This window comes from Bombus flavifrons, chromosome 15 (genome assembly GCF_040668555.2).
Source record: "Bombus flavifrons isolate JBK064 chromosome 15, iyBomFlav1_principal, whole genome shotgun sequence".
NCBI classification, from domain to species: domain Eukaryota; kingdom Metazoa; phylum Arthropoda; class Insecta; order Hymenoptera; family Apidae; genus Bombus; species Bombus flavifrons.
Window position 1 is genome coordinate 1,279,194 of NC_138456.1, and position 66,681 is coordinate 1,345,874.

The following is a 66,681-nucleotide window of genomic DNA, read 5'->3' on the forward strand; positions in this document are numbered from 1 at the left end:
AAACAGCTTCAGCGCACTGCCAGAAGAGAAACAAACAGACCCAGCCGAAAAAAACCAATAAACCACATCGCCAAACCACCACCAATTTTCATAGAAGCCCAAATAATAGACCTCCTCACTGAACTACTGAACAACACGGCAGGAAGGGAAAATTACAGTATAAAACAATTAGAACTAGACCAAGTAAAAGTGCAAACTAACACCCCAGAAACTTTCAGAAAAGTGACAAAAGCACCAAAAGAAAAAAACGCCGGGTATCACACTTACCGGCTCAAAACTGATAAAAGTTACAAAGCAGTAATCAGAGGATTACACCCAAAAACAAATACAAACAACATATGCGAGAAACTAGCTAAAATCGGACACCCTGTAAGAGCAATAAACAACATAACCAGATGTGATACTAAACAACCATTACCGCTATTTCTAATAGAACTCGAACCTAAAAATAATAACAAAGAAATTTTTGAAATTAAAAAGGTTCTAAACACAATAGTAACTGTGGAGCCACTTGGACATAAAAAAGACATACCGCAATGCGTACGGTGTCAGCAATATGGACACACAAAAAATTATTGCAACAGAAACCCGGCGTGTGTCCAATGGACAGGAAAGCACCTAACAATAAACTGTCCATACATAGGAAAAATAAATGAAGTAAAATGCTACAACTGCAATGGAAACCACCCAGCTAACTACAAAGGCTGTGTAGTCAGAAAACAACTGCAACGTAAACTGTTTTCGCCGCTTCGAAACAGGACACACAACAACTTTCACGCGCAACAGGAGCGGCCGCCGACGCGTGGGACACCGTCCGGTATCCCCTGATGATTCTAATGGCTGTTACCCTGTGCAACCTCCTCAGGAGCAGGATGCTGCGACGACTCGCCATCAGATCGTCCGCCCATACCGGAATCCCGTACATCACGCGGGACCGAACGACGCCCTCGTATAGTCGGCGCACCGCAACTCCCGCCCCACCGATGTTCGGAGGCAGGCCGCACAAGTCATTGGCAACCGTCAACACCTTCGGAATCAGGGAGTCGAAGTGCGGCTCGAATGTCGACTGGCTGTCGATGACGAGACCCAGGTATTTCATCTGCGATCCCACCCCGACGGTTTCGCCTGCCATGTTTATGCTTAGGCCGGGCGGTGGAGTCCCTCGCCTTTTCTTGTCGTAAAACCAGATCGCCTCCGACTTCGCAGGGGAGACCCTCACGCCCAGTCCGCGTACAGCACGGGTCGCGCAGGCCGTTGTGATTTCGCCGATGCGCAGCGTCTCGTGCCAACCACGACCCCCAAGCAGGACCAGAGTGTCGTCCTCCTTGCCTTGGGGCAGCGGGCATTGCAATACCTCGTCGTACGCGACGTTGTACAGGATCGGTCCGAACACCGAGCCCTGCGGAACGCCGCGCTCTACGGGCAGCCTTTCCTGCCCTTCCTTCCTGGCGTAGCGTACCCACTTGTCGTCGAGGTAGGCTCAGCCGGACGAGGTATTCTCATCTTTGGTTTCGGGTACTTTCCTTAGCGATAATTTGCTCTTATACAGTACCCGGGCACGCCATAGGGCCATAAGGGTCGGGGTTACGCACAACCAGCACACAAGGCACCCAGTGCCTTGCTACCTGGATTAGCTAAGCCTGGCAGGACCTGTCGCTCGTCTCTGGTCGAAAGGGGCGCTTTCTAAGCCCTTCCGTCTCTCCAGGACGGTTCCGGAGCAGGTGGAACGCTGCTCACCCGCCGAAGGCCATTCGGGGGAGCCAATACCCCTTAAATCGGCCCTCTTGCCAGCATCTTGGCCATCAACCACTGTCACCACAAGTCCAAACCCATAATTGGTCGAACAGAGGGGTCGCTACTCCCTCCGGGCATACACTCGACCCCCGTGGTACCATCCTAAGTCATTGGTGGGACTATTGTGTGGATGTACGGCAACGTCACTGCCCGCCGGCGACCTGTTAACCGTGCTCGGCAGTTCCAGATGGGACTCACGTAAGCGGGGGCCTCAAGGTACAAAGTACCTGGAAACTTATCCCGACGGTCCCATCCTTGGCATCCGGATCGTGGGTGCGCTACTACCCAAGGCCACGTAGAGAGAGTGTAATCGTACTTAAACGCCTTACACTCCCGGCGACCTTCCCTGCGGTGTACATAGAGAACTCACGTAAGCGCGACGATTGTCCCGACGGTCCTCCCTGGCTGCGGGAACGTGGGTTTGCCAGCCCCCATAGACTTACATAAGCGTGTCGTCCTCCCTGCAGACAGCCGGGCGAGGTATATGGGAACCTTAAAGTGCTCCAAGGCCGCCACTATCCTGTCCCACGGCATGGAGCTGAACGCGCTGGCGATGTCCAGAGAGACCGCCAGCGCCTCGCCGTTCCGGGAAACCATGTCCTTCTTAAGTGCCCGCACGCGTCTGACCGCGTCAATCATCGAGCCTCCCTTCCTTGAGCAGTACTAGCTTTGGTGCTAACCCGGTACCCGCCCTGACATGCGTCGCTCCAGGCTGGCGGCGACCTCGCCCAGCAGGTATATCGGCCGATACGCCAACGGCGAAGTCGTCGGTCGCCCCTCTTTACGGAGCAAGACCAGCTTCGCCGTCCGCCATGCCCGGGGGTAAGCTCCCTCTCTCGGGCATCTTGTGTAGAGGCGCCGAAGTCTGGGTGCCATGACCCCATCACTTCCCCCAAGATCCGGCCCGAGATACCGTCCGGGCCCGGCCCAACGTCGCGGGAGGCCATTCTTCTGGTCGCCCCCCACATCTCCTCCTTCGTGACTTCCCAATCATCTCTCCATTCTATCGGCCGTGTCGTTTCACGCGACTGTTCTTGCGGGGGGAAAAGTGCCCCGATGATCTGCAGCAGCAGCGCAGGTTCCATCTCCATCGTTGCCAGGGGCCCTTCGCGCGAAGTTTTCGCGTCACCGTCCTGTATGGCCTTCCCCATGGGTCAGACTCGACTGCTTCAACTAGTTCGGGCCTGACACGGTCCTTCGCGTTCTTGATCTCCTTTTGTAGCGAGCGCCGTAGCACGCGGTACGCCCGGTAGCGCAAGGAGACTTCTTCCTCGTCGCGTCGTCGCCAGCGACGGGCTCGTAGGTACCGTCTTCGGGCCCGGACGCATCTCGCCCTCAGTTCCGCGATGTCGTGGTTCCACCAATAGACTGCTCTGCTTCGCACCGTGCCCGGCGTGACTCGTGGTATGGATGCGTCGCAAATTGCTGTCATGGCTCGGCGAAGGTTAGCTACCTGTTCCACGCCTGTTTCGGTCGTCGTCGTCGTCGAGGCCTCCCAGCTCCAAGTTGTCGCTATAGCGGCTGCCCGGAGTAGATCTTCGTTCCTCTCCTTTACCTCCCATCTTGGCGGTGGGCGCGCGCGTCCTCTTCTCCGCTAACAGACTCCGTTAGCAAACGCCCCCGGCGTTGATGTCCAGGTGACAGCAACCCTTCGTACGTATCTCCGGCCCATTCCGGAGCATTCAGAACTCTGTATGGTTCGACCACCATCGCTAGGGCGACCGTGCTCTCCCGGATGGTTTGGTAGAGCAGGTCTTGCGCTCGTCTTGAACTTCCCAAGTTATTCTGGAGGATGCGCATTTTTTCAATCACCTAGTGTCATCGCTTGCATGGCTTCATCCGTGCCAGCTTCCTCGTTCACAGGCTTAAGGTCGCCTTGCGACGGCGAGCCTTTTTTGTTGCCACTTGTGACTGTGGATCCGCCGGTGGTTCCCCTTGTTCCTTTCTTCGAGAGGGGGGGCGCAAGCGTCTTAGGATCAATACAATACACACTATACACGGCCAACATACCAACAACTACCAATAGCAAAATACTGACATTCGCGGACGACACAGCTGTAATAGTCAGGTACCCTAACCCAGAATCATCAGTCAAATTACTACAAGAACATGTCACAAAAATAGAAAAGTGGCTGCAAGATAAACAAATAAAAGCAAACCCCGATAAATTCAACCATATTACATTCACACTGCGAAAACAGACACCACCACACATCCTACTGAACGGCACGCACATACCGCAAACAAGGCAAGTCAAATGGCTAGAGCTCCATCTAGATACACGATTCACATGGAAACAGCATATTAAATCAATAATATATAAAATACAGACAGCAAGGAGACAAATGCATTGGCTAACAAGTTGAAAATCCAAATTAAGCATAGAAAATAAATTAAAAATATACATAACGACCATAAAACCAATCTGGACGTACGGAATACCACTATGGGGGACAGCAGCAATGAGCCATACAAACAAAATAGAGACTCTACAAGCTAAAATTCTTAGAACAATAGTAAACGCCCCATGGTACGTTAGAAACGAGGACATACGGAAGGACCTGGGAATACCAATGGTCAAAGAAGAAATTAGCAGATACGCAGAAAAATTACAAAGAAAGAATAGGAACACATCCAAACCGGCTAGCTGCGGAAACGATCAACACCTCAAACATAGAAAGAAGACTGAAAAGGAAACACCCAGCAGACCTCACAAAGGACACAACCTAACAAACACGAAGATGGTATCCCGCTGGCGGTAGCCACCCACATGATAATCAAACAGTTAAAAAATTCTACCAAATGTTCAAATTGGACAAATTGTGAATGAAAAGAATTAAATAAAAAAAAAGTATTAATAAACGAACTCTTTGTTATTAAAACGTAAAATATTCGCCGAACATAAAGACGCTATGTAACTCGCTAATGAGTTCGAAACCTCACGGGAGAATGACTTTCCGTCACGATGATGCTGCAGAGGAAAACTATGATGGGGTGTGTCTAAGGACACGAGATCATCGGATTCGTGGAGGAAAGCCTTCGTTCGGAAAGTGAGGGAACTGGACGTTCCTGTTAATTGGTTAATTTCTATGTTGGTGGTTGAATAAGGATACTAACCTTGAGAGAGGGTTGCTAGTGGGAAGCGTCGTCCGTGAGAAAAATAGATTTCCCCTATCTTCCCGTAGTTGGGACAAAGACTGTTTGTCTGTTTGAAGGACTTTAGGTAACTAGATCTTAATGTTTATAACGGCCCTCAGGCTAGCTGAACATGTACTGTGGAGATGCATCGACATCTGGTAATCATCTTGCCCGAAGAATAGGGTCTGTGTGTGACGAACCACGAGACAGAAACCGTTGGAATGTTTACTGTCGAGTGTCGCTACAACTATTTCTTTTTAAGGAGAGCTATACAATTACTCTATACCTCTATTAGGTAAAAACGTTCATCCCGTGACCGCGGCTACGTTGGCGATTGACTGTCGCCTCGAGCCCAAGCTCACTATCACAGATCCCGGACAATTACAATCGGATTGAATAACTGCAATTGTTTAATTACAGCTATAGTAGACTCTAGGTTACAATTTTGCGGGATTATCCAAGATTTCAAGGCTTCGGTGTTCTTTCATCTCCGACATATATATATATATATATATATATATATATATATATATATATATATATATATATATATATATATATATATAGAGAGAGAGAGAGAGAGAGAGAGAGAGAGAGAGAGAAATAATAATAATAAATAGTAATACATATAAATAATAATAATAATAAAAATAATAATAAAAAAAAAATAAAAACTATGTAAATACCATACAGCGTTAAAAGAACACGTTAAAAAATTTTTCAAATAAATTCATTCTTTTTAATTTCGGGTAACTAGTCATTCTTAGTTACTGAGGATTCCATTAATAACTTTAGAAATAGTAATTTAGCAACTTTATGACTTAATCCGATTTGACAGATACGAGGAGCGGATTAGCACAGAATGTCATTTTCTAGATCAAATTTCCGTCAGTCATTTACTTCTTTCTTTTATTTTCAACTATTTGCATTCGTCGGCATCAGTTTCAATGGGCGTTCTATTAAACCAGCGCAAGAATTAGAAATGCTCTAGATTTTATCGGTCGCGAATCTTTTTTTCCATTACAGTGTAGACAATGTTAAAAGATCTCTCGCAATTCAAATATTATGCCTTATTTATATAATATATTTGAAAAATGATTATTTGAATATCATGTTATCTTATTTAGCTATACATCATTTTGAACTAGTTGTGAATATGAAATTTGTATTTGAATAAATTTTGATTTAAGTAATTTATTAAATATTTTCTAATGCTTTTACAAATTACATTACAGTGGCTCACGAACACAAACAAATTTACCATAATATGGATATTTTTCAAGAACAATTTTGAGTATATTATTTTGAGAATTTGATATTGTAAAAATTCAAGTAGAAATTAGTACATCTAAATAAAATAACAGATAATCTCACTACAACCTCCTTATGTCAGATTACTTTTTATATTATTTGAATGATTTAATTAATTTAAGTATGAAATCATTCCAAAATGATTCATTTGAATTTTACGCAAAATGAAGTTACAGTAAAATAATAGCAAAATAATTAATTATTTTACATTGTTACTTTTTATTTCATTCCAAATAAAATGTGCCTAAACCTGATTATAAATTTACATTACAGTTCTAATGCATTCGAATCTATAAACTATTATCTGACTTATATTAGAATATATGTATAATTTATAGAATATATAAATCGTGAGAGCTACAGACATCTATAGAAATAGGGCAGTTAAAATTTCATTTTTTGCTAAACCATCCACTTTGATCACTTTATTCACAAACTCTAAATTCATTAAACGATTCATTCCCAACCTAAAATCTCAATCGACCCGTAAATCCATTATTTGCCCCTTGTTACACGTTCCTTGTCCAAACTTGACTCACTCAACCTTTTTAGTTAACGGAACAAGATGGAACAAGAAAAGCAGCATTCGAAAAACAAACAACGAAGAAACACGGAGCGGGAGCTAAATAACAGCGGCGAAAACTTGGTCGAAGGTGGAAAAATTCGTGGCACGTCGGGAGCTGAGGATTCGATAAATTCATGGGCTTTCGAGGAGGGTAAATGACGAGGCGTGCCAACAGCGCGATGCTGGAATCGTTTGGAGCCGCGTGCGTGCTCGACCCAACGATAAATTAATTCTTGCCAGTGAACGACGCGATGCCTTTTGAACACACGCCAGTGGCTTGGATCGATTCGAACCACCCCTTTAAGGAAACGCTTTGAACTCACCTTCTCGGTAGGGTACTAGACCATGGAGTGGACAGGTGTCAGATATACATACAGTGGAGGACAAAATAATAAGAGGCTTTACATACGATGAGCCATTCAGAAGAGACATTGATCAACTCCAAAATTGGAAAATAAAGAAAGGTGATTATATTATAAACATTATTCTTTAAACTTATCTTGGACTTTATATATTTATATCATCTCCTTACAATGAATTTATGGAAGTAAGTCATTTGTTTTTTACGGATCGAACATCAATCGTGTGAATATCTTAACATCAACCGGTTGGACAATAAGATTGAGAAGTTGACTTGAAGTGGAGTTGACCAGTTGGTCTTCTGAGAAACTTAAATGTAAAGACGAACACAATACATTTACACGATGTAGAAGTATCGCGTTAACTAAGATTATTAAACCAATTAAAATAAATCGTGTCAGACTTTGTTGTTTTTGGAAAGTGTTTGCCAGTGTTTTTAATGAAGTTAATGTTTACTTTTATTGAGACAGAAACATGATTACATGTGATAGATCATAATTGTGGAACCTGTTATAAATATGTTATGCGTGTTATATGAGACAGATTGTTTCATTAGTACTGTGATAAGATTCGATTATCGTGATTATATCGGTAATATTTGAAACAAATAAGAAAATGTATATGAAAGATACAAGATAATATACATATATATTAATAGTATAAATGTATATTTCACAGAGGTCACAAAAGTACTTAAATAATCAATTATCCACTATACATGATTATCTTTAACGCTTGTTATATGTTTATGATGATTACTCGCGTTTCATAATAATTTTTCATTAAATAAATATTTGCACAAAATTCATATAATGTTACATAATATGATCACAACAGCCATACACCTCCATTTCCTCTCCATTTTTACTTTTCATTCATTTTCATTCATTTTATGAACATTTCATAAAAATTTCATTCTTTTTTCCTTCATATTCAAGTACTCTTTAATTCTTTCTTTTCTGTGGGAACGTTTGCTTCGTTGCAATTCGACGTAAAACGGACGTGATCTGTGGAATTCATAAAACGCGTAAAACAATTGAACGAAAAAATGTCGAATCGTTTGATGGAAGTTCTTGAAAGCGATTTTCAGTATCCATATCATAATGTATGAATACACCGAACCACGAGATCTGATGAAAATTTATGAAATGTCGTTTCGGAACGACTGCCAGGCGGAAATTGATAAATCCTTGCTGGTAATTGCTATACTTAATCGTTGCGTGTTTACCCCATCAAAGATCGATACCGAATAGTTTAATCGACGATAAATTTGTTCTAAGTAGATGTAATTTAATTTGCTTTATATAATTAGAAAAGTTGAAGCAAGTAAAGTGTTGTGGTTTTACCAAACACGAAAAAAGTGGAAAAATTACCTCCTTTGTAGAATTAATATGAGAATTCATTAATAAAATAAATTTTAAATACTTATTGTTTTACTTTATTAAATGATTTTCTTTCATTTCGTAAATTTTGATTTTCTTTAATAACGATCATTGTGTATTAGAATTAACGAGATAAATAAATATTATAACATTATTTTCTAATATTTGAAATATTTATCTCCTCTTTCTGAGATTATTAGAAATATAATTTTAATTTTCATTACTTCTCTCAAGGCTATGAATTTATAAGAAATTTATAGATTCCTATAAATTCATGTATGGAAAAATATATAATCGTCAACTTATGAATCAATGTGTGTATGTGTGTGCGCGCGCACGCGCATATCGTATAAATACTTGTCATTCGATGTTTGTTGTAAGATTTTAATAGGAAATATATTAGAATAATTTAAAAAAATTATCTAATCTAGGACGACACATAGCAAAAAGTTTAAAACACACATATTGCTTATTTTCATCCATGGTTCGCACACGAAATTTCAAACTTAATCGATAAAAATCAATTAATATTTGACAAAGAAAATATATATGATATATATTATTTAAACAGCTACTTCTTATCAAAAATTTACAGGATGTCATTTTTCGATAAAAAATTTAAACAAAATTTTTTCCTACGATCAACATTTTTCAAGATATTTAAAAGATATCCTTCAATTTTTAACTTCGAAAGTCGTTTTTATTTCTTTAATATCGATGCTTGTAAATAAAGAAAAGAGAGTACCATTTTATTATTCATTGAACTCTGTGAGTAACGACTAACGGAACATTTCTCTTTGAATTAGCTCTCAAACAAATTTTGCTAAAATCGGTACGTGTGGGCTGACTATATTCTCTCGCTAGAACTGAAAGAGTTATGTGATATACTAAGACATTTAATTTTTAGTAACTTACACAATTGATGAAAAATGTAAAGTATGAAATTTTATTATATTGGGTCGCTATTATATTGGTAGGTGGCTTAGGAGGACAAGTCTGAATATATCAGAATGACTGAGAACAAATGGTATGTGTACATATTCTGAAAGGTGATATTTTAGGCATCGTTAGAAAAAAGTTTGATAAGGATACATTAACTTTTGTTAGTTTTATACGTTCTTAAATATGGAAGAAAACAAATTGCACTATAGGCATTTGATGCCGGAAAGGCAAAAATGCCACAAAAGTAGCCACTTCAAAAGCCGGTATTCATCAGAAAGTTATGCTCTGTGTCTGATGGGACCGGAAAGAAATCCTGCATTATGAGCTTCTACAAAATAACCAGAAGATAAATTTGGGAAAGTATTGCTCGCAATTAGACGAATTGAAGACAGCAATTGAACAAAAATGTTCAGAACTGGCGGATCGAAAAGGTGTCGTGATTCATCAGGACAATGCGTGGCCTCGTGTGTCTTTGACTACTCGACAAAAGCTGTTGGAGCTTGGTTGGGATGTGCTACCACACCCACCATATGCACCAGACATTGTACCCTCAGATTTTCACTTATTTAGGTCATTACAAAATTCCCTTAATAGCAAAAACTTTAATTCTTTGAACGACGTAAAAAAATCACAGTGAAAAGTTTTTTTTCGAAAAAGCTGAGAGGTTCTGGAAAGAAGGACTCATCAAGTTACGTGAAAGATAGAGAAAGGTTGTACGACAAAATAGTACCTATATAATTCAATAAATAAGTATCGGAATTTAAATGTGCTGCGATTGAATTTTCTTTAAAAATCGGAACGAACTTTCCGAGCGAGCCAATAGAAGAGCTCGTTCTCAGAAATTAATGGATTGCATGTTCCTTTGTTTTCTATCACGAAACAGGAGGGATTGTATAATAAGTGAAGCAGGAAAATGAAGCGGAAGATTTCAAAAGAGAACATTATTGACAGTCACTGCTCACAGAGTTTAATAACTAATAAAATGATATTTTCTTCCTTTTCTTTTAACATTATAATGCTAACACATGATTGGCTATAATGTTCAATGCAAAAGAGTTTATTCGCCTGAAAATAATGGATCACCGATTCTGTTACCTTCGACTCTTTCGAAATTATTGACTTACAAATTATAAACGATCGAGAATAAAACTTAACAACTTCCAGTTCTCAAAGCACTATCAAATTGTATATTTTGATAAGAAAAGAACATTTTAAACAATCTTCATTATTTTATATTATTTATGAATTCTATTTAGAGTTTAAAAAGGCTAAACGATATACATATTAATGGACTGTTAATGTAATTGCATAGGGTTGTGATTTTTGGAATACAAGAGGTTATATAGGATGTCAGATTCATTTTATAAAACATTGTTAGGATATTCTGTGAGTAAAGACAAAAATAAAATGTTATAAACTTACACAGACTTTATGGGAAAGTTATAATAAAAATACGCAATACTATCGGGCTTACTTTTTGTCCAATAAAACATAGAGGTGTTGAAATATTTTTCCATATGTAAATTTCTGGTGGCGTAATATCTGGTGATCTTAGATACCAAAAAATCAAACCACCTCGACCTTTATCGTTGAGATTTATTCCGTTATAACTCAAAACCAATCTGTTAAAACAAATTTGTTGTCATTTTGTATTTTTATTATAACTTTTTAATAAACCTCTTATGAGTCTATTTTAACATGACATTTTCTTCTTATTTTTATTTATAGAATATATTGACGTCATTTTGCAGGAAAAGAACACCTTGCAACGACTTAGGAAACGAGCATAACGTTATTCGTAAAAGATAGGAAATGTTCACGCGCTTGTGGATTTATGTTATCGTCAAGATATGCAAATTTGTGTAACTTAAAAATTCGCAATGCGTTAAATATGTAAACTATACGCGTATCAAATATATAATAGCCATAAAAATAGGTGAAATATTTTTTTCACAACATATTTCGGCTTATCTAAGTATTTATTTATATTCTTGCATATCTCTGCATAATTTTACGTAATTAAGCATATTTTAACGTACTACACATGGTTTACTATATAGAATAAATTTTACAAAGAACTTATAAAAACCACTATCTTTTAACCATCTTACACAATAGGTGTTAAATCAAATCACATAAACTATGGTTTATCTTGATACGTACTGTGATTAATTTATACATAGTTTCCTGTGCAGCTAATCTTAAGATTGCGATATTTTTAAAACGATTATAGGTAGAAAAAAATATTGAAGAAAAATTCAATGCTTCGAAATCAGCGTATCATAATAATAATTATACATATATATATGAATATATGAGTAATATGTGATATATGAATGAAAGATCATTGAACCATATCATTCAACAAATATCTTCATCTTCTATAAGTAATGAGGTACGTATGCCAAAAATTACTAGCTTAAAATTTATTTAAAAAATTTATTAATAAAAATTATTTTATTGTAATTGATATAATAAAAATTGAAAAATTTATCACGACTTGTAATTTATGAAATTATTCTAGCACACTATGTTAGCAAATGTAAAGATGACAACAAATGGTTCAATTATCCTTCATTCCACATTAGGCACGTTATTATCTCCTTTAGATTGTTGTATGGAAGATTTACTTTTATTTGTCACTACACCGAAATAATTCAGTAAATTTCAAATTGTAATAACTTTTAAACTAACAATTTTAAGATACCTTATGTGTAGGTACCCTAATACCTGTTTTGCAGAGGAAATAAAAATGCATCAATCCAGTGTATGTAAGAATATAATATCTATTGTATGTAGGAGGTCATGTTGCTTTGTTTAAATATTACGATGGACAAAAATACAAAAAATGTTTCAACAAAAATGTTTTATCATCAATCTTGTTATGCACTGGAATTTACTAGTATGAATTATTTGTAACTTATGGCTTTTTAAATTTCATTAGTAACGGTATTAGCTTAATTTTGCAAAAGGGTACTGTACGCTTTCCCATATTAATATTCGAACATGCACACTACGTCTGTATTTGTTGCTTTGTAGAATTGCACAATTAAATGTTATTGTTAAAAAAACATTATTTACGTATTTAAGCTACGATAAATGAGTCATGTCCTCGTAGAGTAGCAATACGATATTTAACTTATCCTCTCTTATACAAAGCAATAAATACAAAGATAATGCTATATCTGAATATTAACGTGAGTAAATGTACATACGTGAACCATTTAGTTTCATCCTATAATATTCCATGTCTCCATCTATTCGTGGGTACAATAGAGGGATAAAATAGAAAAATATACACATCGGGCAGATCAAACTGTCATATTTCTCTAGAATTAACGAGGTTCGTGAATAATTAGAGTCTACGAAAGAACAAAGAACCGTTTGGTAAGAAGCAAACGTTCTAGTATACATATACGTGCCTTCATGCAAGTTTGCCGCCGCTTTCACGGGAAGTTCAACATTCTTAATTACACGGGCTGTAGAACTTTAAAGACGCCATCGGAGGTAAGCCTATCCTCCATAGTTCGCCGAGAATCCTAATTCTCAGGTAGACACAATGATCGCGTTCGCGGCATTAATTTTATAGGGGAACTTTCGTAATTTGGCGCAACAACGTCGGTGAGAATGCGATAGTATCGTCATGCTACCACCATCCTCGAAACTTAATATTACACTCCGTATAAGTAATACCAAAATTTGTTATTAAGCGGGATCCTCAGCTTTCGTTTCACTTGGATTACGTACTATCGATTTATCGTATTTGAATTAGATTATTTTACAAGGTGAAACTTTCATCTTGAAATGGTATTTAATCTTCCGTAGACCGATTCACGATCCAAAGTCTAAACGAAATCTTACATTTAATTTTCTTTGAAAAATATTTTTACTTCTTTAAATAAAATTTCAACAAAAAGGGAAAGGATTAATAACAGCAGTATGTAGTCAACATTAGCTATATGTCACATATTAATGTATTTAGAATATTGAATTGTTGATTATACATTAGGTTTAGTAGCTTGTATTTCGAACTGAAGTAAAGTTTAGCCTGATTAAATTATTAAATTTGTCGTATTGTTACTTGCAACGTAAGTCATGCGACGAACAATCGCACACGAAAGGTTTTCTTAAATTTTTATAAAAATGCTGAATATCCGAAAAGACAGGCAGACATTATATCTTATATATAAACGTAAAGAACTGAGCCTAGAAAAATTCACAAACCGTCAGCGAAGATGAATGGATTACAGTTGAGGAAAAAAAGTGGGTCACACATGTAAGTAGTAAACAGAAGGAAAACAAAAGAAAAGTAGAGTATTCACGACACGTAAAGAAATGCTGACTTTGCGTCTGCCGATTACTTCTGCTTGGCTGAACACGGCCCGGAGCGTGGACACCGGTTAAAGAGCGATATAACCGATACATTTTTCAAGGGGATGTGCTGTTTCCCGTTACGGGGCTGGAAAATGTTTCAGATGTAACTCTTTAACACGATGGCAGTCATGTGAATTTTTTAGACTTGCTTCCTCGCTTGTTTTTACATCATATACTGCAATGTTACTATTGGATTGGCAACTAGGTGATTGTAGATTTTGTCATTAGGTGGTATTGACAAAGTCCGCAATCACTTAGTTACCAATCTAATACAATGTAAAAGTTCATCCACTTCGAATTTTCACGTTACTTTCAAATATAAAAAATTTTAAGAGTGAAACATGCAACTTTTTAAAATAACTTAGTGTAAATAATAAACTGAATAATTAAGAGTTATTTATTTATAATATAATTTCATTATAATTTAAATTTTAAACGATAATTCTAGATTAAAATAATACCATTTGTGTAAACACATCAAGGAATTAAAAGTTATCATTTAGTATTATTCTAAAATAATAACTTAAGCGACTTAAAAACATTTATTCATGATACGATTCCAGTGTAATTTGAATACTTATGAAATAATTATGAAATAATTAACTAATGAGGTAATCATTATAGTTCTATTTACACAAACCTGTCCTCAACTAAGAGAATATTGTCCAATAGAATTCCTCGTATTTATCATTTTTTTCTTTTTATATTTGCGTGTAAAATTTATTTCTTTGGTTTGCAATGATTATATCAATTACTAACAATATCAGGTTTGCCTTAATTTTAAATCGTGTATTAAATTCATATTCGTGAACCAGGTCTATGCGAATTTTTAAAGTGTTGAAGATTCAAAGAAATTACTATAATGATGCATATTCGAATAATTCTATAAATGTGAAATGCATGCTAAAATGTAAGGAAAATATCTTCTTTCTGCCACGTTTCCTGTATTTTTGAACAGTAAAATTAATTACAGAACGAATATAAATGCTTGTGCGGTAATGCGAAATTGAAATAAATTAGGAGCGTTAATGAGATTAATGATAATGTAGAAACAAAGCAAATTGAAAGAAAAGAATTAATTAAAGCTCGACCATAAATAAAATTCGAAGTGAAAGTCATAGAAGATTTGAATGTATTTATAAAAAGTAACAGCAGGTAATTAATTTAAGAAATTGCATCTTGTTTCTTTTCTGAATATTTTCTATATTTTTAAATAGCAACTTCAGTACTTTTCAATAATATACTGTCCTGATATTTATTCTCTTTCTTTGTCGAAATTGAAATATAGAATTTACTCTGATTAATTTTCTATTGTTGCAATGATGAAAAAGGTTGGTAATAATATATTTTGTTTTATTCGTTTCAGATCCAACAGCAGATCGTGTAAAATTTCATATCTGCTCGCAAAAGAATTTTTCAAGGTGAGTCAAAAATGCAATTTAATTCGAAGTTTTTTATTTCAAATAATAGGATTATTTTAAATTTTGATTTTTAAAGAAGTTAAATTAATTAATTAGGGGAACGAAACAAAATATCGAGAGCAATGAAACAAATTGATTATTTAGTATAGGAATCACTCTATAACAGATTGCAGAAACCATAGAGCGTCTATTAAAATGTAGATAATAATATAATGAAGGATAATAATGTACTCTAGACTTTGATCGAACAAAGTAATAAAAACAATTAATTTGCATTTTAGATATTAACAGAATATTAATCAATAATTCAAAAACAAGATGATATGTTAAGTAATTAACGTTTATACGTCATTTTGAACCGATTCAATCGACAAAATTAAAATTTGAACAGTTTAAAACCGCAAACGATGTGTGGTGATAGATCTATTTAGTATCTCGTTTGTGTTAAAATATATTAATATCTTAGCTGTAATTTGGTAAAGAAGTCGGTGAATAAATTAAAGTTTTTAAACCTTCAAGTTTGTGCATACTTTTTATATTTTACGCTTAAAGGAATGGGGATTGTGTTATAGTGTACTTATACTACATATGTACCTATTTAATATAAGATTGATTATCGAACGGTAATGTTCCTTCATTTCTATTTTATGATTAATGCAACAAAACTTGACTTTTGTTAGTTCATTTGGATCTATTAATAGATTGATGAAAATTCTTATTCTTATTAAAGAATACAATTGTTTGCAGATTTTGACTTTTAAAGGAAAATAATTGGTTTTCATATCTGGTTTAAAATAACAGTAGGTTATTTCCTAGCTTTTATTTCTAAGGTATAAGAAAAGGAATATCAGAAACCTGGAAAGTGTAGTATTTCTAGCATCAAACAATTTCTTCTTATTTCATCAATCTTGAAAGAAATAGAGACACGAGAACAAGGAAACTTTGAACAGTAAACTCGTTATTAATAAAGGAACGAGATTATACACTGTCGGCGAATAGCATGAAATGTCTTGGATTAATGAAAGAAAATTTGAATATATTTTAGAAATACAACTGTATTAGAATGATTCATTAAATGCTTAAAAGTACAATAATCTGAAAAACAATCGTAACAGTTATCCTTTTTACTCTCGAAATCGATATTGTGTATACGCAATTGCATTTGTATATGCTATTAATTAACTAAAGGGGAAATGTAAACTGTGCCCGATAAAACTCATCTTAAAATATAATACATTAGGTCTCTCTCACGAAGCCATTCGAAAAATTTGTTTCTATTATGAATATCACACAAGAAATCATTTTTCTCCGAGAGTTAAAAGAATCGACCTTGAAAGGATTAAATAGCAATGGCATAATAAAAATTCACGTAATAATGCTTCAAAATATAATTAAATTTCACTTTATTTAAAATAACAACTAAGTTTTAAAACAATAATAAAGCATTAATTTTTTTTAGATTTTGAAAAATTTAATATTTTACTTGTATTGGAAAAAAGTCGAATAGAAAATAAAAAGGATAGAAAAGGCGTGTATTACGAGAGAAATAGAAGGCTACTGAAAGAAAACATAAAAGGAATGGGACGTAAAAATTTGGAGTCATGCTGCAATCAAAGTTCTATGTGCCATTGCATAGCAATATTGATTTACCATTCGTACCATTCTATGAGTATAAGTATATTTATGGTTTGAATAAAGTCATCTATTGCATTCAATGTCTTTGTCAGCAAATTTATATTTATCCCGCAACTTATAGATCAATAAATTCAATTTTCAAATTATATAGAGTTTAAATTAATCACAGTTTCTGGTACTTGCAATTCGTATTATAAATTCAATCTTTATAAGCTATAATATATCGTAAGTAATACTATACTTTTTATAAATAATAATAATAACAAAAATTAATCTATTAATTGTACGATTAAAGTTACCAGCCATTATTTCAAACGAAACATTTTCCAATTTATATTTCCTTTTTACAAAAATAGCTTCATTCTCAGTTCCATTTACTCGCTTATACATTTCGAAGAGACTGACGGAACATATAGACTTCGACGTAAAACTTGCGTCTCATATCGTCAATTACAGGCGTCGGGGGTAAATATAAAAGGGGCGCTTAATGAAATCGTTCCGCGACTCGAACGATCGCCTTCGCTATGTTATTTTTGTCAAAAGGTTGCACGAGGATTCGTTGCATCTGTTTGCAATATATCAGATCCGAAACAAAATACGTCCGCGAATCTTCTTTGGCGTCTTTTTGGACGACGGCCAACAAACGCAAGCCATTCCATTCGATACAGAGCCCGATAAGTATTCTCGTTAACCTATTGAGACCGTACGACTGACAAACTCGAGACCAGGAATCGAGAATATCACAATTCGAAACTAACCGTTGAATACGTAGTTGAATCTATTATTATTTGAAATATTTGTACTGTCTGATTGTTGCTAGATTGTGGATTATTATGTATTTACAGAAAATTTAAAAGCACAACAACACATAGAATGCATATACAATAGTATGGAAAATATATAAGGTGTACGATGTAAGGATCAGCATTTTTGTAGATACCTTTTTTTTGTCCTATGAAGCGTTCAAGAGCTACATTGATCAACTTCATAAGTTGAAAAGTACAGAAAAATAATGATGTTACAAACATTATTTTTTAAATTTACCTTGTCATTTATTATTATTTGTGTCACCCTTTTCCACAGCTTAAGTTTATGAAAATAAGATATTTGTTTCTTGAAAATTAAACATTAATCGTGTATTTGTATAGTGAAATTAAGAAATTAACAAAAGGTTAAGTTGATCAGTTTGACTCTTGAGAGCCTTATATAATAACAAAAAATTTGATTATCTCTCATGATGAAATTCTATTTTCATTTATATCAATCAATTATTATATAATAAAAAAATCAATCTTTTTGTAATTCTAAATAATGCGCTGAACAAAAGAACGAAACTGAAAGGTGAAAATGAAAGTCGAGTTTATTATCCATTACAATATGTTAATGTTGGACGAGAAGTTCGAGAATTTGTCAGAAATATTTTTTGCGGATTGTTTAAATTACTAGTTTTCGATAAAATTATTGTATCGAATAGAAAATCATTTTCGTTTATTTTCTCGTATTACAATTTACATTGTCGGTACTTTCTGTTATTATCATTATTTCGTAGTATTGGCGTCGCAATTAATTTTTTTCGATTAAAAAGCAAAAACTGAACGAGGATACGCTGAAACGAACCGTATAATTTGAATAAATTCGGTGAAGAAATCCAACGATGGCGAGTTACAATTACAAGCAAACAAGCAAATAATTGCTTGCAAGTTTACGATTCAGCGGCGTTCAAAGTAACGGTATGTAGTTTCCTCGGTTTGAAACGTTTTACGGTTCGAAGTGTAGAAACTAGAGAAAATACAATAAAAATGAGGGGAATTGTTTACGTCATGCGTATTATCAACACTTCCACAGTATTTCTGCTACTTCTTGCTAGTTTATGCGCAAATGCTTTTAACACTTTACCGAATTTATTGCCGAAAGTTTCGTAAAGGTAAAATTGAGTTAATATATCTTTTTGTGCCAAAGGAGGCAGATAAGTAATTTAGGTCGCCACTAATTGTATGTCCTTCTGGATGAAAGTTCAGTAAAATTTAGTGAAAAAAAGGGATAGAAAGAGATAGATATATTTTTTTATTAAAATTGTATAAATACTGTTACAACAAAAGGAAGCAGAAATAAAGAAAAAATTGGGTAATTTGGATCGTAGAAAATAGAGAAATATTATTTTAATTAATATTATACATTGAAATTGTTTCAAGCGCTTATAAAAAGTATAAGAATGTAATGAAAATATAAGAATTATATATTTTTAGCAATTTTTACGAAATAAAAAAATTAAATTATCGTTGGCCACGAGTAAGTAAATTGGAAGTGTAAAAGGCATGAAAAAATAATCCGAGAGAGTCAAGTTAAACAGTAACGTTTTCGCGGTTTATTTGAACCAATAATTACTATGTGTCCATTATACATACTTTTTTATAAAGCAATCATCAGACTACGAATGTTTATGCATTTATAGGAAATCCGAAGATGCAGTAATACATATAATATATAAATATGTACAAAAATATCCGAAGTATAGTACTCATAATAATATCTAATGGGTGAAATAAATCTATTGAGTTCCGTTTCCTCAATTGTGTTCCTAAAACTATAAAATTGCATAAAAATCCGCAATCCATTATACAGAGATCCATTTCTATTTGCTTTAACTACAAAATGTCTTTAAAGATAGTTGAAAACGCGTAATTTCTTGACCAAATCTGAATAAAGTACAAATGAGACGGGTTATCACCTCATTTAAGATTCAAAATACAAAATACCACTAAAAGAAATCCTAATTGTAATAAAAATTAGAGAACAACTATCAGGTTCTCGCTAGGTCTCTGTTAGACTCGATACGAAAGTTTTCTTGGATTTCAATTAGACTTTTGCCAGTGTTATCTTTAGCCACAATGGCACAGAATAGGCCTGTTAACCAGCATATGGCGGCAGAAAGCCACATGACTTTCGTACCACCTAGGGAAATGATCATTTCGTCGAAAGTCAGCGTGGCCATCAACGAGATTAACCATCCGAAAGCAACTGCAACGGAGACTACTGGTGTCTTCAGTTGTTCCGGAAGCGTGTCGCCTAACAGAGACCAGGAAATTGGTCCAAGACCTAGATTGAACGAGGCAAAGATCAGAGTGATCCATGTGGGCGACATCCAGAAGTAAATGTCGTCATTTTCGGGGTCAGCGTCGCGTAGGCTAAAGAACCAACCTGGAATAGACAGAAGAAAGGGTATAAAAAGTAACGAGATATCGATTGGTAATTTAATGTTGATCGTAGATTGCTTGTTACGGTTCGTTCAATCAGGCTGAGCTAAATTAAATACATTTAATCGCTTTATATAACACAACTGTATATATACAAAAAGCAATTTATGTACACATACTCTTATTTTCCACTGAACCGTTTCTTTACCACAACTTACATTTAATTTTAACGGTATCAACATTTTGTAATCATATGAAATTTAATATATAAAATTTAATATATGGTCGTAATTAATCAATATATAAACCATATAAGAAATATAACGGTGTACAAATATATTTCTTAATCGCCGTATATAGTGGCGGACAAAGGAAAGTTTGAAATTGACATGGTATAAATTTTAGTAATTTTTGTACTAAAAATTTGTTACCATATTGGGAACAGTCATCCATTTTACAGTAGGTATGTATTATATTTATTTATTAGCCATATTAAATTCATGTTGTAAAATCATGGTGTTTATTTATACTTCCTGTTTTATAAACTTTCTTTTGTCCGCCATTATAGTATGCATAGTGTGGCAGAGCGCGTGATGCAATTAATCAAGAGATTATTTTAGATGTAAAAGTAAGTGGAAAATCTGAAATAAAAATGGGTCATTCGTTTTAAGATTTCAAACTGGAAATCTTGTCAAGTACATATGAACTTTGTCGGATTTGATTGAACGCAATTCTACAATCGCAAGGAGATTACTCTATATGCAAAAATAAATCGAAAACATAGAATAAAATTTTAGTATTTAAGTCTCATTTTCAAGAAAATCGAGCTCGAAAATTCTTCAAATACTAATTTCTATTAAGCGTGGCCAAGCTCGATTTTTTGAAAATAAAGCATCAACCAAAAAGAGTTTGTTCTACATTTTTTATTTATTTTTGAATGTACAATAATCCTTCTCCGATTATAACACATATCCTGTCATATCCTGTATGACACATTGTGAATTTAAAAAATATATGTAATACCAATACGTGTTTTAAGTATTAAAATCTAGCTTGTTGATTGTTTTTTGTTGAATCGCATTGACAAGTTAAATTGAAAAGAAGTAACATTTAATTGTTTCATGATTTGCTATACTGTGAACATATTCTAAACTTATGATATACGTGTATTACAAGTATTTCTTTAAACAATCAATGGCTTTCCTCCTACATGGATCTAAATTGTTGATTGTTGTTTATCGAGCGTTTATAAGTCCCCAATTAAGTTGAAATAATATTTAAAACCAATATTTCATTTTTTATTTTTATAAAATTAACGGGCTTTTCCTTATATTGATTGTTGGGTATATTTTTATCTATTAAAATATGCAGGATGATGCCGGACAGTTGGTACAACTGAGCGACTCTACGTGAAAAAAGAAGTCCAAAATACTCGAAAATATAGAATACAATTTTTTCATATATTGTTTCGTCTACAAGAAAATAGAGTTTGAAGATTTAACGAATAAACTTAAATTTGGCTAATTTCGGACTGAACAGGAGTAAATAATCAACATAATATTGTTGACCTATTTTTTTACGTAAATTCATCCACCTACTCGGTTGTACCACCGGCTGACCTTATCCTGTACGCTTGGATTACGGAATTTGGAAATATGGTGATGTATAACGATTGAATTGAATGTAGACAACGTCGAATAAAAGATATTCCTTTTTGGAAAGAATGAATATTTTTACCCTGATTTTAAATTCTCGTAAGTTCTTTAACACGTTAATGAGTTGCGGTGAGGGTAAAAAATACAATATGTGGCTATCCAAAGAATATTTTTTTTAAATGGATGTCTTCGTCAACATGTAGGTGTTTGATGGTATACTTTGTATACTTGAATTGTGTGTAAAGAATGGTCAATTAATCTTAAAAACTTAATACAAATATTTAAGATTTTCGAAAATAATGTAATTTTTCTTTTTCTAAATCTGTAATTGTGTTTAAGCAAAAAATTCTATTGTTTCCGATATTTAATTACAAAAGAGTACAACCTTGAACCATCACTTTAAATACCATTCCTGTTAAGAATTATTTTCATCATTTTAAATATTCTGAACAAATTTTATAACATACACAAAATAAGAGCATAACACAAAAGAATGAAAACATATAATAAATATATTATATAATAGATACAAAAACAACACAGAATACAGTTGTTGTTCTATGTCAAAGAGTTGAAATACGTTTTTTCTTTTAAATTTTCTATGAACGATTGAACCAACAATCGATACACGGTCTATTTTGATTTCTTAATACGCATTGTGTAGCTTGCTCCGGAAGTATTGCAGAAGAGGTCGTATTTTAAGCTGGACCGAAGCCAGCCAGCATCATAGATGCGACCATTGAACGAGTCAGTTTTTCTTAAGAAACTCCATCAGCTATGAATAAATAAAATCACACGGAACAATATTTAACACTTGTATATTTATACCAAATGGACTAAAATGATTTAAACGAAATTGTACAAGTACGTAATAAGCATCGATTATTCAAGGCAACTATCATTAATTAAATCACGCATCGGTCTAATTAATTTAGAACAAGTAATAATTATAGAATCGATCGGTGAAAATAACGTAGTGTGAAATTATAATTCATTCAAACTTATATTATTCAGAGTTCCATTCGTGTTTTGACATATATCGAAAATTCCTCAATTATTCAATGAAAAGAATGATATATTTGATTCAGTAATTTTAGATGATTCTTTCAGTTTGACATTTATTTACGATATAATATCGTATTGATAAAGCGTAATAGCATCCAATGAAAATAAAACTAATACGTAAAATAACGTCGAAAATTCTACATCATTAATTTATAAATTATTTTCTATGTACCAAAAATATAACAAATTATATTATCAAGTAGAATATTTTACTCGTAGAAATGTAAGAAAAGGAGTAAGTATATACTGTGCAATAATTCATGGTACAGGTAAAGTTACGGAAATTCTATGCTTCAAAATAAGAATAGTAAGAATAATTAGAATATCAAAAATGACAAAATTGCGTTGGAGGTTACGTTTTTGACAAAATTATGTTTCAAAGGCAATGTCACTTTATTACAGACAAATAAATAGATATCTTTTCTGAATCTCTCTCGAGTCAGAAATAAGAAGAAACAAATAAAAAATATACAGGGCACATAACTTTATCACCTGAAATATTTCCGTTGTAATACAACATTTGAAAAAATGTTTTCTAGAAAAGTTGCATAGTTTGACAGGCAGCAATGTATAGTAAAAATAGTTTTATTGTGTTGAAAAAAATTAATGAGAAAAAAAGATCAGCCTAGTTTTTTTTTTTTAAATAGAATGTTACATTTATTTATTTGCAAATGATAGCCATTTTGAAGACAAATTCAACAACTTATGTGTAACACTAAGTACTTTAGTGTCAGCGAATGTTATATACACAATTTCTATTTAATTTCATATACATATAGTTTCTATTTAACTTGTGGCAGCAACGGTAGTCAACAGTGGCAGTTCTGCTACTTTAGGAGCGAGAAGGTTATACCAAAATGAAGTATTATACATATTTGTGAAACGCCGACTTTAATGCAATGTGCATGGTGTGGCGAATATCTTTGTTTCAAATTCAAATAATTTTATGAGGAATATGATTATTGTAACAATTACAAACAATGATTTTTATTATTTTTGTCGTTTGCTACCTACTTAACTCTTTGGAATGTAAAAATATACAAAAAGAAATGCAAATATTTATTCATTTCATTAATGGAACTGTTATTACTGTTATAATTAAACTTAATATTAATAATTTTCATGTAAATGAACTTCACGAAGTCATTTACAGATATGAAGAGAGAACAGATAGAAGAGGGTAGATAGAAGTATTTCAGCACGTATAGCAAGAAAAAATTTTGTTAGGAGATGTTGGGGGAGATTACCTCGAAAATAATGGATGTTTCAAAATCTTTTTTTTTTTAATTTAGTAAATAGAAGAAAACAATTCCTATTTAAACTCTCTTTAACTATCTTTCACCGTTTTTCAAATATTTCTCGAAAGATCGAAAGAAATTCAGAATTTCCTTTTTTGTAAAATATCTTAAGAACGGTGAAAGATATCTAAGGAGAGTTTAGGCAATTCTTTATTGTATTTACTAAATTAAACGTAAGTAGTAAATTTCAAGTTACTAAAAATAATTTATCTTATGTATAAAGATAATAAAAATATTATTTATCTAATTACAACAAAAGAAGAATCAAAGTCCCGAAAAATTATCCTTCTGGATAAAATATCATGAATGAAATTACAATTATAAAGTAATGCTAGTAGATTATGATATTTCGAGTAGCATGAATTACAAAATGCTGTTCTATCAAGGATATTTCCGATTTCGCTACATTATGCATTTGAAAATGGTATTTACCTAGCAGTATAAGGAACAATCCCATGAGAAGGGAGGAGAGAGTGAGGAGAATTCGACGTCCAAGTACGTCGACGAGGAACGCAGCCAAGAGAGATACCAATATTTGAACGGCACCGACGACCAACGTCTGTTCGCTTCCGGTTAGTTCACCGGAACCGCTGGTGTCGAAGAGGATCAGAGCGTAGAAAATCATCATGTTGACGCCACACAAGTGTTGGGCCAGGATTACTCCAAAGCAAGTTGCGATGGAACGAAGTACTCGGCGATTTCTTACCAACTTCAAGCTAAACTGATATATCGAAAAAATCAGGTAATAATTACTTAGTAATTAAGCACAGAATTTGGAAACAATTCAAATCATTAGCGTCGGAAATAGCGATTGGTGTTATGTTCGAGTATGTTTGGATATTAATTTACATGAATAAAATGATTCTTTGTTATTGACTGAACTGAAATTAAAAGATTGCAAAAAATATATGAATAACTGATCTAGGAATTTGGGAAAGCAAGATATTGTAAAAATTGAGTCGCATAAATATATGGTTGATGTCTTATATAGATTAGATAATCTTCAATTGTTTGAGATTAATATACAAAGTCAGTTTAAAATATCAACTATTTTTGTGACATATCCAATAATCTAAGAAAAAAATATTTGACATAACAATTAATTAGCCGTGACTTGCATTTTCAATAAAAAGTTAAGATCAACCTGATTTTTTTAAATGGCACTGTGTATTTGCGAAATGAATAGGATTGTAGCTGACGCCAAGTGGAATTCATCGATCTACTACACTATGACTTTCACGTGACCTCGACTTCAGAAACTTTGGCCTAAATAAAATAATTCCATATTAGCGCTTCTAATCATTGAATTAAAGTTTCTGAAGTCAAGATCATGTGAAGGTTATAGCGCAGTACATCGTTGAATCCATCTTGGTGATAGCTACAACTCTATCAAATCACAAATACATGGTGCAATTTGCAAAAATCGAGATGACTGACTTTTTATTGGAAAAGGAAATTTTGGAAAACATTTTTTATTGTAACTTGTAGCCAAGTCGAAGCTAATTAACTTTTCTTTCAGAGACATGTTTTTGTTAAATTATAGGAAATGTAATAAAAACCTGGTGTGTATTCTTAACACTTTGACTGCCACGTTGGTCATATATGACCGGCTATGGTTTCTCCTGTGACGCCACAGTGGTCATTGGTGACCGGAACGCTTGAACTTCTTACAATTGTAAAAATTGAATGAAAATCGAATATAACCGATAAATAGAAGATGCTTTGAAATAAAAAGTGCCCCATTGAACAATTAAACATTTTTATTAGAACATCAACAAAAGAAAAATGAGAACAAATCTTGCATCTAACAGTGCACTGTGTTAAAACACTTTAAATATATAATAAATGTGGCTCATCAATACAATCTTTTTTTTTATTATTAACGTGGAGGAAATCCGCACGGACACCAGGTCGCTTCTGAACAATAGGTGGTCACTTTTTTCCTCTGATTCTTAGCAATTTTTGATCCTAATTGGTTAACATTTTTTTATACCACTCTCCGCAAAATTTTCGTGCCAGGTACGCTTGACCTTCTTTCTTCTACATTTCGTGTCGCAGTCCTTGCCGAATAAGTATATTTGACGGCTCTGGTGAATGGCACTGTGTAAGGTGCATTGTGAGTGCCATTCTAAAAACTGACATCTTGATTTTTGTTTTTGTTGCTTGTTGATACAGTCTCATTGCGTTTGAAATTGATGTATTCAACAATAACTCTAAAGCTAATTTTATATACCACTTGAGGGTTCTTCTATATGATGTAGAATATGCTATCATTTGATCTGGTAAATCTATAGCACATTTTCATCTGTTGTAATCTACCACTACCATTGGTTTATTACAAACATAATCTTTTTTGCGGACTTCTACAATTTTAGCTGAATGTTTCATCGAAATCGTAAAAATGTCACGCTTGTCTCTCCACCTTACTATTATATATAGAATAAGCAAATACTGTTTACTAATACCTTCTAAACGTTTCAACAATATATCTTGGACGTTTTGCTTACGACTAAATAACGAATGCGAATGGTTTGTTGAAATAAACGAAGCCTTGTTATAATATGTAGCTATCAACTGTTACCAAGGCACCACGGTGGTCACCCGTGATCACCAATAAGATAAACGGTCCATTAGGGAAAAATGCTGTCTTACATTATGAATTTATTATTATTTTGCCACTATATGCTTTGAATAATAAAAATACTCTCGTGGCGTCCTAAGCGAAATATGTGATTTCGGCGTGGCAGTCAAAGTGACTGTATATCTTGTCAGAAATAAACAAGTGTTTGGTACATAATGTATATACAATAGTTAATCATGAAAGTATCTCACTTATCAAAGGAACTAAAAAGCTGCTGACGATAATTAATATTGGTACTTTCGACAATATTATGTATATTTACATATCAATTATTATTAACATATGTCTGAAAGCAATTAGATAAGCTAAAACATTTACCTCACAAAAATTTTAGGATGAAACTACATCAGAAATGTTGTGTTGTAAAATATTTAATAGACTTTTACAATAAAAGTTATACATGTCCTGTCTTGCGGTTCCTTTAACGTATTAGGTTGTGATATTAAAAATTTGTATTTGTTTCAATTAACACCAAGGACATAGCAAGCACTAGTGGCATTGACTTACAATATATTAATTATAATATGAAGCTCATATTTGTATAAGCTCATGTAAATAGAACAGATGCAAGTAATATCTGTAACATCGTATTTTATATTCTTTTACTTCTTCGTTTTTAATATAAGTGAAAATAAATAAATTGCGTTATCTTTTAACAATAAGTGTCGTAATATGCCAAACAAATTTGTACAACTGACGTTTTTATTATAATTTTCAATACTGTATATAGATTTTTAACTAATTGTATATACATTGTGATTTATGGAATCGCTAAAATAGTCGCAAATGTAATGAAATCAAATAACAAAATATTTCTATCAAATAATGTTATTATATGTGTTAATAATGTATTAAAATTTATTATTTCTAAAATAAAAAATTTAGATGAGGAACGGATTATGCCTATTTTCAACTTTTCATAAAAAATAGATCCCAATCTATTCCATTTGTTATTCCACAAAATGATTAGCTTACATAAGAAGAAATCGATTGTTTGTACCTTTTTCGAGCTAGTCGCAAGAATGAGACGCTTCGTTTCGCTGATTTCGTGCTGGACATCGTAAGTATCGCCGCGATACCATCTCAAGGACTTTTCTGCATTGATCTCGTCGTTCCTCGACAAATAGTAGAGCGGACTCTCAGGTAATAATTTTACTGGCGCGATCGAAAGACACGCGAGCCCACAAATTGCGCTGTACCTTTACGAGAAAAAGAATTAATTTACATGCAGTTCCCAGAGAAATCGAACCGCTCAGATCAACCTTTATTTAATAAAACATGTCCCGATTGAGAGGAAGAAATCTTGGATTGTTTGAAGGAGTAATTTGAAAGAAACAGGAAGAATTTATTTCTAATATTTTTATTATTGTTCTTCTGAATATACAGTGGCTCGCAAAAGTATTTAAACATTGACAAAAACTTCTATGAATATATTACGTATGTTACACAAATCATTTTAAAATTTCACTAGCACTGTAATAAGATACGACTATCATAATTATCGGTAAAATTTGAAACCAATGTGAACATGTATATTGAAGTTGTAAAATATTTATTGGAAGCATACGCAATGCAGAAATTCTCGAAGTATTTAAACAATCAATTATTCAAAAAATTAATACGACACAATATTTAATGGAATCATCTGTAACACTTATTATGTGCTTAAGATGTCTGATGCATTTTCATGTAGTATACTAATTTTTTACTAAATATATGTTTGCAGTAAATATTTTATAACTCCTGTATACATTTTCAAATTTGAGCAATATACTTATGCTAGTTATCTCACATTATAACGTTAAAAATGCTAAAAGTGTAGTTGCTAGTAACTGGAGATGTTGATGCAACTCTAAACCAACAATTAAAAAGAAACCTTAAAAATGTTTTATTTAAAACTCACAATTATATACATAAAAGTTTTATATGTTAATTGTTCCAAACCTTTCTTGAGTCACTATATAAATTTGAACAAAATAGTTAGTGTAGTAGAATTATGGACACATTTCTAACAAAGTTACGTTTTAAAAAATGCGACATTGATTAATTAATTGATTCGTTCATAGGCAATTAGTATGTTAGTTTTCAAAAATTATTATTACTGAAATATTTACTGTGCCAGATATATTGATTGTATTTCAACCAACAAACAGACAATGTTAAAATGGATTGTTTGACGAATTAATCAATCCTAATAATTATTATCAGGAAACAGACAATTAACTATTCATTTTTAATAAAACGAGGTTGAGAAATTAGTTCTTTTTGTGCAGTAACGTATATAAGTTTTCGACAAACCGATTTTTTTTAGTATTTTTAAAATTTGAAATAATTGAAAAATAATTATTAACAGTTTTTTCTATTAATAGTATGCCAATTCTCTGATATTCATAATGAAATGCAAACATCTAGCTTAACTTCAACATGATTTCCTTGTTTATTTTCTCAATAAGAACAAGTTTTCGTAAAATAATTTATATATTTTTGTGATTTATAAATATTTTATATATTTTAACGAATCAATTGATGTATAATATGTTATACCCCGAGCTAATAAAGTTATTCTTATGGTGTTTTGTGACTAAATTGCATAAATCGTGGAAAATAATTTGCATGAATAAACTTTGAAACGAATAATAAAGAAAACAAAAAATCAATTAACATTTTTAAGCTCGTTCATCTTACAGTCATATATTTTTGAAGGTTTTTAAATATCAGATATTACGAAAATACCACACTTCCGAACCAACGTTGACCAGTAAAGCATAGCAATATTCGTATAATCGTGCGTTATATAATCGTGCAACTTAAGCTTCGATTTAATTAAACTTTGTCAATTAAAATCGCGAATAAACCACTTAATTTTACTTATCGCAGTGTTAAATTGAGGCAAAATGAAATTGCATCAATGTTACACAACCAACTACGTTGGAACGAGTAAAATGGGTGAAAATAAACTTGTTGTAAAAAATATTGATGTAAAAGGAATAAGACACTTTTAAATCATATAGTGTTACGTCGGGCGACACTCTACCTAGACCAGATCACACACCGCGGGCAAGATGGGAACCAGATGTCCGCTCATCCTTACTGCGTACCCTCAATAGTCTCAAGGACCCATCATAAATCTCATTAATTTGCTAGCTAAGGTCCTTCAGACCGAACAAATATCTTTCTATCGAAGGCGGCTAAAACCCTTCCTAGTCCACCAACCTTCTTTTATACAATCAGAATTAATGTCTACTGCCCTCACTTTCCTAACCAAAAGTGTCATCAACAAATCCCATGGTCCCGTGCGCTAGACACACCCATCATTAGCTTTCCTCCGATACAGCATCATCACTGTACTTTACTTATTCTTCATCGCTAGAATAGTCAACATGTCATTACCGGGTTATTCTCCTTGAATACTCATACCCAACAGTGTAGCTCATAAGTGTTGGAAATATAAAGTTTATAACCCTGTCAATCGCAGCGTTATACTACCTTAACCACCCCCTATTATCTCAACGGAAATCAGGGGATCGATCTATTCGCGGCGTCAATTATTATAATCGTAACGGGAATTTACGGCTCCCGTTGACGTGTTTCCTCGTGATTGCGTTTGCCCGTGATTGGTCGAAAATACATGGTCCTTCGAGCCGGATCACGTGCTAGTGAAAGGTGCACTTACCAGTGACCATACAGTGCCACGTGTTTACATCAAACCAGCAACGGAAGCGTTATCACTCCATCGAAGTCAGTAACGTCAGGAACGTTATCTTCGAAGAGGCATAACCTATCGGTCGAGACACGCTCCAAGGCAGCGTCCCGCCGTAGCTGGACATTCAACAAATAAAAGGTTAGAACAACTACAATCTAACTACATTACTAATCATGCCGACCCCAGCAAAGACCAACAGCATATGTAGAAAACGCGATAGACTGTTCGAAGGCATCCTAAGGATCACAAGGGAAGGCATCGACAAATACGAGCAGTCCAACATGCAAGAGGTTGAATATTTAAAATCATACCATGCCCTACTTGTGGATGGTTTGGAACGATTTAATCTATTCCAACAAGAGTTAGATGAACTCGATCCAGATGAACAAACATCAAACAGGAACTAGAAGCGTTCAACGCTGCCGTTTCCCTGGACATTAGAATAAGGGAGCTCATGAATGGCAAGCGATCAGCTACCCCGTCGACCCCCAAACGCAGCAGTAACCCGTCTAATTATTTCCAGGGTCGTAACGACAATTTAAGTAAAACCAGCAACGCTATTCTAACTCCGCCGACGGAGAACATCGCGTCGAATCTAGCGCCCATACCGTCGCCTGACACGCGGATATCGTTGCATGACACGCGCGGCTCATTGCATGAAACTCGCAACTCATCGCCTTCACGCGCCTTGAAGACAACCCCTCACGATTCTCTGCACCGGCAGAGAGAGAAAATCTCACTAGGCGACAAGCCGTCGCAGTCATTGATCTTTCCGATCTTTCCGTAACTCACAACGAAGAGAGTAACGGGTTAAATCCCGTCAAGGATACCGAAGCCAATCTAGAATCGAAACTTACGGCAGACTCTTCGAAATCCACGATGATAGAATTATCTAGGAACAGGCGTTCCTCTATCAACACTTCGACGGTTAATAACCTGTCCTCCAGGTAACCATCACGTCACACATAACACCTGACATAAACATCGTATCGGACATTCTCATTCATTCTCCGGGACATTACGTGAAGATTCCTCCTTCTCCATGGCCGAGAGGGGCCACATCTGCGAGTGACCCGTATCGAAATAATATCTACGTTATTGCCATCGTGACTAATCACTTAACTGATATCGATAGTTTTCAGAACACCCCTTCGGATCTCAACAATTATCCACTGAGCCCACAGATCACTGCATCGGACAAGTCTCTGATTTTGCCTTTTGCGGATAATTGAACCACGCTGGTCCAACCACCAAGCATCATCAAGAAGGCGCGACACGGATGGGTCAGCGAGGGGAGCCCTGTCCCCCAATCAACCATAGACCTCCTTCACGCCTCCACAACGCATCTACATGTGAATTTCACTTGCCTTTGTGAAATCGACGAGATGTATAACGACACCTCCTGGGCCGAGGTGTTCCACGATACTTCATGGGCCGAGCTGTTTCACGACACTTCCTGGTTCGTGAACTTCAACGGCAAATATCTAGGCAATGCCGAGGACCACGGCGATCCAGTGTATAAGGCAGACAACATACGCAACGGGCTTTCGGCCGTATCATCGAATTCACCCTGGCGACGACGGCCTCATCCAGACCACCACAATTCATACGGCAACGAGCATCGCGTGGATCGAGGTGTCACGCAGCTCGTCCTACCATCGAGCCAGCCCGATCCAGCAGAATACGGACAACCAGAAATCAACAAAGAGTTGAGCGGCAGCTTCAATTAATTCTACCTTTGCATAAATTTTGATCGGTACCCTCTCAACGGGGGGAGGATGTTACGTCGGGCGACACTCTACCTAGACCAGGCCACACACCGCGGGCAAGATGGGAACCAGATGTCCGCTCATCCTTACTGCGTACTCAATAGTCTCAAGGACCCATCATAAATCTCATTAATTTGCAAGCTAAGGTCCATCAGACCCAACAAATATCTTTTGTTTCTAAATCGTTTTCTAAAGATTATTGTCTACTACGGCTGACACGGGAAAGTTAGTTTTTTCTCACGTATGACACTTCACACTAGCAACTTTCTATCGAGGGCGGCTAAGACCCTTCCTAGTCCACCAACCTTCTTTTATACAATCAGAAGCAATGTCTACTGCCCTCACTTTCCTAACCAAAAGTGTCATCAACAAATCCCATGGTCCCGTGCGCTAGACATACCCATCATTAGCTTTCCTCCGATACAGCATCGTCACTGTACTTTACTTATTCTTCATCGCTAGAATAGTCAACATGTCATTACCGGGTTATTCTCCTTGAATACTCATACTCAACAGTGTAGCTCATAAGTGTTGGAAATATAAAGTTTATAACCCTGTTAATCGCAGCATTATACTACCTTAACCACCCCCTATTATCTCAACGGAAATCAGGGGATCGATCTATTGGTGGCGTCGATTATTATAATCGTAACGGGAATTTACGACTCCCGTTGGCGTGTTTCCTCGCGATTGCGTCTCCCCGCGATTGATCGAAAATACATATAGCATTGCAGAGAATTAATTCTACCTCTGGCAATAAGTTTTCAATCAAGCGTAACAACATTGAGCTAACTAAATCTACTGAAATTTGTGTATGAGAGATATAAAGTTTATGCATATGAAAAATAAAATAGAACGATACAAAAATAAAACACGTACGAAAGTTAACTCGGTGATATGAAATAAAAAAATTATGATTTTCATTTATCTTTGAATAGAAAATAGTAAACAAACAAAATATTATCGAGGAAAAAAGTAATTCTGAATAGAGTTTTCGTTCGTGACAATAAACATTTGAAGACGTGCCAGATTTTATTAACAATTATTTTCTTCTTGATAATAAATGAAAATTTTGATTATTTGTTTTGTTGACATTTTTGTTTTACATTTTATATGCAAATTTTAGTATTTCTGGTTTACAATAAGTAGGTACTATCGCGTGTGATTGAAACTTTATTGCCAGGGATAGTACACTGTTAAAAAATTTGTGAATCAACATAGTGACACAAATGTAATAACAACCATGGATATAAAAAATTACTGATAAATGAAATGTAACGATGTCATAAATTTAAAAAAAGAATTATGCTAATTATAAAAGTATCACATTTTTTTTATTACAGATAAAATATTGTGTAATATTCGTATACCTCCACACAGTTTCAACTTCAGTGATTGCGTGAGCTACGTAGAAAGCGTACATCACGCCACAGTTAATAAGAAGTTGAAAGAACGCGAGCAAACGCCCTCGAGTTTCTTTGCTTGCTACTTCGGCCACATATATCGGCGTCAGAACACAGAATACACCGCCACAGATGCCACAAATAAATCTTCCAATCAGGAATAATACAACCTAGAAACATAATTTTATTAATATTGCAAACGTAATATCCCAAAAAGTTTGAAAGAAAAATATTGTTTTGTTGCAAGTTATCTAAAATAATGATAAAACAAAGGATTTGGTGTACACATCTTCAGTGGTGTATACACTATTTATGTATGTATATATTATGAATATGTACTATTTATTTCGAAATCAAAGAAATCAAGAAATTAAAAATGAGTTGAGCTTAATTTAGCTTCTAAGAGGCTGATATATGAGATATGTACAAAATATAGTTTCAGTTAAATAGACACAAGTACCTATTTAACCAAAACCTATAGTTTTTATTCTTTCTTATCACTAAATTATTGCTTTATGTTTAGCAATTGCTTTTATTTTGAACAAATTAAAAAGTTATTTAATTCTTCAATTTAAGTTACTGTAAAATATGCAACTCGTATAGTTGGAGTAATAATTAAGTACCGTAGTATCGTTATTCATTAAGAATAATTATAATTCACCATTGATATATACGTTACGTTGCTATGATTATGTTATTATAAGTATACTGTTGACGCAATTGCGTTTTTGTTCTTGTGTGTCCCGAAGAAATAATTTATGTTAGAAGATATGATGTAATATAAGATATTAATATAACATTAAACCTATTATTTTCCTCCTTTTATTTCATGTAAATATACACATGTACGTAATTTTTTAAATATTATATTTGATATCTCTCAATTTCTTTTTCCTTATTAAAAATGAAAATAAATAAATTATGTTTCATTTCAAAGATATGTATCCTATTGTGTCAAAGAATTCGCAGAGCTAACGTTTTTTTATAATATTTGATATTTAAGGGCTATATTATTTGTTAGCAAATTATTGTGCAAGAGGACGTAGAAAATGGAATTTACAAAATAGAATCTTATATACATATTTACACAGAATGTCTTTAATTTATAGTATAAACAGTATCAGGTAGGTTCTACAAGTATGACTCGAAATAGTACGAAAATCAGGAATTGCTAAATTGCGTTGAAAGCTTCACTTTCAAGAAAATTGAGTTCGAAAATTTCGAGTACACGTGAATGTGCCAAATTTTTTACTGGATAAAAGTGAACAATCGGCAAGAGGTTATTTTACACGTGAAAATAAATCAAAAACATAGAATAAAATTGTTTTATTTAGAGCTATATTTTGGAAAAAAAATTGTACACGTCCCTGACAAAGTTTTGCGTTACTTGACAAAATCGATTTTTTCGAAAACGAAACTTGAGACGAAAAAATGTCATACTACATTTTCGACTTTTTTTCGATTTGTAGAATAATCTGCCAATTGTCTACTCCCATCCAGTGAAGAATTATTCAAATACAGGTACATTTGACAAGTCTCCAAAATATATCTTTTATTTGATCGATTTTCATCTTATTTTAAACTATAGAATTTCCTTAACTATATTCGTGTCATGAATTGTAGGCCATTCTGTAGATATTTTCTTTTTGAAACATATCCTTCCAGCTAAAATTTAGCAGGTAGATTTCATTATGAACCCTTAACTTTTATAAAACTCGGAAAATTTTAAAACACAGTAGTCTTCTACTATCCGAATATTCTGAAATCCGAACAGAACGTCTGCTAGTGACAGATGGTTCTCTCTGTTATAATAATTATTATTATATGTAAAACTAAAACCGCAAATGAAAATGATAAGAATTCACGCTGAAGATTTATGTACAAGCTACTAAAAAACTATTGGAAATTAAATATTAAAGTAAACTGGCAACTTCTTTGATTTCTATCTTTGATCCTTATCTTTGATCTCTATCTTTGATCTCTGTATCTATTTGAACAAGTGAAATTTAATATCAGAAAAGTGATTATTCTTTTAGGCTACGGTTATATCGGATGTGTCTAATTCGCCGTCCGTATACGTTCGTATATGTATTATACGAGCGAACCAAAGTCTTCAAAATAAATGAAAATGGTTGTACTGCACTATCTGTACAATGTACACATTGGTCTTCCGATCAATTTGGTTTTCTCGCCCGACTCTTGCGACTAAGGATAGGTGACTTAGATTTTTCGAACGAACGATTATTTTATTTATTAAGTGTTTCTTTAGTTTCATGACGTAGAATATAAAGATATGTTTCAGAAATTATCTGATTAATTCTACAAATTTTGGAACAAGCTACGATAGTTTTCTTCTAAATTCCTTCTTCCTTCTTATAAAGAAACCATTTTATTTTTTTGTTTTACTTTTCTATTTATTGATATGAATTTTTAATAAGAGCTTATCTAAGAAACAGTAAGAATTTGCTAAATCCATGTCCATTTCGTACAATGTGTATCACAAAACTGATCGGCCGAATGCGCATCTAGTATAATATCATATGTAATAGGGGAAGCTTTATTGCACTTTTGAAATGAGATCATCGCACACTAACCTTCTGTCCACGATGGCTGATCATTAGAATCCATGTGAGAAGAAGAACCGGCATCGTCCAGAACATGATCTTCGTTCTAGAGACTCGTCCTGCAATAAACATCATCGATATCGCTCCTATACAGATGCCACCATTTAAAATGCCCCCGATCAATCCGATTTCAGTTACAGTGGCATCGAAATAATTCCTCAGTACAACACTAGCCTTTGAATTCCAACCTAGTGAGATGCCAAGCGCAAAACCGCCCAGGGACGCTGAAATTTGACCAAAAAACACAATTTTCAACTCTCTCATTTCCCTTTTCTCTTTTCTTTCGTCCCTCAAGTTTTCTTTCCTTTCTTCCATTTGTTTTTCCGTTCATCGCGCTAATTATGTGTTTTGCGGTTAATTTACTCGCGAAGCTTGACGAGGACCACACTCGTAGAAGAAAAATGTATTTCTTTTTATCATTTTTAATTTTTCTAGAGTCGAGGAGAAAAGGGAAAATTGGATGACGAGCACCGTGGGTCAGATTTTCTCAACGTGCTATGTTTTGTGCACGCGATTTCCTTTGTTGACAAAGTCGGTTGTATCTGACGGACGTTAGGTGGTTAAGCATACACAGATGTTCTCATGCATATGTTAAGTTTATGCGTGATGAGCAGATTGCGAATGTTTATGTATTTATGCAAAATTTACTAAAATTATATAAATGTCACAAAATGCATGTAATGTGAAAAATATATGGAATATTTAAGGCAAATTATTCATAATAATAATTGTTATTAAATGAAGCGAATATTTATTTAGGTGATATTATTTTAGTTAAGTCTACAAGAATATGAATTTGCATAATCGTCTGCAGTATAGTAACGAACTTGGAAGTCGTCTGGTATATGTATGATAATGAGCTATTTAGTTAGTATGAGTTAAACTGTGAAATATGGAATTTCTTGTATTAAATGTTAGAACAGACGATTCAATTAAGAAAACCGATTTATTAGTGGGAGATAAAGGGACATCTTATTCTTTATATAGCTTTTTTTGCCAGAAAGCTTCAAAAGAAAATACGAACAGTTTTTTACAAATATTTACATTACTATTCATATTGTAACATACAATAATAGATTTCAAGGAAATGAAAAAATCAAAAACGTAATTTGAACCACGAATAAAAAAGTTATATTGTACAAGTTGAAAAATATTATAAAATAGAATGCACAATAAGATATTGCAATAAAATAATTATGCGTTTAATATAAGATCTTTATGAATTTCTCTAGCAAGACCAAATATTTAGTTTTTAAAAATGATCTTTCCTTATTCTTCAATCTGATGAATCGTTTTACAAGTTACAGATTCTGTTATTTGAAATTCACAGACATGTGTCCATAGAGGCTTCTATATAAAGGTATAATATACAAAGTACCACAATTGTGATAAGTAAACAAATGAGGTATATCAAAATATATGCCAACACGTAGTTAGGTACCATATTGTTTGAATTCTTAAAATATCTATTTAAAAATAAAAAAGAACTTAATTCTGATAATACATAATTTAATCATTTGTTCGTACTGCTATTTTTTCGTTTATTCCAAAATCTTTAATACAACTGTCAGTCAGAATATTTAAAAATCTAACAAGTACGTACAATCAAAAATTGGAGAAGACAATACTTTCAACTTCTTTTATAATTTTTATAAGAAATATAAAAGCTATAAATAGTTAATAATACAAATAAATCTAAATAAAGAATTAACAACTGACATTTGTATTGCGAAATTTAAAAAATTATTTATTGTTTGGACAAATCAAATCAAGAAAACTAACTTCCAATGATTTAAAACAAATTTCTTACAACTTTAATAGATCGAAAGCTTCTTTAATTTAAAAGATTTTTGTACTAGGAATTTGAATTTGACAAAGATGAAAAAGAGGTTAGCTCACCTACGAAAGCTCCGAGATATTGGTTTAATTTTCGGATCTCGACCACGTTGTCGTTGATCGATGCGGTGGTCATGGTCTGTTGAGAATGATATTTCTTTTTAAATAATTTTGCGTCGTCGACGATGGAAAAACAAGTCGGCTCTATGAAATGAGATCGTAGTCGAGCCGAGTTCCGATTTCGACGTGGCACAATATCGACTTGGAATCTCGTAAAATCAATCGTAGTCGCCGTTCGTTTTCTGAAACAAAACATAAATCGTGTTATGCCATTTGATCGAAGATTTAATCAGGGTTATATACTGGTGAGCAACAGTTTCTTCCGAAATATTTCAATAGTTCTTTTTCCTTTAACAGCAGTATTTATTTACCATTTATACTTCATTAGTATATTAATATCTCGTCAATACTTTTTTAGAGAAAGATCTATTTTTTCTTATTATAGCCACTCAAATGAGGTTAGACTCCATCGAGGTTAATTGTTGATTTCCGAAAAATTAAACTGCTAACATACATATGTACATTCATAGAAGTTCATAGAAACTTACAAATTATAATATAGTATAACATATTTCTTATATTTCTTATATTGATTTGTTATGTTTTAGTATTTCCGTCATTGTCCTTCATTGTATTTTTTTCAGTTTTTCTGGAAGGCAAAAGTATAAGCCTTTTTTTAAATCGTCATCGACATTTCAATAAATTTTATAAAATTCTTCATTTAATATATTATCAATCTCTTCTGCAGGATATCTATTGCTTGTGGAAATTTCTATAAATAATTTCATATGCTCTTTACAATTATTCCTTTGTATTCTTTATGGGTATATATTATATTATATTATATGTATATACTTTTCAGATCCATACATTTTTCTCATATACTTGTATATTATATATACATATATTATTTAATTATCTTATGATATATATGTATATATAATATTATTTTTATATTACTTCCTCTTTGTTATACTATTTATGCAGTTGAAAATATGTTTATATTTGTTTACTTCTATTTGAAAATTTCTTTCTATTATTGTTATATATTTATTGTTTACTATTCTTGAATAGCAATTGTGTATACTAGTGGTATTGAACATGTGTAATAAAAATGTTCCATATTTACCCGATTATTTTGAAGATTTATATAGGGAGATTCGTTTCGGCTCTTTTTAATAATAGATTCGCAATACGGGACACTTCATTCGAAAACAAAACGGTTTCAGAGATAATTATAATGATCAACAGTCGTAGAATTTATCACGTGATACTCGCGCGTTTGTATTATACGCGTACACGCGTATTAAAATTAACTACGCTTACGCGTATAATTCATTAAAATTTATTTTGAAATTGATCGCCACTCCACAGTCCCACGTACGCGCGTGAGAACTCCATTAAAATTTATGTCAATGTCAAAACCCTACTCTACACAATTAACAAATACTACGCATTGCGTTACTTGTGTGCTTTTACAACGCACGCGGAAAATTTATCGCTGACGATCGAATTTTTAAATTTTTAATCAAATTTGTTACAAATGATGCTAAACGAAAGACGTGCATTCAGTTAAAAGAACGCTGGAACGTTTAATCTCGCATAATTATTTTATCAAATGTGGAAATATTATTTATAATGATTTTAAATTTTAGTGACTAAATTTATATTGTATTTGTTTGATTTATGACGTTTTATGTAGTGTTACGTTCAGTTCTAAATAATATAAATGTAATTCTGCCAAGTCGCTCATGATCTTAGTAGTCAATGCGACTATAAATCTGAAATAAAAAAAAAACTCTAAATAACGTCGTTCTTTGAGATAAATTTTTAGACGCGGTTTTAAGAAACGAGTACTATTTATCTATTGTGATATACAGAAAGCGACAGGATATATTTGAACAAAAAGTTACTCTACATAAAGAGTAAGTCAAAAAACCAAAATAAAATTTTTTCATTCCGAGCTTCGTTTTCAAGAAAATCGAATTTGAATGCTCATTAAGTACATACGAATTTGATCAATTACGATTAAATCCGAGCAAGCAACTGGACAAGGGATATTTTGCATGATAAAATAAGTCGAAAATGTACAATACAATCCCCTTATTTAAGATCTCATTTCCTAGAGAATCAGCATACGCGTTGCCAATGAACTTTCGAATTTGACTTTAAATTAAACAATTGTATACTACATTTTTTAATTATGTTTACATATAGAATAATCTCTTGCCTGACATCACGTACGTGATATAATCTTGATACATCTAGTATAGTGTTGTGTATTATATATTGTTACTTATTTATTTCACATACGTGGGATCTTTATCTCATTAGTATACAAAGGTTAATGTAAAATACGTAGAAAAATATAAGTGTATAAAAAAAGATGTTTAAACATAAGATTTATGAAACTTTATGAATGGAAATCCGGAGTATATGAGTAGAACCAAAGAAGAAATTCAATACATTGCCAAATGTATTTACGACATTGCAGTTGTGATTACATAACAATAAGATATAATCTTCAGTCTACACAAGCATTTTTAATGCGTTTCTTATCAATACGTCTTTAGTTTTGATTAGTTTTTAATTTTGAAATTGTTTATATATGTTATTGGACAGTTCTATTCTCGAAAAGTGTCGATATAGTATTAGTAAAACATGTAGTAAAGCATAAGAAGAATGCATTAATTTCCGAATTATTAAAATTAAATAAAACTATATACAAATGCTATAATACAAAGATAATTAGTGATAGAAAGATTAGTGAATGATTATTGTTAATACATTTCAGTTAAACGGCTGTTAAAAACCATTTTCATTAAGCGTTAGTATATGAAATTACATAAAAAGAGGAAAAAGAGTTTTGTTATAATTCATTTGGTATATTTCTCATAGCTGCAACCATGTCTAAAAATTCACCTTTCTGCAGCGTAGTGTATATAACTAGGATAAGTCATATTTCTTCTCCGGTTGCAAATAGACAAAAATGTTAGATAAAAAGCTTTAAAAATTGTTCGTTCTCTAAAATCACGTATTTTTTCAAAAGTACTTTACGCAAACTGTTACAATTGAATATTATTATAATTTTGTATAACAATATTTGTTAACATACATAAATTATCCTTACACAGCTGTGTATCAATAGATATATATTATATCAATACAGGATATCTCAGTATTGATAGTACAACCGTGGAGGGGGTGATTGCACATGAGGAAATAAGTCGAAAATATGGAATACGTTTTTCACATTTGAGGCTTTGTTTTCGGGAAAATCGATATTGACTTTCCACCGACTACGCATGCACTTCACTAAGTCGTGGTTCAATGGAACACGATACAAACTATATCCATAGATTTATGAACAATAATAAAATATGTCATTCTTAATATTTACTTATTTAATGGAAAGATTTTTGAGAGTGCTGGCCATCATACTGCATACACAGGTGTGCTCTCCCAATTACATCTGGTACGGTAACTTGGAGTCCGCGATCACCGGAGTTGTCACCCCTTGATTTTTATCTGTGGGGTCATATTAAATCAACAGCTTATTCCGAAGACAACATAAGTCTTCCACAATTAAAAGTGAGGATCATTTTGGCCTATGAAGAGCGAAAAACCGAAAATATGTGGAAAAGCGTGCATGAAAATTTAATTCGGAGAACATACTTGTGTATGCAGTATGGTGGCCAGCATTTTCAATAATTTCCCCATTAATAAAATAAATCTTAAGAATTACATGCTTTATTATTACTCATAAATCAACGACATATAGTTTGTATCGTGATCCACGATAATAACCACGATAAGAGTAATCCAGGTTTAACCACGACATAGTCAAGTGCATGCATAGTCGGAGGAAATTCAAAGTCGACTTTCTCAAAAATGAAGCTTCAAATAAAAAAAATTTATTGCATATTTCCGACTTATTTTCTAATGTTCCTCCACATTTGTACCATCAATACTGGGACACCATGTATATTATCAACTAAGGTGCTTGAAAAGTGATTAGTTCGATTAAAATATTTCAAGTAAATATCTTTACTAAAGGAGATGCTTAACTGCATTTTTATTGTGTTTGTTATTACTTTTTCATTGTTTTCATGGAGCTGAAGTTAATTTTTAATTATTGCTGTGCAATCTACTGTGATCTCTGATTCAATGTTTTAGGTTTTTTTTTAGAGAATAAAATGGATGCGAGTACTACATCTTACTTTTTACAAAAAAAGTGATAAAGACGCAAGGTAGATAAACGTAATATGATCATTAAATCATTTACCTAATATGTTTTTATGAAGAATAATGAAAGGATTCGATTCATATAGAAATAAAATATATTTTATTTGTTTTATAGTAATTATGCAATTACACGATGCATATACAACTTTACATTTGTAAAAATATTCTATTTAAACCGTTCCTGTTTCTTCTAACAATATCGTACTATTGTACTGTTCGCTGTGCTTAATCCGCTAAGGGGAGTCACGAACGACAAAGAAAATGATTTTTATTTTATTAGTGATCCAGAAGATATAAATCTTTCTGAATAATTCGATGAAAACTTTTTAAATTCCGAGTACGAGAGGTGCATAATTTTTAATTTTTTTAATTGATTTAAATAAATCTCTGCCCCATTTTCATCCATTTCTATACATCGTTTTAAAATCTAAAATAACAAATCAAATGCAACTTTTTACAATGATTCTTAACACATTATCAAAATTTATAAAAGAAAAGACTTTGAGAACCCAGGTTGAAAAAATCAATGTTCATAATTTTTCAATAACACTTTATTCAAAATACAAAATATAATTATTTTTCTAAAAAATTTAAACAAAGATTATGTTTCCAATTTATTCGCTATTGCATATTAACCGAGTACTTAGCCAACGAAAATTTAATTAAAAGAGCTTCAGTGATTTGGAAGAAAATGGGTCATGTAGCAAGAAATTTTCCTATGTTAGCTGGTTATGTGTTCCCTTAACGTACGCCTCCCTAATGTTACATAAGATGAAAGCTTCGGTTTTTGCAAGAAAAAAATGCACAGATGCAACCTTCTACAAAATATATTTATTTAATACAAATTATTTTATCTTATAGTAAAAACATCTCATTACGTTGATAAAGTGTTCAAGTTTTTAAAGAATTTATAATATTTACTATCCTACGTTCATCTTAGAAACGCTTAAAACTCTAAAGGGTAGTTAGGTTATCGAGCTTTCTTCGTTTGCATAGAAACAGTTCATGCGACAGGAAATAGAAACTTGGCAAGCAATTGGATTACCGATTACTCTGCGCAGCATTTCCGTGTACGGCCTATAGTTTACAAGCAATTAAGTGGGCCGCACAACAGTAAATGCAAACCCTTGATTATACTCCATTTATCAACGCTGTGCTCTTAACCAGAACCCATCAAGTCGTAGGTGTGCTCTCAATTGGCTCACTGGATGCAGAAGGATTACGCTTGCCATCAGGATGGCCAATTATGTCATCAGACTGACCACGTAGGTACTACGAACGTATCAACTCTGATTGAGACATGTCTGATAAAGACCGTTTTCTATCGATTTTCTCAAATTAGTTTGATCTTCAAATGCTGATTTTAGAATCTACAACCTAGGTACATTATTGTTATGGCATCTCATCTATTTGTTTAATTTCCTTAGAAAGTAAATAATTTGCATTCGTTAATTATTTAGTAATCTTCGGATTTTCTGATATCTTTATCTTCTTTTCCTTTCATTTTTAATTAGATTAAACCGCTGTGAGTTAATAACAGATTTATCTTCTGAAGTAAAGCGCAACAATTTGTTGCGAATCTATTAATTTCTAAGGATATTTCCGAATTTTCCTACGTTCCCTTTCTAATTTTTAAATTACAAGAAATTGTTGCAAATTAAAAGTAAAGCTACGTCGTTAATCTTCTATAATCAGAACTTTAATTGCTTAAGAAAGACAAAGATTGTAACACATTATAATTTCTCAATTTAATCTGAAATTTAGAAATTCATAACCGTTATATCTCATTTAATTTTAATAAAATAACATAGTGCAGTAAACTAAAATGTAATAAATATAAATACACGAATATAAACATAAGGGTTATAAAGGGCTAATTAATACAACTAATTACATAGTATTTTAAAGCTTGGAAGCTTTTCATCATATAGAATCTAATAATAACAATGTAGTAATAATATTCCAATAATATGTTAATAATATTGCAATAGTAACTTGAACACATTATTGCATGTGTGTGCGTGTATGCGTGCGAATATTATTTATATAATTTAAATATTGTTCAATAAAATAATGTTTCATAAAAAATAATACAGTTTCTGACATATACCAGAAATTTTTATGAAAACTGTATGAACAAATGCACAAACATTTAAGATATTAAAAAATAACTCAATTAAGAAAATGTATTCTATAATTAATAAGAAAATAAAAATCTTTTATTTACAAATAGTAGCAATGTGTTTTAGCACCAAATACATATTCAACCCGAAATTTAATGAACTTCAAAATACTAATAATTTTCCTTAGATTCAGTTTAACTTCATGAATTTAGTTTTCACAGTTTGCAAACTCAACACTTTTCACAACATTAATTATGAAAGGAAAGACTAATTTTCCTCAAACAAATTCTGATACTTTCCCAATCACTTATTTTTATTTTTATCGCAATTCACATTTTCTATATCGTGAATAGAATAAAGTATATCCATATTATTCAAATACACAAGCGGAGCATAAATGTTTTTGCTCTTTTAACGTTCTAACTTATAAGTTGCTCTGTTCCATCCTGTTGTCGCTTTGAGCCATCAAATAAAGCCGTGTCGACCCAACCAATTTTCGCATCAGTGCCACTTCAAGATTATCGGTGCAAGAAGGCAATTTTATACCGGACGTCAGGCCATTTCTATGTGTTGTCTGCAAAGTCGCGCGACACCTGACGAAAAAGAACGCTTTAGCCTTTAGGATTACTTTATCAATATACTCTTCAAAACAGACATCTGCTTGGATAACGAACGAGCTTCTCGATATTTTTGGCAAAGTAAATTCAATAAAAATATGTAAATAAGAAAATTATATTCCGTTTATGTTTATATAAGTTGTAAAATCTTTCTGTAATATCGTGCAACTTCCAAACAGTATATATAAATTGCCATTCACAAGTATTAAAACATTCATTTGTTATGTTTATTCAAAGACTCCAACAAAGTTTATTTTACTTAATATACTCTATTATAAGATACATATTGCGCAAATGATATATTAGATTTATAAATCATGCCGGAATTTTTAGAGGTTCTTAATGAATATTAATTTACCAATCTCCTTTCCCTGCCGACTGCACGGCCATCGATTTTCTATTCGACCGGGGAATTTATTATTTCACGTTCATATTTTATAACAAAAGTTTCAGTTACTCGATTCAAGGTAGGACGAAAATAAAATTCTCTTCACGCAGGATGTGTCGAATCATTTCATAATCGAAGAGGACAATAAACAATTACGAACGATAGAGAACGAAACTAACAAACAATTCAATTTATTCGTTTAATGAATAGCTTTGCAATTTGTCGAAGAAGTTATTTAATTATTCTGCTACTTCTATTCTTCGTTCTGCTTTTTTATTTAAATATCTTGTTGTTGAGATAGTTTTGTAACGTACACAAATATTCTTTTATATCTATTTTATCGAAGATTATTCCTTTGCATTTACAAATTTTCGATTTTTCGCATCACTTTTTAATACGTTTTTTATCGAATTATATTTCGATAAAAATATTTGAATCTTTAACTCTATAGTTCTACGTCGAACACTATTCAATCTTTTCAATTGTGACATACAAATGTTTTGATCTTATAATGGTATATCAATCTAAATTTGTTACAAGATATGAAACTATAACAATACATTTTAATTACGAATAACATTTAAGAATAATCTGTTATTTCCAGATACATTCGTGATGCCTATTTACATTATGTAGGTATATTCGCTTATTGCGAACAACATTGACATAAGTCTACAGTTCGAAACAAGGTTTAAAAATAAAGTTCAAAATTAAATTCAAAATACAATGAACGTTTCAGCTGATGTTTCATACCTTAATAGGGTAGATGGAGTCGATCAGTCGTTTTTTGTTCCCAATGGCGATGAAGAACGCGGCACAATAATTTTGTAACGAAACAAACTATTACGCTGTCCAAAGGTGAAATAAAGGTACAAAATCACAACTTTCGATTAATTCAATTATAAACTTCAACTAGACGATTCGAATTATAACATGAATTGTATACATGAGTCATATACAGCAATTGTATAGAGCTATATTAGAGCAATTATATCTTCGTCTTTTTTGTTGAGATAAAAAATTGTAGGAGAAAAAAATTGGTTGGGCGAATATCGTGATTCATGTTTTCTCCCTTCAAGGGAGATTCTATTCTTCCCGAGTTTTCAAGATCCTCGATGATTTTTCAATAATGATGCCATATGTTCATCATCGCATTAGTATGGTTGATAAAAAACGGATTGTAAACATGTACATGTTGCTCCTGAAATGACCTTGAGTAAAAATTTCATGATAATTTGGAATTAATGAATTCATGTAAGATATCGAGCATTTTCTCATTTTTGCCCAAAATTCTTATTGTTTAATAAAAAAGGTTTGATATCAGCTTCATCATTTTCAAGAACCCAATAAATTATGTTCTTAAGAATGAACTTCGTTTGATGACACTTTTGGTGTTATTAATTCTCACGTTTATAAAGATCATACAAATCGAAACACAATCCTTATCAAAGCAATCGAAGATTTCTCTGCCTTATTTGTCTCACTATCGACGACTATCGTAACTAATAGTCGAGAAGAAAAGATTGAAATGATGCTAATTTATGGAGACGTTGGTAGGAATTTTATGGATGCACAGCGGCTTTACCATTGCTCCAACTATGATCGTACGTGCCAGATCATCATTCCATTGTGCCATATATGAAAGTGTCTCGGAAATAATGGAGATCACTTCGAATATATCTTGTATAACAATAGAAATTTGGGGAACAAATAAGAAAATGTTCGATTTCCTACTTCCCTTTAAATTATCATGAAACTTTTACTCAAGGTTATTCTAGAGTCAACTTCTATATTTTTGAAATTTTTTTTATTAGCTACGATAATACCATGGTAAAAATATGCCATTATTATTTAAAAATCATCGATAATCTTGAAAACTCTAAGAAAATGATCTTAATGCAAAGTAATTACGATATTCGCTGTTCGAAACCAAAAAGTTTTCCTCGTATATTTTTTTGTATCTGCACAAATAACGAAGATATAAAAGTGTACAAGATAAACTGAATATTTTACATACTACTCTATAATTTTTCATTCTCTTGCATTGCCAATAACCTATGTAAAATAGCAAAAATAAAAATAAAAATAAAAATAAAGAAATACAAGAAAAATCGACAGTTAGATTCCGCGCTTATTTTCATCAATATTCGGTCGTTTATTCGTCGAAGCGAAAAGCATCATCGAAACAATAGCCGTCGACCAGTCACGTTCATTGTCGACGTTATTTGTCAGCATAACGAATATCATCGATGTCGATAGAGCAGATATCTCTCAACTGATGCTAGCTGTCACGCGATTTGCCGGCGTAACGACGCGTTTGCGAGGGACACCTGTCGTCGGCATGTACTTGCTTGCAAAACTATTCCTGTGGACAAACCGCGAAACGGGCATCCGCGTTATGCTCTTTTATTACCGCTGTCCTCGTTACGTTTTGTCCGGTGCACAAGAATGATTATAAACTCGTTGATTGCCCTGGCTGATCCTAATTGAATATTGAATTCGGCTACTTTCAGTTTCCGAACCGTTTTCCTGTTTGTAATCTAGAACATGAGGCGTGTTGGGTATTTGAGAGAAAATATTTGGCGTAGTTTTGAAGCAAGCCCTAATCGTTTCGAGCAATGGATTTATGAAGGTATAAATCTACATAATTTAAAAAATCTATAACGATTGTGTAAGACAATAAGTATGGAGCTTTATGAAGTGAAAGATTCGAACACTTGCCGCAAAGATTAAATTCCAAAGAGGAGAAACGTGAGGACGTAATGGGACAATTATCGAAGAAAGAGGTTATGAAATTCGTTACAGTTCATAAGAATAATCCAATAGCGATATGATTTTCTCATTAACCTTCCTGCGGCAGGTGTCTCTGGTTGATGATCAAAAGCTATTACGCTCGTGTAGATGACACAACGTCGAAAGAATCTCCATCCTATGACGTCCATTAAATTAACATGTTACTGGAAGTTATAAATGAATTTGTCATCTGTTCTCTGTCGGGACATTTTGTCAGACGAATTATTATTATATTATTTCTTTATATCAGCGAATTATGTCATCTCTGATAATTTATACACTACCGCCTAAAAGATTGGATTCGCTTACAATATTTATGATTTATAAAAATAAATAATTTATGAAAAGAGAACAAAGAATAATGTAGTTCACCATGTCTTTGATATATTTATTAAAGATCTTTCCATTGTATTCACTGCATCGTCATGTTCGTATTTTATTTGTATGTATTATTATTTTATGTATTATTATTTTATTACTTTATTCTTCAATTGATATATGTAATTCATGCACAATAATTTACTTAATAATATTAGTAAATTGACACGTTGTAAACTGTAAATTATAGATTTCTCTTTTACGATCTTGCAATGTTACATTATGTTTATAAACATAAGAAAAAAGTAAACAAGAAAATGATGAAGAGATAATTATAGGTTAACCCTTACAATCCACTGGTCCAAACACCAATGACAGAATTTAGATTGAAATAGACAAAAAATCTCCAATCCTGTGTAGAATTTGAATCTGATTTATAGAATCATTATAGGATATATACAGGGTGGTTGGTAACTGGTGGTACAAGCGGAAAGGGGGTGATTCTACGCGAAAAAAGAAGTTGAAAATATAGAATAAAAATTTTTCGTTCGAGGCTTTGTTTTCGAGAAAATCGACTTTAAATTCTCGCTCGGTACGCGTGCATTTTGTCACGTCTCGTTATAACGGATCTCACTGTAGATTGTTCTCTAGATGAATATTATCGCAGTTTAAGTTTGTTTTTGCCGTAACGGAAAATTAGGAATACATAATGAAATAATATGAAGTAATCATAAAGTTTATTATTACAAAAATTGCTGAAAATGTTGCCCTCCTGACTTAACTCCGCTTGACTTTTATTTATGGAGTCATATTAAATCAATTGTCTATTATGAAGAAATCGCAAGTTGCGAGCAATTGAAAGAAAAGATTATTGTAGCCTTTCATACTTTAACTTTGTGTTCGGCAGAATGGGCAACATTTTCCATTCCTAATTTTCCGTTACGGCAAAAACAAACTTAAACTGCGATAATATTCATCTAGAGAACAATCTACAGTGAGATCCGTTATAACGAGACGTGACAAAATGCACGCGTACCGAGCGAGAATTTAAAGTCGATTTTCTCGAAAACAAAGCCTCGAACGAAAAATTTTTATTCTATATTTTCGACTTCTTTTTTCGCATAGAATCACCCCCTTTCCGCTTGTACCACCAGTTACCAACCACCCTGTATATATAATCGTTAACACAATAGGTAAAAGACTGATAGGTTTTCAATAAAACTCAATAATATAATAGGAGAATTAATAATACGAATGCTAAAAGAAATTAAGGCAATGATCGAAAGCGAAACATAGATGGGAGATAGATTGTATTTTGTTAAACATAGTTGGTCAGATTGTTATTATATTGAATAATATAATACTTTCGTCTACAGTTTTAAATGATCATAATTTTGCAAAGTTTTAATTATTTTCTAATAATTTTTTTTCTGATTATATTTAATTATCTTTAAGTATTCTAACATGTACTTATGAATAGGGATATATCAATCTCGAGTAATTTCAATTACAAGACTTTTCAGTGCCAAATTATTCTAAAACATTTTAACTTATAAGAGAAAATTAGCATGAATACAATGTAGATTTCAGACTTAATAGAAGATTTGAGGAAAGCTAATCTACCTAAATGGATGTATTTTGTATTTTTGTACTTCTTCTTCTTAATATGTGTCATCCTAAAAACAGGGTATCGATAAATATAACTTATTTTGAGATGAAAATTTCTTATCAATTTAAAAACCATAGGAATTAATACTTTTAATGCAATATAATCAGTATTCTCAATATCTTTTTTGAAATTTTATCAATTTGTTAATTCAGGTCTGAGAACCTGCTACCCATGGTCTTTCAGGGTAATTTTGCCACGTTTATATTCGTAAAGAAAAATGGACTGAAAACTGTGTTTCTGTATGTTGCACATTAAAAGCAATATAACATAATTAAGAATATCATGAAACCAGTGAGTCGAATAATATAGTATCTGCTGAAGTCTTTCGAACGAAATAATACACAAATGAAAACGATTGTCGAATGTTTTATAATCTAAAATAACTGAAATACGATTTGCATGAAAAGTCGCATTTATTACGCGACATAATAAAAGTTGAAGATGCCCTAATTTAGAAGACAAAATTAAGATTGGAAGACATGACAGAAACGACCTTTGTGTATGTATATTTTCTTTTCTGCAGTAGATTAAAGAATATCGTAACTCTTTAGTTTTTGTTCAATATATCTCAATTTCTGAAAATAAAATATTCGTTATATTATATAATTCTTATAATTATACCTGCAATTATAACACAGAATAATTATATGTAATTAAATTTTAAAGTTATGAATCTTCTGGCAGAGACTTTTTAAGAACCATATAATTTTCATTTGAGAATAAATCAAGATACAAATAAATTTTCATAATATCGATTTCATCATACTGTGAGTTTAACTTCCGATTATCATTACAGTGCATTATTATCTAAAAAGTAAAAAAAAAAGTGACTTGAATTGCTTTTGTTATAAGCCTTCCAGTTATATTCGATCATCGATTCATTGAGCATTCACTCAGGAGAGAATATCAGGTCATTTCATGAGTTTTATTTCTGTTAATATTTCTGCCTAAAATTACAGAAGGGCATTGTGTTCAATCATAAACGTATTTTCTTTCCTTTTGTATTACTTGTCTTTATTTAAAAACTCTTGTTTATCCCTAATTTATAAGATTTATGTGATTTAAAATTTGTACATAATTCCCTTCTTGAAAACTCGAATTATCTTCACGTATTCTTATAGTCAAAGATTTCGGTTATTATCTTTCTCTACTGCCAATCTTCTCAAAATTAGCTTTTATTAAATATTAAATCTTCAAGATGAAATGCTAGTGACAAGCATATAATAAATAAATAAATAAATATTAATAGAGAAATAATGACAAAATAATCCAATACGTTCACAGAAAATATGCAGCGCAGAAAAGGTGGTTCACAGTTAATTCAATTACAACGAAAAATCGAACAGAGCCAACTACAGCGAGCCAAAAACCGCATCTCCTGTAAAAGGAAACCTTGGATGCGGATTTATTCGCAAGTCAGCATTTCCCTTCGACGTTCCAACTCGACGACCTCCATCAATCGAGCCTCAGAATGTGAATGTACAACCTTTTCCTCTTCTGCGCGTGCATATTTACATTCCACGTGAAAATTTAAGAAGGCGGACCACTGTAAAGCACGCGATCGTCTGACGCAGAGTCGATTCAACAGCTGCGCTCGCGCAGAAATTTATGTGGCCGAGAAAAATATCCGTGGAAAGGAGGGAAGCGACATTTGGATGGCTCGAAATAAACGGTGAAAAGAGGGTTCCTGTTGCGTGGCAGCTGCTGCGGCCGTCGACTTGAATGAGGAAGTTTCGCCTTTTCCTGCGAGCATTCACCAATTCTCACTGTGGTTTTCCAATATAAAATCGAGATAAGATGATCGGAAGTACAATTTGCCAGCGAATTTTATCATGACAGACTAATCTAGCATTTAAAACTTCATTAGGAAAAAATGCCGTTTCTCAAGAAGAAAATAAAGTAGGGCCCCGATTATCCGAACTGATTACTGATAGAAAAATTGTATAATCAAATTTTTCGGATAATCAACCGACTAAAATTTTATTGTAAATGCGTTTCATATTGAAAATAACATAGATCATTTACTGCATCTTATTACGTACATATGTACTTACATATGTATATCTTAATCATTCTCTTCTTGATCTTCTAATCTGTCTTTTTAATCTCTCTAAAGTGACAAAATATAAATGTTTTGTCTAAATCAGTAGTTCTGTAGGATTAACTTTCTTGCTATTTCACACCAATTACTGTTGTTATGAATGCTTCTGATTTATGTCCATCGTTGTTTTTGCTACTGTGAAATTTCCTAATTTATTCGTTCAATAGTTTCTTCGTAACTGACATATCTAACGATGATATAGTTAAGCATATTTAAAATATCTATTTTATTTTACTGTTCGATATTGTTCGGATAATCGAATATTCAAGTAAGAGATGTTCGAATGTTCAAACGTTAAAACAGTTAAAATCTGTTCGGAAAATCGAGATTCTACTCTAATAATACTGAATTTCTTCTTAACCACTAATGCTGTCAGCTAAATACAATACACGACAAAAATTCAATTTTCTTACTCGAATTCTTAAACATCTGATATCCATATATTTGCAGCGCTTTCGTGCGAGCAGCATTCCGAATTATTGATTTTTTCTCGGTTGAAAGCCGCAAAAGTACACTTCGCCGTTAGTCTATAAATTGTCGTTTTCTATTCTCGCGAGTACATGAATATTCACGAGCGGTTCGCGGTAGCTTTTTGCTCGGGAAACTTTTTTCCTGACCATGATGCGGCAGACTAGAGGCCTGTTGACACTAATAAATATGTCAGCTGTTGATTAGGATTATACAGTCGTTTCTTTGTTGTCACGGCTGATTTTAGTGACCCGAAATGTAATTGTTCGATGATGCAACGAACGGTACGGCGATTGCTTTTTTCCCGATCCAATAGTTTTATCGTGGTCTCAACTGTGATAATTATACTCATAATGTCGTTAGAGAAAATATCGTGGTCATGCACGATAATGCATGGATGCTGTTGCACAGTCGACAACATTAATTGTTTCTTACATTTTATTAATAATTTGATATAAAATTACAAAAATACATTATGAGGTCAATTCCGAACATTCATTCATTTTCCATTACTTCTTCTCATTTAGAAATAAACTTTTGTATGCTTAATAAAATTTCTGCATTTTAAGATCTGATCAAAATTTTCCGATAAAAATTTTACATGTAGAACTCGCAAATCTATCGAATTAATATTTTTAGTTATCACTGTTGCTTTATCTCTTTTATGAAATCCGCGACACTACAGCAACATATTTTTATCATTCTACTAACCTGCTTGCAATTTGCACTTATTAAAAATGAAATACTAATTAAGAAAATAAGTAACTAAAAGAGAATATGGTTTCGACAGATAGAAAATAGTTCTTCATTGAAAGTTGATTATGAAATAAGGATAAGACTTATGTAGCTACGTAAAACATACTACGCTTCCCATAATACTTGATTCCATTGCATGCTATGTCTATTCCTAGATTATGACTATCTATATAAATGTATATTTTGATGGAAAGTTGATAATGATGCGAAACTAAGGACTTTTTGTATTAAATCGCACTAATATCATATATTGTTGTTGTTTTTTTTTTAATTGCTCAAACTATAAATTACAAATTACGTATCAATATGAATATATTTTTCTGCACAATAAGAACAATAGCACAAATGAAACTTCACAAGTAAATTTTATAAATTACGAATTAACTGACTATTTCAGGTTACTACAACGATAATCATAAACAATTATTGAATAATTATAGATTAGTTAGATAGATAGAAACAAAGTACAAGTTATGTATTATAGAATTATATTGCTTGTAACTTGCAAAATCGTAACAATTACTTGTACAAAAATTCTTTAAGCCACGACAATTCAAAGGCTGCAGAACCTTCTTGATGTAATATTCATTATTAGGGTAATATTAATAGTTTAACTTCTATCTTGTAAGATTCTAGAAATTATTTATGTAACAGAATTTTATAATCCTAAAATTGTTGCAACTTATAGAATTTTGTTACAGAAACAGTTGTTACTATTTCACAAAGCACAGGTTAAACCATCAATATTATTAGCGAACTGCAGATTTTTAAGCAAAATGATAATAAAAATAACACTTACTTCTATTAAAAATATTAATAAAAATAATATTACTTAAAAAATGAAACTTCAATAAAGATTTGTCTCATCTACTAAATATTACAACGTATGCTTTGATTTTAATACCTTACATATTTTTTTATAGTACGTACATTCTGCAAATTTTTGCATCTTCAAAGTTTCCATAAATGTATAAATATCCATAGTCTGATTATGGCGCAAGATTATAACTTGTTTCACTGTGAAACAAAAAATGTTTGAATACATAATTCGTATTCTCAGAATTTTCATACACAGCATTACTGCTGATGTAAATACACTAATACTAGTGAATCCTTTATATTTTAAGCACGTAAACATTCGCAGTCTAATTATACGTCGTAATTTTTTAAAAAAGTTTGCAACAAAATACAGTCCTTTTATCAACAACGTCGATCAAAAGTCATTATTCACTGGGCCACGATATCTCTTCCTTTCAAGATTGAAGCGACTAGCAAAGGACGATAGCATTGCAACGACCAATTTCTGAAAGTTGGCAATCGGCCGTTGCATCGTGCCAAAACGAAACATCAATACGCTCAAGTTTCGTGGCGATATATCGAACGGCGTTTCTCTGCTCACGTTCTTTCCAGTTACCCTGGATTTAGAAGATTTAAAGGTTGCTGAGTTATAACATCTCGTTTGCAAATTGTTTGTTCAACATTTTATAGAAGAACGAGAGCAACGTATGGAAAGTATATTTCAATTATTGTTGTGACGTAGTTGGATATTACTTTATTTTGTTAGATGTTCAAAATATGAGCCACGGACGTCAAAATATCTTTACACACAGTAAGTAAACGAAAAAATGTACAAAATATATGAAATATTCAAAATATAATATTTATTATAATATTGATAATATTAATAATAGATGACAAAATAATTTTTGACATAGGTTCCATTTTTTTAATTATTTATAAAAATATGAATTTAAGTAAATATTCGCAGTCTGCTTATGGTATTTGGTAAATTACATGTTTTCAAAACGATGATGGATAGAGCATAATGTAAACATTACCTAAGCAGTTCGGACATCCATCTTATCACAACTATATTATTTTTTGTGGAGGGTATTAAAATCTGCTGCTTATAATGAAATTTCTGCAACACTAGGTAATACGAAAGAACGAATTTAAAATATATGTGTTGCAGTATGAACTGCGGGAGTGCCATAAGATTGTATGCAGAAATGTGTGAATGTGATTGCATGTGTGAACATCGGACAGAATAAGGTAATTTAAATTTACATGTATTGTAAAAAACAAGTCTTAATATGCAACAAAATTTAAGTTAAAATTCTTTATTGACAAGACTTCTTGAATTTCTGGTAATTGAAAGCTTACACAAAAATGTATAGTTTTTTACAAATTCTGCTATGAGCATCGAATCATGTAATTATCAATTTAGTAATATTTCAATATATCTTATTGCATAAATTCATTCTAATTTTACAATTACATTAAAATATGATGATTCGATCCTATAAAAATTCGTCAACCATGTCTTTGAACCTTTTTTTTTTGTACGTGGAGAAATCCTCATGGACATTCCGCTGTTCTAATAATCGCGTAACAGCACAGTAGTGTCGGACTCCTACCGACTAAAACTCTAGGATAACCATCCTACGCGTATGACAGGAGTGCTCCAAGAACCTCTTATGAATTAACTTCTGTTGCACTCCCTTCCCGCGTCCTCTTGTTCGAGCCAGTCCTAATAATTCCTGGCTATTGAATTTGGCGTTAGGGGGGGGGGGGGGCATTGCCCCTAGAGCTATCACTCCTTCTAGTCGTGGTCCGTTGGGACGGCGATGGAGCTGCTCTAGGTCCCCTGACTGCCATCCTCCTCCATCGTCTTATCCTACAAGGGTGAGAGTTTTTCGCTGACGGGGTCAATGTTTCTCCTATAGAGTGCCGCAGAGTGTAGCGGGGCAGCTCCCACGCCGGACAGAGCTCCAGCGTGTGTTGCGCCGTGTCCCTGCCCTCTCCGCAGTGATGACAAACGTCCGTTGTCTCTCGTCCGATTTTTTTCAGGTATTCGCCGACAACACGCCGTGTCCAGTGAGCACCTGGGTCATCCTGTATGCGAGCGGGAGGCCGCGGTGGATTCTCCATATCTCCCAATTTGGGAGGACCGCCTCCGCGCCTCGATGTTCGCCTCCCTCGTTGATCAGCTGGGGTCGCCACTGGTCTTCCTCGCGTCTTCCTCGGTGGTTCATAGGTTGTTTGGGGCCGCCTGCTCGGTCAAATCTTCTCCCGGATCCCACACTCTCCAGCGGGCGTATCTCCTTTTGAGCGCCAGCACCCGAAGTTCCCACGGGGGGGGGGGCTAAAGCGGTTGCCGACGCGTGGGACACCGTCCGGTATCCCTTAATGATTCTGATGGCGGTTATTCTGTGCAGCCTCCTGAGAAGCAGGATGCTGCGACGACTCGTCATCAGATCGTCCGCACATACCGGGGCACCGTATATCACTCGGGACACCTTCGGAATCAGGGAGTCGAAGTGCGGCTCGAAAGTCCACTGGCTGTTGATGACGAAAACCATGTATTTCATCTGCGATCTCACCCCGACGGTTTCGCCTGCCATGTTTATGCTTAGGCCGGGCGGTGGAGTCCCTCGCCTTTTCTTGTCGTAAAACCAGATGGCCTCCGACTTCGCAGGGGAGACCCTCACGCCCAGTCCGCGTACAGCACGGGTCACGCAGGCCGTTGCGATTTCGCCGATGCGCAGCGTCTCGTGCCAACCATGACCCCCAACCAGGACCAGAGTGTCGTCCGCATAGCACGCCATGGCCGCGCCTTGGGGCAGCGGGCATTGCAATACCTCGTCGTACGCGACGTTGCACAGGATCGGTCCCAACACCGAGCCCTGCGGAACGCCGCGCTCTACGGGCAGCCTTTCCTGTCCTTCCTTCCTGGCGTGGCGTACCCACTTGTCGTCGAGGTAGGCTCACTCGGACGAGGTATTCTCATCTTTGGTTTCGGGTACTTTCCTTAGCGATAATTTGCGCTTATACAGTACCCGGGCACGCCATAGGTTGGGGTTACGCCCAACCAGCACACAAGGCACACAGTGCCTTGCTACCTGGATTAGCTAAGCCTGGCAGGAGCTGTCGCTCGTCTCTGGTCGAAATGGGCGCTTTCTAAGCCCTTCCGTCTCTCCAGGACGGTTTCGGAGCAGGTGGAACGCTGCTCACCCGCCGAAGGTCATTCGGGGGAGCCAATACCCCTTAAATCGGCCCTCTTGCCAGCATCTTGACCATCAACCACTGTCACCACGAGTCCAAACCCATAATTGGTCGAGCACAGGGGTCGCTACTCCTTCCGGGCTTACACTCAACCCCCGTCGTACCATCCTAAGTCATTGGTAGGACTACTGTGTGGATGTACGGCAACGTCACTGCCGGCCGGCAACCTGCTAACCGTGCTCTGCAGTTCCAGATGGGACTCACGTAAGCGGGGGCCTCAAGGTACAAAGTACCCGGGAACTTATCCCGACGGTCCCATCCTTGGCATCAGGATCGTGGGTGCGCTACTACCCAAGGCCACGTAGAGAGAGAATGTAATCGTATTTAAACGCCTTACACTCCCGGCGACCTTCCCTGCGGTGCACATGGAGGACTCACGTAAGCTGGACGCTTGTCCTGACGGTCCTCCCTGGCTGCGGGAACGTGGGTTTGTCAGCCCCCATAGACTTACATAAGCAAGTCCTACCTGCGGGACGCCGGACGAGGTAGCTGAAAACCTCGAAGTGCTCCAGGGCCGCCACTGTCCCATGGCAAGGAGTTGAACGCGTTGACGATGTCCAAAGAGAGCATCGAGCGTCCCTTCCGGAAGCCGTACTGGCTTACGTGCCAACCTGGCACCTGTCCCGCCATGTGTCGCTCAAAGCGGGTGGCGACCACTCTCTCGAGGAGTTTGCCGACCTCGTCTAGCAGGCATATCGGCCGGCACGCCGACGGCGAAGTCGTCGGTCGGCCTTCTTTACGGAGCTTGATCAGCCTTGAGGTCCGCCATGCCCGGGGGTAAACTTCCTCCCTCAGGCATCTTGTGTAGAGGCGCCGAAGTCTGGGGGCCATGACCCCCATCACTTCCCCCCAGATCCGGCCCGAGCTTCCGTCCGGGCCCGGCGTCACATCGCGGGAGGCCATTCTTCTGGTCGCCTCCCTCATCTTTTCCTCCGTGACTTCCCAGTCATCTCTCCATTCCATGGACCGTGTCGTTTCCCGCGACTGTTCTGGCGCACTGGCTTTTTGCGGGGGGGGGGGCGTCCCAATGATCTGCAGCAGCAGCGCAGGTTCCATCTCCATCGTTTCCAGGGGGCCCTTCGCGCGAAGTTTTCGCGTCGCCGTCCTGTATTGCCTTCCCCATGGGTCAGATTCGACTGCTTCAACTAGTTCGGACGAGGCACGGTCCTTCGCGTTCTTGATCTCCTTTTGTAGCGAGCGCCGTAGCACGCGGTACGCCCGGTAGCGCAAGGAGACTTCTTCCTCGTCGCGTCGTCGCCAGCGGCGGGCTCGTAGGTACCGTCTTCGGGCCCGGACTCATCTCGCCCTCAGCTCTGCGATGTCGGGGTTCCACCAGTAGACTGCTATGCTTCGCACCGTGCCCAGTGTGACTCGTGGCATGGATGCGTCGCAAATTGCTGTCATAGCTCGACGAAGGTTCTCGGCCTCCTCTTCTCGTCGCCCGCAGTCGCCATTCCAGGTCCAGGTGTGTCTACCTCCATGAATATGTAGAGGTGGTCCGAAAGTGTCTCGACCCCCTCGGCCACTCTCCAGCCTGTAATCCGCCTGAATGCATCGGGGGAGGCCCGTGTAATGTCGACGATCGACCTCCCTCTCCACGCCACGCAGGTACTTGTCGAGTCACTGTTCACCAACAGGAGTCCAAGCATCGCGGCCTAGTCTGACAGCGCGCGGCCGCGCGCAGTGGTCCTGAGGTTTCCCCATTCTGTGGAGTGCGCGTTGAAGTCTCCCAGGACGAGCACTTGCCGGGGAAGTCGTCGCCTGACGTAGTCGCCAACCCCGTCCAGGAACTCCTCGAACGCTGCCTATCCGCTGTTGGGTGACACGTACACACCCACCACCATCATTCCTGCCCACTCGACCGCGACTTATATGTTGCCGCGCTCTAGCAGGGCTCCGTGGGCGAACGCCCCCGGCGTTGATGTCCAGGTGACAGCAACCATTTCGTCCGTATCTCCGGCCCATTCCAGAGCATCCAGAGCTCTGTATGGTTCGGTCACCATCGTTAGGGCGACCGTGCTCTCCCGAATGGTTTGATAGAGTAGGTCTTGCGTTCGTCTTGACCTTCCCAGGTTAGTCTGGGGGATGCGCATTTTCAATCACCTAGTGTCGTCACTTCCATGGCTTCTTCCGTGTTAGCTTCCTTGTTCATAGTGTTAGGGTCGCCTTGCGACGGCAAGTCATTTTCATTACCACTTGTGGTTGTGGATCCGCGGGTGGTTCATCCTGCTCCTTTCTTCGGTGGGGGGGGGGGGCGCAGGCCGGTCCCCCCATCCTGTGCACAGATGGTGCTCCGAGTGCCTCGCAGAACAGGCATTTCGGGCTCGCGGCAGTGCATGCTTTCGCTTGGTGTCCTGGTTTGCCGCATCTATAGCACAGGTGCCCCTTATCCTCCTTGAAGGTGCAGGTTTTGCTTACGTGCCCAATCTCCAGGCACCTGTAACACTGTAAAGGTCTTCGTTCGATGGCTTCGACCTTCACTGTCGACCAACCTGTGGCGACCTTGACAGCCTGGGCCAGTTTCCTCACTGCACCGGCAGAGCCTCTTAACCATACAGATCCAAGGCCGTTTCGGGCGAGGCGGATTTCTCCCAGTCGGACGTCCTCCGGCTTGCAACCGCTCTCCTTCGCTAGGGTGTTCTTGATTTCCTCCTTAGTGGCCGATATGTCTGTCTTAGCTACACTTGCTTCCGCAGTTCTGAAGGGAGTCGCCACGCGGACATTGTTCGGATCCAAGGCCCGGGTCAGCCGTGCTACGAGCGCTGCGGTCTTCTCCCTCTTCTGGTCCTCGGGGACCTACAGAACGACGCCTGCGGTAATGGTTTTGCGCATCTTCACCGCGTTGATGCCGACCTCTCGTTCTCGTCGGGAACGACCTCCTTTTCTTTCCTTCTTTCTATGTCTTAAAGGCGTTCTTCTATCGACCGGAGCAGCGAGGGTCCAAGCTCCTCTATCTTGCTTTCGATTGCGGCGAGACGCGCTGTCTCACTGCTCTTCTCTGCGGTGGGGCGCGAGGCCAGCTCTTTTCGGAGCGCCTCGTTCTCCGCATCTAGTGTCGCTATACGTCCTTCCATTACAGCGAGGGCGCCAGGGACGGGATCCATTCTTCTCACCATCTCTGTTGCGCCAGCAGCAATGGTCCTCGCCCCTTCTTTCAGCGTTTTCCCTTGTGTGCTTGTGTGCTTGAGGTTGCGAGATGTCTCGGCAACCTTGGTCACCAAAGAGGCTCGACGGATCAGTTCCGCTCCTATGTCTGCTGTAGTAAATGTTCGCATCTCTTCGGCTAGGCCCGTGGGGAGCTCGAGGGATCCGCCGGCCTTCCTTTTCTTCGCGGGGCGCTTCGCCGGCGGGTGTTTCCTCTTGCTCCGTTGTTTCTTCCGTCCGTAGGTTCCCCGCGTTCAGTGTGGAGTAGGAGAACCCCTCTTTAGGCGGGACCGCCTTCTTCATGCTTCTGGTGCTGATGTGTGCCGGCTCGGCAGCCAACTCCGCCAACTCCTCTTCACCCCTTCCTCTCACGGTTTCCTCTACCTCCTTATTTTTCCCCATTGGACGCAAAAATGGCCACTTGCTCCGCACTTGTCACTCCACCAGTCACTGCCACTTTCGAATAGCCCTCGCGGCACGCTTTCGGCGCGCGTGCCAATATGGCTGCGTCCGTGTAGTTCCTCGGGTAGCTCATGTAGCGGCGCTGTTGTCACTCGTCCTAGTATGGCTACATCACCGTCATAACCTCACACTCGGTTTAATTTCGCCTTTAACGTCTTTTCAGACCAGATTTCGTTAGTTCCTACGCCCGCTTTTCTTTCACAGGCACTAATCCTTCACTCTGGTTACCTTCCTTGTCCGAATTCTCCAGTTTTCCGGAGATTTCGATCACGCTCACGGCTCCGTCCTCTCTACGTCTGCTCTATGTCTTTGAACCTAACAAATTCCTTTCATCTTTAGCTACTTTATATTAAAAATATTTTCTTCTAGTCATAATATTACATTGAAGTCAGAAAATCGACAAAAATATATTTGTTAAAATTTGTTTTGTATGATCTTCATATATTATTTATATTAATATATGTAATATTTATAGTATTTAAAAAGATATATTAATATTGGAATCTCTACCAATAACAATTTGAAGAAATATACAATATAAAAAAATAGGCCTCTTTAATATTTAAGGAAACAACATGTTTACATCCATATTAATTATACTTATACAGCGTTATAATTATTATATTTTATTTACATGTAAGAAAAATACTGATATCCTAACACCTTAACTTGTATATGTTAATTTCGTGTACGTATACTTTGATTGGATCAATGAAACTTATACATATAATTCTCTTAATTGCACACAATTCATATAAAACTCGTTAATCGATAACTTGTCTTACTGGTTTTTGTCGTGACTAGTGGGTCATTGTCATTAATAAGACTGGGTGATAAGAATTGCAACCGTTGACAAGTTAGTGCCAGCGAAGAATCTTATACTTATTGGCAAATAGAAACAGCAATACAAATTGTTTCCCAGTTATTCTAATAATAGCTGCTATTGATTTATTGTATACGTAAAACTGACTAAGCAGTCTCATATTCGATGCAATACCAAAAGGAAGATGGATTAAAGGCTAAATTAATAAACTTTACTTAATAAACTATGGTAATAAATTAAATTTATCTGTATATTTTGTAAGACGTGTAATTGTATTGATAAATAGAGAAAATTGATATTAAAGAACAACAGTCATGTGAGTGCGGATATTCATTTGAACTTTCCGATTTGGGGAATCGATTTCGATAGCTAGCTAGCTGACTAGAAAATTTCTTTTCTTGATGCCATTAATTTGGTAGATGAATTACGTTTTTAAAAAATCATCAATTTCTAGATGGCTATAAAAATTAAGCTTAAAAATAAATTATTTATTCAATTATAATGATATTTATATCATTTTTAATTGAAATAAGAATATTATAGAAAGTGCCAATAGTTATAGTACAATCGGCAATAGTGCAATTCTATGTGAAGAAACAAGTTGAAAAGGTACAATACACTTTTCCGAAATAATTCTTTGTTTTCGAGAAAATCGAGTTTGAAAAGTTGTCAAGTATTCTTAAACTTGGTTAATTCTCGATTTGGTATGCAGGACCTGAATAACAAAAATAATGGCATATAGAAAGAATATTTTACTCTGGATCATCAAAACCCAAAGACTATTAAAGGCTAAATAAAAGAAAATAAATTTTTTCGTTGTTAAATTATGGAATAATTGGAAATTTTCTATAATACTTTAAATTCTTCTCTAAATCTTATTTATGTGGCTCTTGTAGTAAATTGATGGCACGACAAAAGTTAAAAATAAATAGAATAGACTTAATGTTGATGAGCGTAAGATTAACTGAGTCGCTACTCACAGATTTTGCTCGTTTGCATAGCCGCACTGTCCAGGTTAAGCTCGTAAGCTTAGAGAGCTTTCTCCTCTCTATCCGGGTTAGCATGGTACAGGAACGCCATAAAGTTAATGTCATCTGTGAGAAATATGTATTACTGAACATAATTGTCTCTTACCAGAATTTGTCGATTTCTGTTTCTTAAATGTAAATGTATAAAATTTGTTTACATTTAGTAAAATACTAATTAAAACATTTAATTTTTTTAAGATCCAAAATACTTTCAATTTATACATTAAAGAGTTGCAAAAATATTATCTTTCATCTTTTTAGCGTTTACGTCATTATTTCGTCTGAATATATTCATTTCATCTGAATATAATACACAGTAAAAGTTGGGGGAATAATTTATTTTAGCATCTATGGCTACAAAATAGAAATAAAATCTTAAATCCGCTGTATCTACGTAATATGAAGACTTCGCTCAATAGATATTAATAATACGTGAATGTTATTAAAATACAGGAATTAATGGCAAACTAATGATGAAAAGCGATACTTAGTATATTCTTTTGGAAGCAATATATTATATATACAAGATATATATAATATATACAGATTGAAGTTTTGAAGTTGTAAACGCAATCATCTCACGATTGTTCATTATTCAAAACGATGTTTCAGACAAAACTTACCGTGTTTCAAGGGGAATACGTTGTTACGATCACAACTGTGTTCTAGGTGGACGTGTCTCCAATATTTCGAGGTGACCCTCGCTTTTTGAAATGGAGCTATATGTTTTTACTTCACTAGACGTTCAGTAGTCCGTTCGATGACGAATTCATCAATGTTCATCTTACAATGTCATTCAAGGTCATCTATTGTTTTTCAGAACTTACCTTCATTGAGGTAAGTCCGAAATCTAGATTCTAGATAATAGTTCCATTCTCTTGAAAGCTATAAAGTTTATTTGTTGGCAAGCAACCCTAATACGATTCTTTATATTATTAAGGGTAGTTGGTTTCTCCCGACCAACTTAATCTTTCATAAAGCTGCAAAGAAAAGTCTAGGCTGTCAGGTTTTCGTGCGAAGGATCCTACATCCTCTTTCTGTCCAAGAATTCAGAAATCCAGCCTAGCTATAGACATCCACTGTTCACAAACAAGAGTGACGATAAATCGCATCATTAGTGTGACTTAGATTCATATTTATTGTTAAATCGATGATATATTCCGGCATACCAAATCTTGTTGACGTTCAACGGAGATAAATTTTGAATAAATAAATGACCTCGAATAGCCTTCAAAGACCAATATTACAGATCGATGAATTCGTCATGGAATAAACTACACATTTATTTAGGTGAAAACATATAACTTCAATTAAAAAGACCAGAGGTCGTTGTGAAATGGCAGGGACATGTCCACCCACATAAGATTTGTGAACATCGCAAGATAGAAGTTTTGCTCGAAACATTTCTTTGAATAATGAATAGTTTAGCAGATAATATAATTATGCGTATATTGCTTCGAATAGACCATCTATCATCTGTATAACGTATGAAATTTATATATGTCGGAGATGAAAGGACATCGGAGCCTTCCCTTTGGAACTTCGGGAAAATCCCTTAACACCGTAATCTAGATTCTATTATAGGTGTAATTAAACAATTGTCGTCATTCGATCCGATTGTATTTGTTCGAGATTTGTGGTAATGAGCTTGGGCTCGAGGCGACAACCAGTCGCCGAACGTAGTCGCGGTCACGGGATGGACGCTTTGTCTAACAAAGGTATGGAGTAATTCTATAGCTCTCCTTAAAAGAAATATTTGTGACGGCACGCGACAGCAAACATTCCAACGGTTTCTGTACCGTGGCTCGCCACACGCAGACTCTATTCTTCGAGCAAGATGATTGCCAGATGTCGATGCGTCTCCACAGTACGTGATCAGCTAGCCCGGGGGCCGTTATAAACACTAAGATCTAGTTACCTAAAGTCCTTCAAACAAACAGTCTTTGTACCAGTTACGGGAAGATAGGAGAGACCTATTTTTCAACGAACGGCGTCTCCCACTAGCAACTATCCCTTGAGGGCGGCTAGCATCTTTTTCTAACCACCGATATGGAGATTGACCAATTAGCAGCAACGCCAATTTCCCTCACCTTCTGAACGAAGGCTATCCTCGACGAATCCAAGGATCTCGTGTCCTTAGATACAGCCCATCATAGTTTTCCTCTGCAGCATCATCGCGACGGAAAGTCATTCTCTCGTGAGGCCTTATTAGCGAGTTACTTAGCGTCTGTACGCTCGGTGGATATTCCACGTTTTAACAAAGAGTCCGACTTAGATTTTGTGGGCACGTTCATCCATCATCCCGTTGACCGCGGATTCGTTATTGAACCTAGGATCATTGTCATTAGTTTCTCGAGTGTCTAATTACCACGGTTACTTGTCCAATCCTGTAATAATCGTATTTGCACTAGTCAATGTCTTCTCTATCGCATAACGACACTGTGTAATCCAAACGAAGATTCGTTTCACGCCCCTAACCCTAAATCATAATGTAAACCCGACATATAAAATCTCAGATCAATGATCAGAACAATGCACGCTTCGTTGAGATATTAATCGGTTTTAAATATCATTGCTCGAATTAATAACAATCATGAAACGAACTGATGCCAATAAATTTCTTAAATAATAAAATCTTACAAATGTCAATTATTTTATCACATATTAAAATTTAAAATTAAATTTTATCGGGTGAAGGATTACGGAAGCATAAAATAATTCTGAACCGTTCCATTAATAATTGGACCGTTTAGTTTCATAGTGGTATGAATCCACTTTTTAAACAAATTGAGAAAACGAAAAATTTGCATATACTTTAATATGAAATTTTTAATTATAGACAATGTATGATTTAAATCTTAAAATATTTGTTTGTTTCAATGAATTGAAATTTCGTTAATGAATGGAATTGCATAATCTTTTATTTTGAAAGTGGTGTAAGTCCATTTCCTGTAATTTTTACACTGTTCAAACTATAGAGATATACAGATAGAATGCGTGAACCGATAGCTGAGAAAATAATATAGGAATAGAAAGAGAATGCTACATAGAGACCCCTTGTGTCCTTATCTAATAACGCATACACATTCGTATAGTAAATATGGAAGTGTAACGTTGATTAACGAGCGATGTTATGTGAATGCTTGATTAAACTCTGACAGAAAGGACGCTTCTACGCGTGTTCTGGTTCTAATCTCGTGTCGCATCCACTTACACGGTAATATATGATTCGCGTACTCTATTTTGCTTTATATCTCAATGGTCCAAACCGTCGAGGAAGGCACCAATAATCAAACACAGATGATAGCAAATGTAACCCTAATCTCTGCATCTGGCATAATATTGCAACAACAACAAGTTTAAACGTTTTAACAAGTTTAAATGCGATTCAGTGATATGTCCGTAAATTATTATTACATTTGTTAAATTATTATTATTATAATAAATTACATTGCTTAGTTTGTTTATTAAATGAATGACAATTTTATTTATATCGGGTCGTATCGAAGTG

The 66,681-nt window shown here is 34.9% G+C and overlaps 1 protein-coding gene across 1 annotated transcript; it reads right to left on the bottom strand.

Annotated features, from left to right (window-relative positions):
* Nucleotides 1–19,285: 19,285 nt before the first annotated feature.
* Nucleotides 19,286–39,460, bottom strand: LOC138187583 (facilitated trehalose transporter Tret1). The gene is made up of 7 exons (XM_069128520.1): nt 39,300–39,460; nt 38,174–38,412; nt 36,245–36,498; nt 33,618–33,820; nt 27,776–27,974; nt 24,567–24,855; nt 19,286–20,120 (listed from the first exon to the last, which is right to left on the bottom strand). The coding sequence occupies exons 2-7, from the start codon at nt 38,244–38,246 to the stop codon at nt 19,723–19,725; spliced, it is 1,416 nt and encodes a 471-aa protein (XP_068984621.1). The 5' UTR covers nt 38,247–38,412; nt 39,300–39,460; the 3' UTR covers nt 19,286–19,722.
* Between the last annotated feature and the right edge of the window lie 27,221 nt (nt 39,461–66,681).

Coding starts and splice junctions, on each gene's coding strand:
- LOC138187583 (XM_069128520.1), bottom strand. CDS start 38,246: ATGACCACCGCATCGATCAACGACAACGTGGTCGAGATCCGAAAATTA. Junction 36,499..38,173: donor ATATCTCGGAGCTTTCGTAG/GTGAGCTAACCT, acceptor GTCAAATTTCAG/CGTCCCTGGGCGGTTTTGCG. Junction 27,975..33,617: donor GAAGTTGAAACTGTGTGGAG/GTATACGAATAT, acceptor TTTCTCGTAAAG/GTACAGCGCAATTTGTGGGC.